This window comes from Primulina eburnea, chromosome 8, assembly GCF_022965805.1.
Source record: "Primulina eburnea isolate SZY01 chromosome 8, ASM2296580v1, whole genome shotgun sequence".
In the NCBI taxonomy this organism is placed as follows: Eukaryota; Viridiplantae; Streptophyta; class Magnoliopsida; order Lamiales; family Gesneriaceae; genus Primulina; species Primulina eburnea.
In genome coordinates, this window is record NC_133108.1 from 28,942,170 (window position 1) to 29,014,258 (window position 72,089).

Here is a 72,089-nt window from a genome sequence, read left to right on the forward strand (position 1 = left end):
TTTATTGCATGAATATTTAAATGCTTTTCTTTAAAGTTAATTATTTTATGCAGTAGTTTAATTTTTATTTTTTCAGTTAATTCAGTGAGGCCGGACTGGAGTTGGAGTTTTGAGATAAAATTTAAGATTTAAGAAATCATTCCCAGAGTTTATTTTAGCTAGCTAATAAGTTGATTTAAGTTAAAAGGAGGTTTGAGGAATTATTTTAGTAAATTGAGGTAAGTAGGAAATAAGTTCATTTAGGTTCCTTAATTAAGATGTTAATTCACTAAATTATTTAAAAGATAGGTAAGGCTCTTAAGGTTAAAAAATGCACTAACTAAAAAATATTTCCCTTCATTTTTATTTCAAAATTTCGGCCCCCTTAGATGATTAATCAATCCTTTGCCAACTCACCTTTGACCATTTCCTTGTCATCCCTTAGCATGATAATCTTTTCATTTATTAATCACCCTTAATTAATTAATATTAGATCAAGATCCTAGCCTTGTTAGCATGTAGGATTCGGTCACACCCCATCCATTTCCCTCTCCAACAATCATTTTGATATCAAACAAATTCAAATTTCAAAAAGAGGTAGACTTGGTCTTGCCATCCCCCTTATATTGCAACCCCTTCCATCATTCCTCTCCCCCATCACCGAAATTCTGAGAGCTATTCAGTGTAAAAAACGTGAGCATCATAGCAAGAATTAGGAGAGAAAACCGAGAAAGAAAACAAGGTAGCAAAGCGCTCCGTCTCCTCCGCGCGGTGTCGTTGCGTTTCGTTCGTTTTCTTTTCAAATGTTTATATTTTTCCTTGCTCTTCAATCAAGTCATATTAACATTTTTAAACATTATATGATCATCATTTCCATGGCATAACCGAAATTTATCAAGAACATTTCGAAAATAAAAGATGCAGATTTTTTTCGGTTCCTCTTGTGCTTCACGGTTCCTACGTTTTTTATTGTTTCAGGTATTGTTTGATTCCAGGCTTCCAAGGCTGCTCCTAGGCATGTACTAAGACATGTTAGGAACACGTTTGTCCATTAGATCGAGTCCAATGCTAGCCGAAATCCAGAGTTGACAGCAACACCCCATTAAGTGTCTTATTGTGCTCGATTTGTGAGTTGTTGTCCATAGAGGGGGTTTCTGATCTTGGCTGCCCTTGGGGCCTATATGTTAGAGTAGGTGCACGTCGAGCCAAGTGTTGGCCGAGTGTTCACAATGAAACTCTATGTATAAACGATCTTTATTTTAATAATATTTGAATTTATTAATTTGGCGCATCTTTATCTTTATACCCATGCTAGTTGCATAGATAAAGTCCTTGAATATACAAATAGTAGAAAGAATATGAGATGCTCATATTTGAATTTATTAATTTGACGTGTATGGGATGATATCTACACGTCCTGACGTGGCTTTTGCACTAAGTGTAGTGAGTAGATATCAATCCAACCCTGGTCTTCCACACTGGAAAGCTGTGAAAGACATCCTCAAGTATTTGAGAAGGACCAATAAGTTGTTCTTGGTCTATGGGGGTGGAGAACTGAAATTGGAAGGCTATACCGACTCTAGCTTCCAAAGCGATGTTGATGACTCGAAGTCAACCTCCGGATTCATATTCATGCTCAATGGTGGTGCTGTCTCTTGGAAGAGTTCCAAGCAAGACAGTACTGCGGATTCCACCACTGAGGCAGAATACATTGCTGCATCGGCTGCAGCAAAGGAGGCCGTTTGGATTAGGAATTTCGTCCAAGAGTTGGGCGTCATTCCAAATGGAGTTGCTCCTATCCCGGTGATGTGTGACAACACGGGAGCCATAGCTCAGGCGAAGGAGCCAAGGTCTCATCAGAAGTCCAAACACGTATTGAGAAAGTACCACATCCTCAGAGAGATCGTGGAAAGAGGAGATGTCACGATTGACAAAGTCGGCTCCGCAGATAATGTTGCTGATCCACTAACTAAGCCTTTACCAGGACCATCATTCGAGAAGCATCGCGAATCTATGGGTCTGAAGCATATGGGTAGTTGGCTCTAGTGCAAGTGGGAGATTGTTAGAGTAGGTGCACGTCCAGCCAAGTGTTGGCCGAGTGTTCACAATGAAACTCAATGTATAAACGATCTTTATTTTAATAATATTTGAATTTATTAATTTGGCGCATCTTTATCTTTATACCCATGCTAGTTGCATAGATAAAGTCCTTGAATATACAAATAGTAGAAAGAATATGAGATGCTCATAAGATGAGTATCATGAAACTCATATTTGGAATACTGTATATTCTAAACGGTTCCTAGTCGATTCAGCCGCCATTAAGAAGGATATAGGCCGCTCGAGTTAGAGACTAGTATCTGCGATGTGAGTACCATGTTTCATTGGTAGGGGACATTGTGATGTCCGAACATGCAGATAGGTGCTCCTTGTAGAGTGCACTGAACAACCCTCTATAAAGGACTTTCCAAGTGGTTCTCACTTATCGAGTGGAAACGTCCTAGTTTATGGTTGTACACCATTAGTCCTTATGACCCGGGACAACATTGAGACTCTATGTGCTAGCGTTTCACTTTGACTTGTTTACCGACTCTTATGGGGTCATCAGGTGGCAAGGTTGGGTGTTACGGCGAAACGTATAGGAGTCGATGCATTGTAGTCGGGGATTCACCGCTTACCTACGGGTATGGATATCCTATGTGTTTTTCATGTATGTGTGGATTGAAATCTCTGATCAGAGTATGGTGGTAATTATGAAAGGGGTTTCATAGATTACACCATCGATGCAACCACGACATGACACATAGTATCGATTCATTGACAACTCTCGATAGACCAATAGTTGTCGAATCGGTCGGGATATATGAGTTGAAGGGACCGTACTGTACGCTAACCATAATTGAATGGTTCTTGCAGGCACTATCATGTGATACCTAGGGAATCACATAAGCGATGCTGCTAGGCGTTTAACGTGATTGGTTGGGTACTATCAGACTTGAGTTCTGACGTTCTTATTATCAAGGAGTTGATAAGTAAGAATGGAGCAATTGGGGTATGCTCGAATAAGGACATGTTTAGTCCGAATCACATGGAGATGTGAACCCACGGCTAGTTGTATCAATGAACCATTAAGGGCCACACAAGTACTAGCTCTGTAAATCCCGATGAGAAGTAAAATAGTTCAATGTGTTGAACGGCTTATAAATATGTTTATAAGCGTAAAGAAAAATAGAAGTATGACTTCTATGAGAGAAATATAAATTTTAATTTTTGGAAGTGTTCCTAAGATTAAAATTTGGCCAAGTAAATAATGTAGTTGAAAATTGTGATTTTCATAAACATTATTGAGGACTAAATTAAATTAATTCAAGTGTTGAATTAATTAAACACTAGTGGACCTAGTAGAGTCTAAATAATTAAATTAATTCAAGTGTTGAAATAATTAAATAATATTGAGCCTTGTAGAGCTCAATTAAAATAATTATTTAACTAGTGGGACTTGAGTAAATTCAAGTATTATTTAATTAATCTCAAATGTGTTTGAGATAATTAAAATTTAGTCCATGGTTTTTAATGTGTTAAAAACCATATAATATATGTGAGACATGCTAGGGTTTGCATGCTTGGGAGGTGAAGAGCCTTGATTACTTTTTATTAAAAAAATTCAAAAGGCATGCAACTTTTGAGAGACAACTTTTCACAATACCTAGGCTAGTCTCCCACTCTCACTCACACTCTCTCTTGGCCGAATTCTTGAGGGATTTCTCTCCCATTTTTCTTCCATTTTGTTCTTCATTTTCTTGGAGAAAAATTCTTCTCTTTGATAAATCCTTAAGTTTTTCTAGTGCAAAACTTGAGGGGGTTTACATAGCTTGTGGTGGGCTTAATTCTTGGAGGATTGGAGGTGGAAGCTTGTAGATCTTTCAACCAAGAAGAGCTAAAGTATTTATACTTTAGTTGGTGCCATTACATCAACCTTAAGAGGTTGATAGGTAAAATCTCTTAAACATCCTATGCATGTTTTTGTAGTTTTTGTAAATATTACACAAATCTTTTATGGGGGCCGAAATATTTGCTCAAAAATTTATAATTTTTGCTTCCGTTGCGCTTCCGGCCTCCGTAACCGGTCCGCTTTCAAGTGGTATCCGAGCTAAGGTTACGGTTTTTTGTGTAATATTTGCATAATATTATGTTGAGATCGATTTCTAACCGTTTGAGATTTTTTGGTGCAATAAAACTCAAGGACCGAATATTTTACAAAACAAAAAAAAAAATAATTTTCGGGGCTGCCCGAGGGGCTGCCCGAATATTTCGGGCAGCCGAGTGGCAGCCCAAGGGGCTGCCTGAAATGTGCAGGTTTTTAATAAAAAAAAAAAATTTTTGTTGTTGCCGGAATCCGGCGACGGAGCTCCGGCGACGGCGATGACGACTAGGGTTTCCAAAAGTGTTTTGGTGAATCTTAGTGTCATGGGCCTTGAGATGTTGGGCCATTGGATGGACAACATAATTTGTGAAATTTAAATGGGCCAAAATATTTTTGGTGAAAAATGAGTTTTGGGCCCTTAAGTTTAAATTTACAATTGTTGCACATATTTTCTCATAAAATAAATAATTGAAGTAGGACTTTAATTATTTATAGTAAATTGTGATTTACAAGAAATTCGATTATAAATAAATTAATTTGAAAGTAGACAAAAGTGTTTGTATACTTTGTTAATTTAATTTATAATTGTGGCGGTTAGTGATTGGATCAAGAAATATAATATTGGATCAATTAATTATAGTGATAATTAATTGATGGTGTATGATATGTGATATTATGCATGAAGGATGATCAAAAGCCCAAGCCCAATTTGCTAGGTGTATGCTAGGATATTTGTGTTGTATGATTGTAATAATTATCAATTTTTTAAAGTGGGCTTGGTTTATGGCCCGTTCCCACCCCATGAGATGTATCCCTATGTGCCATGGATATTTAATTGTAAATATTAGAATAGGGGAAGATCAAGATTGGAAGATGGTAGCCTTGGTGATTATGAAGATCGAAGACATGTAATATTGGATGCTAATGTAATAGTATAGTTGCATTGCATCCCGTGCATTTACCCTAGGATTGGACCTAAGCCCGTGTTTGGCTCACACGGGCCATTAGTGTTGGGGCAATTGATCATCCTTGTACTGTTTTCTATTTATAATATATGCATGATATGTTATAAATAATGAGTATGTGCGTTATTATTATTATAATAACAAAGTTGCATGAATCCGGCAAACATACGATCAAACATGGCGAGCTTTTAAAATAAAATTAATGATGAGACCTTTCAAAATTAAAAACCCTCATTTTGAATAAGATTCAAAATTAATATCAAGTCCGAAAAGGGGAATTATAAATTTGTTTATAATTTCCTTGTCTTCCATCGACAATGGGTGCATGATGAACGCTACCCGTACTCGGGGCTCGGCTCATATTATTGGGGGAGCCCTGGGTGCCGGAAAGCTGTGACATCCATTGACATAATGATGTGAACTACGTGGAACTCCCATGACTTCGGCTCAGATAATTGAGGGAACTCATGGCGACCGTCCATTAAGGTTCAACATCGATGGGTAAGGCTTGACACGTAAAGATGAACGACATCTATAATGGGTCCTAATCAAACGTGAGACAAAAGTTTACGTTAAGGGTTGCATTGTGATGCAATTGGGAAACTACCTTTTAGGAATTGTGATTGGCTGTATAATCGGGATCATAATTCGCTAATTGGACCTTACGTACCTACTGAGGAAAGGAGTTTCCCGTTTTCACTAGAGGGTAGTGAAAATGTCAAAACAGTGGGAGCAATTATTTATAAAGTAAAAGTCCAAACTTTATATCTTATTAAATATTTTGAAATAGTCATTAAAATTTATCTGTTTTTACTTTTCAGTACAAATCTGTGACAATGTCATCAATTCGCAACCCGTTTTCGGTTATTCTCGAAAAACACGTTCTAACCGGACCTAACTATATCACTTGGCTAAGAAACTTAAAGATCGTCCTAAACTCGGAGAGAATCGCATACACACTGACTGAGTCGCCCCCTGATGAGGCTCCGACTGACTGCAGTCCCGAGGAACTGCAGACCTACAAGGATTGGTGCGACCATGACTTGAAGGCCAAGTGTTACATGCAGGCTTCGATGAACGATGAGCTGCAAAGACGATTCGAGGATGCAAAGAATGCTGCTGACATTCATTTGCACCTCAAGGAGCTCTTCGGTGAGCAGACTCGACCTTTGAGGCATGCCACAGTAAAGGAGCTCATCACTTTACGCATGCGAGATGGGACTTCGGTCCATGAGCATGGCCTAAAGTTGATTGGGCTCGTGGACAAGCTCGTGGGCATGGATTTGATCTTGCCATCAGAGTTGACCACGGATGTGCTACTGTTGTCACTGCCTAGCTCTTTCGATCCTTTTGTCGTGAACTTCAATATGAACAAGCTCGAGCCCAGCCTTGAAGAGTTGGTGAACATGCTTGTGACCTTTGAGTCCACCATCAAGAAGGAGAAGTCGGTTCTTTATGTGGGCTCTTCATCTGGCACGAAGACCGGTCCACATGGGAAGGGAAAGAAGCGTTCTTTCCAGCGCCCCAAGAAGAGCGAGCCCTTGAAGAGGCAGACTCCGAGTCCCGTAGTGGCAGCCGCGCCAGCCAAGGCTGAGAAGACTGTTGACATCTGTCACCACTGCAAGAAGCCTGGACATTGGAGGCGTAACTGCAGGGAATATCTTGCGCAGAAGGGTTCTGGCAAAGGTATGTTCTACATTGAAGTGAATATCTCCATTAACTCTACTTATTGGGTATTGGATACCGGCTGTGGCTCACATCTCTGTAATGATTTGCAGGTGATGGGAAGAAGTAGGAAGCTCAGGGAAGGTGAGACCTTCTTGAGGTTGGGCAATGGAGCAAGGGTTGCTGCCAAGGCTGTGGGAGATGTTTATTTATGTTTGAACAATGATTTTAATTTGGTTTTAAGAGATGTTTTATTTGTACCAGACTTGATCAAAAACATTATTTCCATTCCTATGCTTGATATCGATGGATTTTCTTGTTTATTTGGCAAAGGTGTTTGCAATATTTACAAGAATGAATGTTTAGTTGGTACCGGTGAACTTGAAAACAATCTCTACACCTTAAAATTAAAAGATATTCCACTTAACAATGTCCAAACGATAACAACAACAAATAAGCGCAAACAAGATACTCTTAATTCGGCACAATTATGGCATGCTCGATTAGGTCATATATCCCTAAGAAGGATGAACAAGTTAGTGGGAGTTGGCATGTTTGATATGTCCGATATTAATGCTCTCACGACTTGTGAATCCTGTCTAAAAGGAAAGATGACCAAAATTCCCTTTAAGGGCCATGCGGAGCGAGCCAAAGGGTTATTGGATTTGATCCATACCGATGTGTGCGGTCCGCTTAGCATCACCACTAAGCATGGACATGCCTACTTCATCACCTTTACCGATGACCATTCGAGGTATGGGTATGTGTATTTGATGAAATACAAGTCTGAAGCCTTTGAACGGTTCAAAGAGTTCAGAAGTGAAGTAGAGAAACAATTGGGACGAAGCATCAAGACACTTCGATCGGATCGAGGTGGCGAGTACTTGAGTGCCGAGTTCCAAGAGTATCTAAGGGAGAATGGGATTCTCTCGCAGTGGACTCCGCCCGCTACACCACAGTTGAATGGTGTTTCGGAGCGTCGTAACCGGACTTTGATGGACATGGTTCGGTCTATGATGGGGTTCACGGAGTTGCCGCCATCCTTTTGGGGATATGCGCTTGAGACAGCGGCACTGTTGTTGAACCATGTCCATACAAAAGCAGTTGATAAGACACCATATGAGATATGGATGGGTAAGCCACCCAAATATTCTTATTTTAGAATATGGGGGTGCCCTGCTTATGTGAAGCAGGTAGTGGGAGATAAATTGGATAGTCGATCCATTTTATGCTACTTTGTGGGATATCCAAGGAATTCAGCTGGATATTATTTCTATCATCCTCAAGAAACAAAGGTGTTTGTTTCTAGGAACGCAACCTTTTTGGAAAGGGAATTTCTATTGGATAGAAAAGGCGAGATGATAGAACTCGAAGAGGTTCGAGAAACACCCACAGTTGTAGAACCCACACCCGAAAAGCCAAGTGAGGAGATACAAACTCCTAGAAGAACCGAGAGAGTCTCGAGACCACCTGTGAGGTATGGTCTGCTTCTTGAAGAGGGCCATGATGAGCCTAATCTTGGATGTGATCCAAGGACCTTCAAAGAAGCGTTATCGGATGCCGATTCATCCAAATGGCTTGAAGCAATGGAATCTGAGATGAATTCCATGCATTCGAACCAAGTGTGGAATCTCGTGGATCCACCTGAGGGAATTGTTCCCATAGGGTGTAAATGGATTTACAAGAGGAAACTTGGGGCGGATGGGAAGGTATTGACCTTCAAGGCGCGACTGGTTGCAAAAGGGTATACTCAAAGGCAAGGTGTTGACTATGAGGAAACCTTTTCTCCAGTTGCGATGTTCAAGTCCATTAGGATTTTGCTAGCCATAGCTGCATGGTATGACTATGAGATATGGCAGATGGATGTCAAGACTGCCTTCCTTAATGGGGATATTAAGGAAGAGATTTACATGTCTCAACCTGAAGGGTTTACATCTATCGGAAGTGAGCATATGGTATGCAAACTTCAAAGATCTATTTATGGTCTTAAGCAGGCATCTAGGAGCTGGAACCTCAGATTCGATAGTACAATCAAAGAGTTTGGTTTTACTAAGAATCCTGAGGAACCCTGTGTGTATAAGAAGGTCAGTGGGAGTGCTGTGACATTCCTTGTTCTTTATGTTGATGACATTCTACTCATTGGGAATGATGTAGGAATGTTGCAATCAACTAAGATATGGTTAGCAAGTAAGTTCTCAATGCAGGACTTGGGTGAAGCATCTTTTGTATTAGGAATACAGATCTATAGAGATAGATCAAAAAGATTGCTTGGTCTCACCCAGTCCACATACATTGATACCATCGTGAAGCGGTTCTCGATGGAAGAGTCCAAGAAAGGACATCTACCAATGTGTCATGGCGTGTCCCTATCCAAGTCTATGTCTCCCAAGACTGATGCAGAGATAGCGGCGATGACACGTATTCCGTATGCTTCGGCTATTGGTAGCATCATGTATGGGATGATATCTACACGTCCTGACGTGGCTTTTGCACTAAGTGTAGTGAGTAGATATCAATCCAACCCTGGTCTTCCACACTGGAAAGCTGTGAAAGACATCCTCAAGTATTTGAGAAGGACCAATAAGTTGTTCTTGGTCTATGGGGGTGGAGAACTGAAATTGGAAGGCTATACCGACTCTAGCTTCCAAAGCGATGTTGATGACTCGAAGTCAACCTCCGGATTCATATTCATGCTCAATGGTGGTGCTGTCTCTTGGAAGAGTTCCAAGCAAGACAGTACTGCGGATTCCACCACTGAGGCAGAATACATTGCTGCATCGGCTGCAGCAAAGGAGGCCGTTTGGATTAGGAATTTCGTCCAAGAGTTGGGCGTCATTCCAAATGGAGTTGCTCCTATCCCGGTGATGTGTGACAACACGGGAGCCATAGCTCAGGCGAAGGAGCCAAGGTCTCATCAGAAGTCCAAACACGTATTGAGAAAGTACCACATCCTCAGAGAGATCGTGGAAAGAGGAGATGTCACGATTGACAAAGTCGGCTCCGCAGATAATGTTGCTGATCCACTAACTAAGCCTTTACCAGGACCATCATTCGAGAAGCATCGCGAATCTATGGGTCTGAAGCATATGGGTAGTTGGCTCTAGTGCAAGTGGGAGATTGTTAGAGTAGGTGCACGTCGAGCCAAGTGTTGGCCGAGTGTTCACAATGAAACTCTATGTATAAACGATCTTTATTTTAATAATATTTGAATTTATTAATTTGGCGCATCTTTATCTTTATACCCATGCTAGTTGCATAGATAAAGTCCTTGAATATACAAATAGTAGAAAGAATATGAGATGCTCATAAGATGAGTATCATGAAACTCATATTTGGAATACTGTATATTCTAAACGGTTCCTAGTCGATTCAGCCGCCATTAAGAAGGATATAGGCCGCTCGAGTTAGAGACTAGTATCTGCGATGTGAGTACCATGTTTCATTGGTAGGGGACATTGTGATGTCCGAACATGCAGATAGGTGCTCCTTGTAGAGTGCACTGAACAACCCTCTATAAAGGACTTTCCAAGTGGTTCTCACTTATCGAGTGGAAACGTCCTAGTTTATGGTTGTACACCATTAGTCCTTATGACCCGGGACAACATTGAGACTCTATGTGCTAGCGTTTCACTTTGACTTGTTTACCGACTCTTATGGGGTCATCAGGTGGCAAGGTTGGGTGTTACGGCGAAACGTATAGAAGTCGATGCATTGTAGTCGGGGATTCACCGCTTACCTACGGGTATGGATATCCTATGTGTTTTTCATGTATGTGTGGATTGAAATCTCTGATCAGAGTATGATGGTAATTATGAAAGGGGTTTCATAGATTACACCATCGATGCAACCACGACATGACACATAGTATCGATTCATTGACAACTCTCGATAGACCAATAGTTGTCGAATCGGTCGGGATATATGAGTTGAAGGGACCGTACTGTACGCTAACCATAATTGAATGGTTCTCGCAGGCACTATCATGTGATACCTAGGGAATCACGTAAGCGATGCTGCTAGGCGTTTAACGTGATTGGTTGGGTACTATCAGACTTGAGTTCTGACGTTCTTATTATCAAGGAGTTGATAAGTAAGAATGGAGCAATTGGGGTATGCTCGAATAAGGACATGTTTAGTCCGAATCACATGGAGATGTGAACCACGGCTAGTTGTATCAATGAACCATTGAGGGCCACACAAGTACTAGCTCTGTAAATCCCGATGAGAAGTAAAATAGTTCAATGTGTTGAACGGCTTATAAATGTGTTTATAAGCGTAAAGAAAAATAGAAGTATGACTTCTATGAGAGAAATATAAATTTTAATTTATGGAAGTGTTCCTAAGATTAAAATTTGGCCAAGTAAATAATGTAGTTGAAAATTGTGATTTTCATAAACATTATTGAGGACTAAATTAAATTAATTCAAGTGTTGAATTAATTAAACACTAGTGGACCTAGTAGAGTCTAAATAATTAAATTAATTCAAGTGTTGAATTAATTAAATAATATTGAGCCTTGTAGAGCTCAATTAAAATAATTATTTAACTAGTGGGACTTGAGTAAATTCAAGTATTATTTAATTAATCTCAAATGTGTTTGAGATAATTAAAATTTAGTCCATGGTTTTTAATGTGTTAAAAACCATATAATATATGTGAGACATGCTAGAATTTGCATGCTTGGGAGGTGAAGAGCCTTAATTACTTTTTATTAAAAAAATTCAAAAGGCATGCAACTTTTGAGAGACAACTTTTTCACAATACCTAGGCTAGTCTCCCACTCTCACTCACACTCTCTCTTGGCCGAATTCTTGAGGGATTTCTCTCCCATTTTTCTTCCATTTTGTTCTTCATTTTCTTGGAGAAAAATTCTTCTCTTTGATAAATCCTTAAGTTTTTCTAGTGCAAAACTTGAGGGGGTTTACATAGCTTGTGGTGGGCCTAATTCTTGGAGGATTGGAGGTGGAAGCTTGTAGATCTTTCAACCAAGAAGAGCTAAAGTATTTATACTTTAGTTGGTGCCATTACATCAACCTTAAGAGGTTGATAGGTAAAATCTCTTAAACATCCTATGCATGTTTTTGTAGTTTTTGTAAATATTACACAAATCTTTTATGGGGGCCGAAATATTTGCTCAAAAATTTATAATTTTTGCTTCCGTTGCGCTTCCGGCCTCCGTAACCGGTCCGCTTTCACTATAGCCATGGTTAGAACACCTCCCTAGCATGTCTAAGATGTGACCAAGTTGCCATTTTGAGGCTTGGTCCATGGTTGCATTGATTTTTAAATCAAAACACAAGAACAACCCCTTCCCCTTCGACCCTTGTTTGAATTCTGCATGTGTCATCTCGATTTTGTTGGTTTGGGGTGGACCTTGTTTGGCCTATGGCCCTTAGCCCTAGTTCACACCCTATCTCTGGATGTCTAGATCATTCTATGGTCAACCAAATGGCCACTGGAATGGTTCATGACAACAAGAACCACAACATCCCACGCGCAGAAGTTGGGCTAGGTTGGGACGTATGGTTCGTTTCTGGTGGGATGCGAATTGTGGCTGGCCTAGGGCCCTTAGCCATGGTTCAAATCATTCCTTAGGATGTTGGTAAGAGGTTCTAGTTGGTGGTTCAAGCCCCAATGGCAATTAGCCTTGCAAACGACGCAAGGAAACCAAAGCACATCTGCTGTATTTTTGTGACAGCAACTTTCTGCGGCGGTTCAGTCGCTCGTTCGAGTTCTTGGTTGGCTTTTAGCCTATGGCCTTGGACTGGACAGTGCTTCATCGGCAAAAGCCACTGCTTCTAGCTCGAGGTCATGAGTCGGATAATTCTTCTCATGGACCTTTAGATGTCTGACGCATAAGCTATAACTCTGTCATGCTGCATCAACATTGTGCCCAAACAGAGCCTCAAAGCAACTGTATATACCAAAAACTCACCCTGCCCCGGTGGCATAGCTAGAACTGGATTTGTGGTCAATTCTTGCTTCAATTTGTCAAAACTCTCCCGGCACTCTGATCCCCAGATAAACTTGGCATTCTTCTTCGTCAATGTGGTCATAGGAACCGCAATGGAAGAGAAGCCCTGAATAAACTTCATGTAATAACCGGCCTAATCCCAAGAAGATACGGAACTCTGTCACACTCTTAGGCATTGGCCAATCTCTGACTGCCTCGACCTTACTGGGGTCAACCTCAGTACCATCCCGAGATACAATTCGGCCCAAGAATGCTACTCTGTCAAGCCACAACTTGCACTTAATTAACTTGGCATAAAGTCGTCTGTCTTGTAGAGTCTGCAGTACGGTCCTCAGATGCTGACTGTGCTTCTCTCTACTCTTCGAATATATCACGATATCATTAATGAAACTATGACAAAATGATCCAAAATTGGCTGAAACACGCGATTCGTGAGATCCACAAAGATCGTGGGCGCGTTCGTCATACCAAAGGGCATCACCAAACACTCATTGTGCCCATAACGCGTCTTGAATGTCGTCTTATACAAGTCAGAATCTCTAACCTTCAGCTGATGGTATCCAGACCAGAGGTCTATCTTCAAAAATATCGATGCTACCTGAAGTTGATCAAACAAATCATCGATCCTCGGCAACGAATACTAGTTCTTCACTATGACCATGTTCAGCTCTCGCTAGTCAATGCAAAGCCTCATGATGCCATCCTTCTTTTTAAAGAACAGTGAAGGTGAGCCCCATGGTAGAAAAGCTAGGGTGAATGAATCATTTATCTAGCAAATCATGTATCTGATCTTTCAATTCTTTCATCTCTGCAGGTGCTAGACGCTAAGGTTCCTTAGAGATAGGCACGGTACCTAGCATTAGCTCAATAGAGAATTCCACCTCTCTGTATGGTGGAATGCCTGCAACATTGTCTGGAAAAACACTGGAGAAATCTAAAACCCAAAATCTCGGTAATCTTAGAAGACAACTGTCGGTATATCTTTGAAAGCTCAGACGGAGAGAATAAACGGACTCCTTGAGGGCTACTTAAGCCATTTTAGTGCAAACCGACTGGAGTTGTTGGATGTTGCTCAGTGCTGCTATAACTTAACAACCAAAAAGCTCTGCGTCAAACTTCAGTCCCTTCGAGTTGGCCACGGGGGACATCATGTCCTGCATGTGTGCGAGGAAACTCATGAAGATGGGATGCCAGACATTTTTAGCCAGTATTGTATCAGTGTATGAACCAACCAGTCAGAGGCTAGAGGACCTTGAGTCTGGTTGCCTCAAAAACAAATGTCTTACCGCTGGATGATCAGACAGATACTGACCTATGTCGAAATTCTATGACAGCTCCATTCAAAGAAAGCCAGTCAATATTCAATATAATATCAAAGTCCAGCAACGGTAGCACATTAAAGTCTGCCTGCACCGTGTAATTCTGTAACCGAAGCTCCAATCTCCTCACTATCTGATAAGTGAACATCTGATCCCCAGATGGAATCGTTACTCTGAACCCTGAATCCCTTTCCACTAGTACGATACCTAATCGCTGAATGAACGTCTCGGATATAAAAGAATGTATAACTCCAAAATCTAACAATACATGCATGGCTACACCTGAAACATATATCATTCATACGACAAAACATACCATTAAATCTGTTCACGTTGAAACATAAGAAGTTTCTACTAGAAATTATCCCAAAATCCTAAAAAATTTACGGATTTAACCCAAGTATTTCTCCAAAAATTTCAAAATTTGCAGTTTAGCCCTTAAATATTCGAAAATTACAAATTTGTCTCTACACAATTTTTAAAAAATTGCATCTTTGACCCCTCAAAATTTCGAATTTTAGTCCTTTATAACCGTAAAATTCTCAAAAACTAAGAATTTATTTCAGAAAATTCGAAAATAGCCTCTTAAAAACTCGAATTTTTTCAAATAGGTCCTTATATTATCGGTTACTATACTAAGGTCCTTAAAAAATTTTATTCATACAATTCAATCCTTAATTCCATCTAGATTGAGCATTGCATTCTAAATAAATTCTACGTTAACGAACCCATATTTCAATTCTCATAACAAACACATAATCCATGCAATCAAACGATAAATTAAAATCTTAAACATAAGGGTTACCTGTAGTGCCCAAATTCAGTACACGTATAACACATGTAATTACTTAATTATTCAAGCATTTATTTAAATTTAAAATGAGTTTTCAGCCATGCATTATTTCTAATTATTTAGGTTTCTGTGATGTACGTTAAAATTGTGTTTCGAGTTTCATGTTTCAAGCGATTATTCGAGCCGGGATCGGAGAATGGAGACCGATGACGATTTGTGACAATTTTTAAATGCAGTATTTTATTTTTAGTTAAGGATGGGGCATATTAAATTAATTTATTTTGTTTTAGTATTTTCAAGCCTAAATTATGTATTTAGTTATTTTCTGAGTTTTAAACTTTTAAAGTTGGCTTTGAGCATTTTATTTGGTAAAAGGAGAATTTTATAAAATTAGTGTGTTTTTATTTTAATTAAGGGATATTAGTAAAGTTAGTGATTTACAACAATTTAATTAGTGGTTAATTTATATTTAAGCAAATTCTTATTCCCTAAATCACTAAACACACACACACACACCACTAACACACACTTATACACGCTAAACACACAACACACACTACACATTTTTAATTTTCAGATCTTGAAAGAGAAAACCAAGGGTTCTCCTACCTTAGAGCAGCCGCCACCTCCTTCTGAATTTTTCCAGTAAGTTTTGTTGATTTATTGCAAGAAAACGTGCCACGTTCGTTCCGGATCAACCTCGCATCTTTCCCCATCTCGTTTTCGTCGTTCGGTATCGTTAAAGATTTAAAGACACGCATATTCTGTTATTTCTGCATCGATCTCGTCATATTATGCGTTGTGTTGTTATTTATGCGTAAAAATACATGTTTGATGTGTAGAAGTTTGAGCAAATATGTTTAGATCACTTTTGAAACCATTTTTGGATCTAAAATCACGTTTTTGCTGTCTTTTTAAATACTGCGATTTTTCGGTCGTGATTATGAGAAAACTTTCAACATGCAAATTCTAGAAATTTTTGATACCTTCGATTTGACATTAAATTCGAAATATTTGGATAAATATTGAGTAAGTTATCGCGTTTTTCGTGAGACTGCTCAAACTGCGTTTTTCTGAAAATGCGTTTTTGACATGTTCTTGAAGTTTTATTGTTGCAGGCTTCGTTGGGGTCAATGGGTGATTGCTGCTGCGTTTAGGTATATCGAGAATGTTGTTGGATGATTGTTGGTGTTTCTTTTTGTGTCATTTGGTACTGGGTTGAATTAGAAGTCGTATGAATGCTTTTGGTGTCAAGCGTCCATCGGTCTTACGGATTTGTTGCTTGTATGGTGTGCGTCGTCGTTTGGGACGTTTTGTGGAGTCGAGTTAGTGCCATAGCTTCCTATGACGAGTCTCGATGGATTTGGGTCAGTAATTCGTATGATATAGTTAGGAGTATTAAGCTTCAAGTCGCGGAGTCCAGTGCACTCGGCGCTCGAGCCGTAACATTTTACCGCCCGAGCGTCACCTTCACTGTCAGGAGTATATTTTTATAGGCTCGGCACGCGAGCGGTAACTTCTTACCGCCCGAGCGCCAGTCTTTCTGTCCGAGGTAAGCGTCCAGTAGACCTGGCGCTCGAGCATTAACATATTACTGCCCGAGCGCGGCCCATTCGGTGAGGGTGTTTGGTTTTTCACTTCTTTTCAACTTCTAATAGTGAGTTCATCTCTTTTATTGTTGGGACATGTTCACATAGCACTTTAGGTATTGTTCAGGATTCAATGTCATGGTTAGTATGATTAAACGAGGCCAAGTCCCGAGTGATCTAAAATGTCATATGCTGTTTATGCACTTTGGTGGTGAGCTCGATGTTAGAGTAGGTGCCCGTCGAGCCAAGTGTTGGCCGACTGTTCACAATGAAACTCTATGTATAAGCAATATTTATTTTAATAATATTTGAAATTATTGTTTTGGCAAATCTTTATCTGTATACCCATGCTAGGCTTTTGGAGCATGTGCAGTAGGCTCCCCGACCACAGACCGATATATATGAACAATTTAGACGGCTCAACCCGAAGGAGTTCGGGGGCACAATTGATCCATTCCTAGCATAGGGTTGGATTCGACCCTTGGAGATTTTCAGTACTTGGACACGAGGGATAGCGATCGGGTCAGGTGCGCCATATATATGTTTAGAAATGACGCATTTCTCAGGTGGGAGGGAGCAGCGCACGGACTGGATCTGGCTACCCTTACATGGGATCATTTCAAGGCGGCGTTTTATGGTAAGTACTTTTCAGCTGATGTCAGGGGCCGCCTGAAGAGAGAGTTCAGGCACATATGCGCGCAACGTGCAGAACATGCAATGAGCCATTTGTTGTCCATGCGTGTGAGTATATATACATATATATACAAAATCGATTTTTAAGAATTGGAAATCAGAAAATCCTGGAGAAAAGCTTTCAAATTCTCTCCGAAGCTTATAGTTACGATTTTGTGAAATCCGTCCGTCTGAGTTAGAATCCGAACACAGTACTGTGTTCCTGTCAGAGCAGGCTCCATCCGGACGTAAGTTTTATTACGTTTAGACAAGATTTGAATTTATGATATTGTCAGAATTGAATATGACTCAGATATGGTGTTTCTGCTACCGTAGACATTATAGAATTGAAGTCAGATTAAAGAACAGACTGGTTCTGTAATTGTTATGATTTTTGAAAGATGTTGACTGAGATTCTATATCAGAATTGTGTTAATATTCAGAGTATGAATTATGTTGACACAGATTATGAGTTCCAGTATTTTATTTGTGATATTCAGATTGACGGGGTTATTCAGATTGTATTATTATGTCGTCGAAACATTAGTTGATTTAGATTGTTCAGATTCAGTTATGATCTCGATTAGATTGTGATATTATTGATACTAGCAACTGAGGCACACGCGTTGCGTGTGTCATGAATATATGAGGCTAATATAATAAACCTTCATGATTTTTCAACACCATGAAATTATAAAAAAAAATTACTTGATCTATGAGAAGCAAAGGATTCCAAAGTTTAAATATATTTGTCAAACTCAATTTGTTACATCACATAATATAAGTGTTGATCTTCAAAAATAATATTCTTTTGAAGCAATAATATCATATCATGTAAAATAATGATAGAATTCAATGTAAAATAAGTAAACAAATAGTGAAAATAGGGTCTAAAAATATCAGAATATCATCGCTAATTAATTTATTGAATATCAAAACCTAAAATTTATCTTTTATATTTATCTAATAAATTTAAAAATAAAAATTCAAGTTGTAGATATCTTTAATCATTTTATGCATAATCTAAACCCTCTGGTCAAGCGTAATAAGAAATTATTATTTTTATCGAATCATACCATAGTACAACATAAACATACAAATCAAATAGAACAATCTATTAAAGCGTGCTATAAAAAATCGATATGACAGAACAAAATGTAAACTACTGCCATGTATTTCGCTAAATACATGGCAAATAAAGTAAAAATTGGCAAACTAATTTTATTTTCCAAAAAAAAAACGAAATATTGTAAGTAGATGACTTGACAAAGAGGAAAAATACAAATTGGTGCAATAGTTGCAGAATGTAAATTTAAGACAAACAATTATAAAATCAACCTTGTTACAATTAAATCATGGTCGGAATACACATAAAATATTTTGAAATAGAAATAAAAAAATTAAGTAGATAGAACAAAGAATTATGAATTTGTAAATCCATGCTAAGGTAGAGTTTATTACTGTAATACAAAAAAATGTTAAAAAGCTGCGGCTTTGGCTATTGATGGACATTATTTGTTGGATTAATCCCTCCATCATACACGTTCTTTATGTATGAATCTTCATATCTAAATACATATGCGGCAATATTCAAATATGTCAGATAAGTAAATATGCTCACCTGGCATATAAAAGTTCAGATTTTGACATCAGGACTCTGCTAGATCTTGAAACATTTGAGTTTAATATTTACCAAGCAAAATGTAAATTTGTCTGTAAAGATTATAATAAAACTATGTCTAAGAAGCCATAATATTTGTGATTGTTTGACCTTGTGCTTTGTTTATTGTCAGAGCAAAACTAAGCCTTATGGGAAACTGTCGACGTGTCAACTCAAATGGTAATCCAGAATTATCTTCACTTTCCAAGGGCATTCTATGTAGAAAGAATCTGGTACCCTCGTGAGGACCTGTTATGATCTCAGCATCTAATACATAGAAACATGTTTTAACCATCATTACATAGTAAATGAAAACCAAGAACAACCATTGACATTAAGAGGAAGGAAACTTACCTCCTTTGAAATATTGAATCGAAATTCTTGAAGCCAAAGCAAAAAATTCAGATGAAAGAAAGTCTTCTGTGAAAGATCTTCAACAACAAATTCAGAGGAGAAAAAGTCTTTTGTGAAAGATTATTCATCATTATTCGCCATTATGAATTTAATAAAAACATAAGCATGTTACTTTAATTTTTGGTAGTATATATATATATATATATATATATATATATATATATATATATATAAATAAAAGAAACATATTTACATTTCCTTTACATTTAGAATAAAATTTTTGAAGTTGAGAACTGTAACATTGTGATGATTAAGAAACACGTGAACCACAAAAAAATTTGTTGGTAAAGGGTTTTGGCTACCAAATTGAAATTTTATTTGTTCTGTTTTTCAAACATGTTGGCGCAACACTGATAAAGAAGAGGAGTTTTCATATCCAATTTACACGGCACTACACATGATATACCACTCGTGTAGATCACAAAGTAACCCGGAAAACTAAAAACAAATGCAGCATGTTAATGAATCTACTATGAATGAGAATAAACCATTGTCCTAATTTGTAATCCCCGACGTAATTGGGGGACTGATCCAGTGTGCACACATAAAACAAATTCAGATCTTCTATTTCAAATTGTTTAAAATTGCAAATTTCGAAATCCAAACCTATCGAGTATCATTTAGAACATTTTTGGTACTTTGATTAGTGAATTTACGCTTACTGGAAAAGGATAATGTCCCATCAAATCTACTATCATTTCACGGAAGAGCAACAACCAACCAGCCCACCATTTCTTCATCAATTCAGAATTGCAAGTGGACATATTTTTATTCATTATTTCCAAGAATCTCCCAAAACACCACAAAAATTCAAAAGACCAGCGGGATAATAAAAATCAAAGCCTTATCCAAATTTAACATTCAACTATATATAAATTCATTCTGCAAAAATACATGCAACAGAATCACAATCAAACACATCAAATAACGAAGTAATTTCACGCCCACCTGGGAAAAGCAGGCTCTTGGTCTTATGCTGGGCTTGAAACTCCAATAATTGGCACAACTCAGGCTCCAGCTCTGCCCAAAAAAAATTAAACGGTAGGAAACTCAAGGTTCTAAGTTAAACGGGACACATGTTACTTCCTGAAAGGTTGCATTTTGTTTATTTTACCTGGCCGTAAACTATAGCTCTTCAATTGTTATTTGTTATTTTATGATAAAATGACACTTGAAACAGGAAATACAGAAGGCATAAACTTGGCTTATTTTATTATTGTACAGAAAATCATTATCGAGGAAGAATAAAACTTCAATATAGACGGATTTTATTCATGAAAGATGATTTACATGTATTCCAACATACCGTTGCAGTCAGAATATGACCTATTTTAAATTGATTCACTACTCGAGGAGAAAAATTCAAACAATGCAAATCCAATTGGGCCATAGTTCTCAATTGTTGTGCATTTGCTGTTGGTAAACAATTTGAGGAATGAGAAACTGTCAAATCATACCATGTGATATTATGGTGGACTCGAGAGCAACCACAGCTTCTGGATATCTATATTATTTTTTCACCCTATACACACAACACATTAGTCTACCAGAGCCCCATAAACAGAAAAAGTTCACGTGGACAAAGAAAACATAAGACTAAATCCCCTGAAATTGAACTTAAAAAATGTTTCAAACCTCAAAAAATGCTCCGAAGACAACCAATAAACCACAAATCATGGACTGAGAATCCATCACAAACAAAATCAAACATGTGAAGAACTGCTATGAAGACAACCATAACCCACAAATCACGCACAGAGAATCCATCACAAACAAAATGAAACATGTATAGCCGATTCTTATCTTGTTTGTTGGCCTGCTGGATGATCAATTCGGTTGAGGGTGAGTCCGATTGCGTCTTCTGTTCTAACTGAAGGAAGCAGGATCGAGATGTTGTAGAGTTGAGATGGGCCGAAGAAGATAAAACATATACACCAATTCTCACTGAAGGAATCGGGAACGAATTTAATTATTCGAACCCTCTTTCGGAGACACCCACAGGAAAAGAACTCGAATTTAGTTGCAAGAGTTGAAAGAGAACGATGGAAAGCGGTGGTAGCAGCAGTGGGGGTAGCCACAACGTGATACCTGAATCAGTTATGGAGGCTGTGAGGAGAACATCAAGAAACATTGAAGAGGTCGAAGATGAGATGAGATGGGCCGGTTATGGGCTGAATGGTGTCGCCTGATATTTCGGATTCTACACGCACAATTGAGGGGTAAAAATGGGTTTATATATTTTGGTGTCCGCAGTGGCAGTTATTAAGTGCCTCGCAGCTTTAATAAATAGTAGAGATGACTCAGATTGTATATTATTCAGATATTGATCAGATTGTATACTGATTGGAGTATTGATCAGAACTGATTGTGCATTGAGTTATTTACTGATACATCGTATTCAATATTGTCATTTCAGATTGATATGGACAGAGTTGAATACAGATCATCGTCTTCGTCAGATATGGACGACAAAGTTATAATTCATGTGATATACGGGAAGATATAACTCAAATAAGATCTTATTTGAGTTTCCCAATAAAATCACATACTAGATTACTTTTATATTCTGATTTGAATATGATTTATTTATATGTTGAGATGATTATGCATTGTTTACAGATTGTTATGCATTGCATTGAGATAGGAGAGTCGTTGACAGCCATTGTCAGCTATCTAGATGTTCGGTGTATCTCAGCTTAGGAGCAGCCATGACTCCTATTGCAGTCGTTGATACAGCTCAGACCAAAGTCTAGGAATAAGATATACAGTCACCCCGAGTGGGAGGGTAGGTGACAGCCATTGACGTCTTATTCACACCGGGATGCCTAGAGTTATAGTTGAGTCGAGTCTAGACATGATTTGACTAGAACTGCATGTGTTTAGAGATGTGGTTTCATAGAATATGAAACCCATATTTATTGCTTTCAGTATGATAGTATGTTTATATGATTTGATTTAAATTGCATGTCTATCTGAAAGGAGTTGCATGCTTATTGTGATTTGATTTCATAGATTATGAAATCTATTACTTTGAATATGTTCATGATAGCATGTTTTATGATTTAGATTGTTTATATACATGCTTACCATGTTTTATACTGGGATTTATTCTCACCGGAGTTATCCGGCTGTTGTCTTGTTTTGTATGTGTGCATGACAACAGGTGGGACTAGATCGGGGTCAAGAGGATGAGGAGAGAAGAAGAGTTAGCGTGGTGATTCCGGACTTACTGTAGATTTGGTTTATTAGTTGAACTTAGTAACTGAACCTTAGACTTAGATTGTACAGTATTGTACTTTTATACTGAAATGTAGTTTCATACAGATATGTATATTATTTAGATTCCATTACCTTCCGCATTTATAGTTTAAAAAGAAAAATTTTTAGACCCTGTTTATCAGAACTGATAATTAAATCCCAAAGATGATTAAGAAGATGATTAGCGTCCGGGTCCCCACAACAGGTGGATCAGAGCGTATAGTTCCTTTAGACTTAGATTATCAGAGCGATAGATCCTTTAGATCGAGATAGTCAGAGTTGATAGATCTTTTAGACTGAGATAGAAGAGAATGAGCGGGGTAGATTGAATTTTCTTTCCTTGCATGTGATTGCTCGCATGAGTATTATTTCAATGTTGATTTACATTGTGTGTGCTAGCATGATTTATTGCTTTCCCTATTACATGTTGTTTGTTATCTGAGTGGACTACAACATGTAATTATCAAGCCTGGATCAGAACCGAGTCTGAATCAGAGGTACATGATCAGAGGAGGGCTGAGACAGATTATACAGACTGTATATTGATTTGTTTGACATTCAGATGTACCGCCTCGGGGAATTCCAGAAAGGGGTAGTACTTCGTCTGAACAGCTAGATGCATCAGAAGCTCAGCTAGAAGAATAGATGAAAGAATTTGAGTTATTACAGCCGCCGATTCTGAGTGGTACCGAGACATCTGAAGATTGTCAGAATTGGTTTGATGATATAGAAATCTTGTTCGATTTACTTGATTGTACAGATGAACAAAGAGTTAAAATGGTACCTTATCAGTTACGAGAAGCCGCCAGGAGTTGGTGGATTACCAGTAGAAGAATGTGGGCACAGAGAGGTACAGTGATTTCGTGGGAAATATTCAGAACTGAATTCTATCGAAGATTTTTCTCAGTTTCATACCGAGAGGACAAAAGAACAGAATTTGAGAATTTGAGTCAAGGGCAGTTGAATATTGATGAATATATTGCTAGATTCTCAACTCTAATGCGTTTTGCTCCTCAGATAGCTGGAAATGATGAAGCTGTAGTAAATCAGTTCATCAGAGGGTTGAATTCGGAGGTAGTTGCATTTATGAATCTGCAACGACCTTACCACTTTGCTGACATCCTGAGTAGAGCGAAGAGAGCTGAGGCGAGTCTGATTAGACAGCTAGGGAGGTTGTGTGTGAAACAACCCCAGACACAGCAATCCCCTCTCAGATTTGATCGAGGCAGTACGAGTGGAAAGCAAGATTTGCTGAAAGCTCGGAAGAAACCATTCAAGAAAATAGGAAGCGATTCATCTAGCTCTAGCGTTTCTGGTCCAAGCTATACTGGAGTGTATTGCAGGAGTTGCGGAGGGAGACATTCCACCGAGCAATGCCAGGGAGTGACTGGTAGATGCAATATTTGTGGACAGCCAGGACACTTTGCTAAAGTCTGTCCCCAGAAGCGTTCCCGAAATTTGTAGGGAACAGAGTTCAATTGAAAACACAGATCCAGAATTCACGACAGGTACTATTCTTTTATGATTATGATGCATATGTATTGATATATACTAATGCATTTCATATGATTATATTTGATGGAGTAGCATGGAGATATGCTGTATCTGTTGGGTCTAGTTGTACTGTAGTATTGATTTCCTAGCTTGTTGAGGAAAATGTTGATATCAGAGATTTCGGTGACATATTATATACTACAGGAAAGATAAGAATGAGACCGAGTTAGATTCTGATGTACTTGTGTTTTCTGATTTGATTGCATTATTAATATAAATATGCTGAACAAGTACAGAACTGTTATAGATTCTTTTTTAGGAGAATATAAGATTCAGACCAGATATGGCTGATGAGTAGAGATTTCACAGTAAGAATTCTAGATTTTTGAATTCCTTTGATATCTGTGTTGTATATAACTCGATTATTACAGAAAGGAGCAGATTGCATCCTTATGTATTCAGTAGATCCACTGAAATCGAGTTTAGTATTGACAGATTGGTCAATATTATACAAGTTGGCTGATGTTTGCCTAGATCAGATTTCAGAATTGTGTTATATCAGAAAGATAAATTTCAGAATTGAATTGAGATCAGGCATTGTTTGTATAGTAGATTTAGTACAGAATGGTATTGACTATACAGAATGATACAAAATAAATTGAAAGAATATTTGAAAAGATCATATTAAATATTCTGAGAATTATGATTCTTGTATATAGAAATTGTTCAGATATGTATTTTGTTGAAACAGATTGTATTCAGAATAGATGATATCTGATGTTAGTATACTGATTGATTTTGAGACAGTTGATATTGTGATCAGTGACTGATCAGATACCGATATCAGAAAGATTAGAAAGTCAGAAATGTCAGAATTGTCAGAGATGGATATTATATGCGTTGACAGATTATCTGATATGATTGTGTTTTGAACTGCTTGAGAATCATTGCTTCTAGATCAGTATTTTATACAGATTGTATTGTTTGGGGAGCATATTATATTTGCAGATGATATATAGCAGTTGATCAGAATGGCATGAAGATCTGATTGATTTGTCAGAATCGATAGTATTGCTAGAACTTACAATCTTATATAGTTACTAGATTAGTATAGATTATTGTTATTCTGAATCAGTATTGATACAGATTTTATGAACCGTTGAGAGTATATACAGTTCAGCTTGTATCAGAAATGAATTCGAGAATTTCAGTAGTTCAGAAACGTGATCAGAGTGGTCAGAACAGTATTTCGATAATCAGAGCAGAGTATCGGTCAGAGAAACAGATATGTGATTTTGTGTTTTGTATTAGACTGGGTGTGTTATGATATCAGAATGTTTCAGAGTTGTATAACAGAATTGATATTTATAATCAGAGCCGAATACCAGGTAGGTATTTTTCTTTAAATTGTATTATTAACTGATTATTTTTATACCGAATATTTTGAATCTGAAATTATAGATAGTGTCAGAAATGCATTGTAGTGGATTCAGTGTTCATTTTGCTGACTGAGAAAGTATGAGATTCGAACAGACAGGTATAATATAGACAGATTAGATCAGCTATGACAGAATTTTTACGGAAATATTGGCAGGAATTATACTGATATGCCTAAATCGCTAACAGAAAAGATAGGAAGATAGAAATCAGAAGATGTATTACCGAATTGTGAAGTTTTAAATAGAAATGAGAGTACATTTCTATAGCCTTCGTAATGAAATTACCGTCATTTTTACAGATTGTAATATGATATGATTAAGATTGACAGATTGTTCAGTCTATATCTATCAGTTTGTACAAGATAATGTACAAACATGACCCAATGACACAGATTGATGTCAGAAAAGTGGTCAGAAAGATCAGAATGCCACAGTAGATTATGTCAGATTGTGATTTTGCTTGAATTTGTATTCGTGATAGAGTATATCATGTACTCTCTCTTAGATGATTTTACAGATTGACAGACCGTCAGAATATATTATTCAGGGATTGGAAGTTTTTTGTACAGCTTTAGTGCTGGATGTTAGCACTAATTGATATGACTTATTATCATGACATAACAATAGCTATCAGCTTATCAGATGGGTAATGAGATAGTTTTAGTCAGGACAGTATATAGTGAATACTACAGATTTTTAATTTTTTTGAAGAAATTCGAAGGAAGATGAAGATAGTTCAGAAAGAACAGATGTCATAAACCAACATCGGATGATGATGATTGGTATTTGAGGTCGAGGATTGAATATGTCCTAGATCGAGAGCAGCAGATTTAACGATGGTTGGCTGTATTGGATCATTATAGATTATGGAGTGGTTATACGGATGTTGTATAACCCACATGGCAAGATTGATTTTGTCAGAATTAAATTGAGAAGTATTATGATAATATACTTCATGAAGTCTTATTCCAGATTTGAAATCAGAGATTGATACAAGAAAGAGATTTCAGAATGGATTCAGTAAGATGAGAGTTTTGATTTAAAACTCTGTATACATTTTTTTTCTGATATATCTGAATTGATTACTTGCGAGTTCGAGGACGAACTCAGATCTAAGAGGGGGAGAAATGTAAGGCCCGAGAAATTTATCCTGTTAATCTGAAATGATTCGACGATGATTATTATATTTATTGGTGATAATCGATATGATTATAGACGCATTGTATCGGACGGAAAAGACGGGAAAATTCACCAAATACATGAGGAAGGCCGAAGCAATGGCGCACATGCGCGAAGAAGTGCGCGCATATGCGCGACATGTCCAGAACCTTTGGCGCACATGCGCGGGAGGTACAGTAGGCTCGGCGCATATGCGCGAGAAAAATGGCGCATATGCGCGAGGCGATGATGTGCTGGTTCGAACAACCGGCGCATATGCGCGACTTTGTGCGCGCATATGCGCGCAACGTGCAGAACATGCAATGAGCCATTTGTCGTCCATGCGTGTGTGTATATATACATATATATACAAAATCGATTTTTAAGAATTGGAAATCAGAAAATCCTGGAGAAAAGCTTTCAAATTCTCTCCGAAGCTTATAGTTACGATTTTGTGAAATCCGTCCGTCTGAGTTAGAATCCGAACACAGTACTGTGTTCCTGTCAGAGCAGGCTTCATCCGGACGTAAGTTTTATTACGTTTAGACAAGATTTGAATTTATGATATTGTCAGAATTGAATATGATTCAGATATGGTGTTTCTGCTACCGTAGACATTATAGAATTGAAGTCAGATTAAAGAACAGACTGGTTCTGTAATTGTTATGATTTTTGAAAGATATTGACTGAGATTCTATATCAAAATTGTGTTAATATTCAGAGTATGAATTATGTTGACACAGATTATGAGTTCCAGTATTTTATTTGTGATATTCAGATTGACGGGGTTATTCAGATTGTATTATTATGTCGTCGAAACATTAGTTGATTTAGATTGATCAGATTCAGATATGATCTCGATTAGATTGTGATATTATTGATATGACTCAGATTGTATATTATTCAGATATTGATCAGATTGTATACTGATTGGAGTATTGATCAGAACTGATTGTGCATTGAGTTATTTACTGATACAGCGTATTCAATATTGTCATTTCAGATTGATATGGACAGAGTTGAATACAGATCATCGTCTTCGTCAGATAGGGACGACAAATGTATAATTCATGTGATATACGGGAAGATATAACTCAAATAAGATCTTATTTGAGTTTCCCAATAAAATCACATACTAGATTACTTTTATATTCTGATTTGAATATGATTTATTTATATGTTGAGATGATTATGCATTGTTTACAGATTTTTATGCATTGCATTGAAATAGGAGAGTCGTTGACAGCCATTGTCAGCTATCTAGATGTTCGGTGTATCTCAGCTTAGGAGCAGCCATGACTCCTATTGCAGTCGTTGATACAGCTCAGACCGAAGTCTAGGAATAAGACGTACAGTCACCCCGAGTGGGAGGGTAGGTGACAGCCATTGACGTCTTATTCACACCGGGATCCCTAGAGTTATAGTTGAGTCGAGTCTAGACATGATTTGACTAGAACTGCATGTGTTTAGAGATGTGGTTTCATAGAATATGAAACCCATATTTATTGCTTTCAGTATGATAGTATGTTTATATGATTTGATTTAAATTGCATGTCTATCTGAAAGGAGTTGCATGCTTATTGTGATTTGATTTCATAGATTATGAAATCTATTACTTTGAATATGTTCATGATAGCATGTTTTATGATTTAGATTGTTTATATACATGCTTACCATGTTTTATACTGGGATTTATTCTCACCGGAGTTATCCGGCTGTTGTCTTGTTTTGTATGTGTGCATGACAACAGGTGGGACTAGATCGGGGTCAAGAGGATGAGGAGAGAAGAAGAGTTAGCGTGGTGATTCCGGACTTACTGTAGATTTGGTTTATTAGTTGAACTTAGTAACTGAACCTTAGACTTAGATTGTACAGTATTGTACTTTTATACTGAAATGTAGTTTCATACAGATATGTATATTATTTAGATTCCATTACCTTCCGCATTTATAGTTTAAAAAGAAAAATTTTTAGACCCTGCTTATCAGAATTGATAATTAAATCCCAAAGATGATTAAGAAGATGATTAGCGTCCGGGTCTCCACAGACGTAAACTCGAGCACGTTTAAAAACTTATTCAATTCGTTTTAAAACTTGGACCGGGGTCCCGGTTTTAACCCGATTCGAACCGAAACTTAAGCAAATTTCTCCCAACCTTTTACCACGCCTTATAAACATATTAGAAGCCTTGAAACCCTCAAGAACAAACCCCTAACCCCTCGGCCATAACCCGTACGCTGCTGGAAAATTTCTACGTATAACAACTCGAAACCCTAGCCAACTCCCTTTCCTAAACCATCAATACTAGAATTTAACCAAAGGGGCCAGCCACTAACCAACCTCACCTAGCCCACCCTAGGATCTCTTTGGACCTGCTGAACCCACAGCTACATCCCCATGCAAGCCGCAACTTGCCTACATTCACTAGTCACCAAGGTAATTGCACCCGCGGCCATCCTCCCTACTCACGATCGATCGGCTTCAATGGTGGCTCCAGAAGCATTTGAGCCATCCTAAGCCATGTCTCAGACCCATCAGGGTCTGGTACAAGCCTTGGATCGACCCTTGCACCGACATCTCCAACCCTTTCATGCGATCTCCCGAAAACAATGACTCACGGCCTCTAGCGTACAACACCATATCTCAAATCCAGCCGAATGACAGCACACTCCTCGACTTGTACAGAATCTTGGTAACCTACGGTAGCCCCTAGCATCATAGCAATAAAAAAGTGAGAGGTGCAAATATTTGTGCATAAATTATACCAACCGAAACCATAATCAGAAAATATTTCATGGACCGAACACCAAGCACACGAAGCACACAAAACAGAATGTATATGGTGTGAATGATGAAAAACAAAGGTACATTGCGTGCCTTAAAGATTTAAGAACGCAAACTTGAAGAAATGCGTGTTGGGGAGGCACCGGAGGAGAGGGAATGAATGTTTCTTGAAATAAAAAGGAGGGGGCCGACTTGCTACTGAAAACCGAAGGTGGAGGATGCTGAATGGAGGGGAGGGGTGGCTGCTATGGATTTTTAGGTTTAGGGTAGGTTTAAGTGGTAATTTAAATAGAAAACAAACCACTATTGGGCCCTTAATTAAATTTAAAAAGTTTTAAAAATGATTTTGAGCCCATTAAGCAATAAAACAAACCCAACAAGCCCAAAAATGCTCTCAAAAATATTTCTTTTAGGTACATTTTTGAAAATATTGTCTGAGCCCTCAAAAGGTTTTCAGAATCGTTAAAATTTGCTTACCGATTAAAAATATGCTCTGGCAGGTAAAAATACCCAATAAATCTTGTTTTTTGAAAAATATACTTAAAATACCTTATATTAATTAATAAAAATAATTTTCTTGATAATTCCCTGGTCTTCGTTCCTTGATCGAGTGCGAAATGCATCTAGAAAATCTAATGTGTGAACTTTTATAATCATCATGAAATGAATCCTATCATGCAATAATATGCATAAAATGCATAAAAATAAATAAATACATCATTTAAATAAAACTCTAGATTGCATGCATTCAAATTACGTAAATTAAATTACTGGACCTTACAACTCTCCTCTCCCCCCTAAATAAAATTTCGTCCTCAAAATTAAAACATACCGAATAAATCCGGGTAGCGACTCCTCATCTTCGTCTCCGTCTCCCAAATAGCTTCCTCCTCGGAATTATTTAACCACTTGACTTTGACCATGTTGATCACCTTGTTCCGGAGCCTCTTCTCCCGTCTGTCCAGTATCTGTATGGGTTTCTCCTCAAATTATAGGTGCGGTGTCAGCTATAGTGGCTCATAGTTGAGCACATGCGAAGGATTCGACATGTACTTCAACAACATAGAGACGTGAACACATTATGAACTCCCGCCAGATTCGGCGGTAAAGCAACTCTGTATGCAAGTGTCTCAACTCTCTCTAGGATCTCGAATGGTCCGATGAACCTAGGGCTAAGCTTTCTAATTGGTGTTATTTTTACGTATTTTATTTCATTAATTTTGTGTGTGTTTGCATCGTGTGTGCGTGCATTTCATAAACATTTTTTTGTTTTATAATTAGCATATGCATAAGATCGTTTCTAACTTGTACATGATGAATTTGTAGGTGATGTGACCGGAGAACTGAAATCGGGACATAAACAATCAAGCCAAAAAAAACTTGGCAGAAGACCCAGCTCGGGCTCGGGCGGTATAATCTTACCGCTCGAGCTCGAGTATGGATTTCTGGAAGCCTTGGACGAAAGAGTTGGCACCCAAGCGGTAGAATCTGACCGCTCGGGCATGAGATGTGCCTTCCAATACAGAAGACCCGATGCTCAGACGGTATATTCTTACCGCTCGAGAACGAGTGCCGCATCTCCCAAGCAAACTTACAGAGAAGTTGGCGCTCGAGTGGTAGATTCTTACCGCCTGAGCTTGTACTAAATTTGGGGAAATATGAAAGAATATTTCTTGCGTTTCGGGGAGAAGTTGCCAAGGGTGGATGCAACAAGTAACCCTAGGGACTTTTTTCATGATTATTCAGTAGCCAAGGAGCTTGGGAAGAGAGAAAAAAAGCTTGGAGAAAGTCTTGGAGTGAAGATTTTTAGGCACCGTCTTCGGACTTTCATCACGAATTGTAATTCTAGTTTAATTTCATCTTGTTTAAATATTGTTTGCTTTTTTAATCATGACATCGAGAGTTAATTTTCATTATTTGTTGGGATTTAAGGGGATCCTCCCCCGAAACCGAGTTTAGTTAATTCATATATCGACTTTTGATTTATTGTTGATTGTGCTATTATTTTCATTGCGTTGTTGAATCGTAGCTAACTTTAATAACAATATCATATTGCGAGTGAGTACGAGAGAATAGCCCGTGATAAGAACGAATAGTATAATCCGTTGATATACAATTTACATAGAAATATGAAATCGGATACACGTCGATAATCATAGTCCAGTAGGACTAAAGCTAGGGGATTTCATAGAACGACATGCAATTCACCTTTGATAAATAGTTAAAGAGATTTAATTACTTCAATTAGTTTGTCATAGCTCGAGAGGGCTTGTTCAATTGGATAAGAAATCTTGTCGGAAGAGTAGATCACCATCGAATGAATTAAGTAAATGACGAGGGTAGATGAAACGAGATTCCCAAAAAATTCATTTCTCATTGAAGATTTCATCAATCATATGGCTTATTTATTTCATCATTTAAGTTGTGAATCATTTGTTAAAATTTTATTTAATCATAGTAGTAGTAAACAATCATCCAAATTATCGTTGCTAAAGATTTTGATAACTAAGAATAACAATTGCAAAATACAGTCTCTAATAAAACGATACTCGTACTCTGGTACACTATATTATTACTTGATATCGTGCACTTGCGATTATTTCAAGCTTGAATTTTATAAATTTTACTAAGGAGTTTACAATGCAAGTTTTGCTTGATCCTTGCTCTTCTTCCCGAAACTCATCACACCCTTCATCGGTGCGATCAGCGAACTCAAGATCTCGTTGCCTCTGATATGCAAAACTCTTCTGACGGCTCTAGGTGGTCCTCATCATGTCTTGAATTCTGACCACTAAATCAGCAGTCTGCTTGACCACATTCGGACCCAAATATTCTCCCTCTCCCACCTCATCCCAATACACTGGCGACCTACATTTCCTCCCGTACATTGTCTCGTATGGAGCCATATTGATCGAAGCCTGATAAATGTTTTTGTATTTGAAATCCACAAGACGTAACTTTGGCTCCCAGCTGCATTGGAAGTCGATCATGACAGCTCGGAGTAGGTCCTCCAAAATCCGAATCACCCTCTCTGACTTCCCGTCTGTTTGAGGATGGAAGACAGTAATGAACAGCAGCTTAGTACACAATGCCTGGTGTAAACTCTACCATAACCCAGACGTGAACCTCGGATCCCTATACGATACGATGGACACTGGAATCCCATGCAGTTTGACTATCTCTCTAATTTACAGCTCTGCATACTTGATAAGTGCATTTTGTTCACTTAAATTATCCTTATAATTCATTCAGATTGTTAGTTTTCTTTGGCAAAATTATGCGTTTTGTGTTAGTTTTGGTGTGTTTGCAGGAGTTTAGGTAGAGCTACTATATGGGTGTGAAAATGGAGCAAAATGACGTAGGAGAAAACAAATGAGACCTGAAGGCAGCAAGAGGCGCGCATGAGACATGAAGGCAGCAAGAGGCGCGCATATGCACCGCTCAAAAGCGCGCACATGCGCGCTAGACAGGTTTCAGAAGCAACAATCCAGAAGACTCCGCGCATATGCGCCGCACAAGGCGCGCATTATAGCTGTCCAGAACAGAGGACTCCACGCATATGCGCGGAGCAAGGGCGCGCATGTGCTCGCCGAAGCGTGGACTGCCCAGCAAGATAGAAAGGTGTGCGCATATGCGCCGTTCAAGACGCGCAAATGCGCGCGGCGCGACATTCAAAATTAAAAAGGGTTTCTCGTGGGTTTTAAAGGGGGTTCTAAATTTTGTGAAGTAGCCGACATATCACTGGAGAAAGGAGAGTAAAAGTCAAAGCACGGAGCACGGGATGCGAAGAACAGAGATAGAAGACGCTGAATCCAGACACGGAGACAGGCTTTCATCTCTCCTAAACACGTTCTTAATTCGGTTCTTTACTTTTACATTTTCAATGAATACAAACAGGTTTTGTATTGATTAAATTCGAATATGAACTAATTTTATTTTCTAGAGATTGATGTAGTCTTGGTTGAACCTATGTTATTGACGTTTTGAAGTTTCATGAATTAATTCATCGTGTTTATTTGTGATTTCTTGTCGTTTATGTTTTTGAATTATTGGCCATAATTCAATTGATCAAATAATTAAGATCTAACACTCGAGAGAGGGGATTGAAATTAGGACATGTGAAATCACATTGTTAGATATTTATAATGTTCAAAAGACGTATAACTCTGACGAATCCATAAGAGAACCTTGGTTGCATTTATTACGTGTTACTTGATTTTGAATAGATATATTAAAATCGGTAATAGGTAATACAATTCTATTTAACACTTGAAAAAAGAAATAGGAAAATTGCGAGTTCTTGGTTAGTAAACACGATGCAATTTAATAACATGATAGCTAATTTTAATTTAGCATAGGGGAAACCAGATGAAATCATATTTCTAGATTTATTTACTCATTAAATTTCGACTGCGTGCATAAGATTTACATAATTTGTTATTTTTTTGAATTGATTATAAACCAACCCTTTGATTTTCTAAATAAAGTTGAGCTATGCGAATTATTGTACTTAATATACATTTTTTTAAATAATTATTCCTCGTGGGATCGATATCTGTAACAGTACTAAAACTTGACACCGTAAACTTGCGATAGTGAAAATACGCAACAAGTTTTTGGCGCAATTTCCGGGGAGTAAAATATTTAATTGCATATTGATATCATTATTAAGTAGTATTGATTTTAATTTATACTTTATTTTATTTTATTTATTTTGTTAATCTATAATCTTTTTTTTTCAGTGCATGCGAAAATGTAAGGCTCGAGAATTGTCAATTGGCATTGATGTGAGACTTGAAACCATGAGAATGCATGACATATAGAGTGGAATTTTTGAAGCATGGCCGAAGCCACACCGCACCCGCGGTGTTAGAGATACAGCACCCGCGGTGCATTGAGAGGAAATTAGTGAAATTGTGCGAACAGACAACGCATCCGCGGTGCTAGCACGACCGCACCCGCGGTGTGAGACCGCACCCGCGGTCATGTAAGGACTGCACCCGCAGTCTAGGTGCTGCAATGTTAGATTAATTTGCCGTGAGCACAGCGCACCCGCGCTCTTGAGTTGCCGCACCCGCGGTTTGCATGCGAACATGCCACCTTTGAATTTCGTCTTGACACATGGCACGTATATATATATGACAAGCTGCTGAGTCTTCATTTCAGAATTGCTCCATAGCAAGAACCGAGAGCTCCCAAGAAATCCTTCAAACTTCTTTCAAGTTGTGATTTAGATTGTGCAAGATTTGGAGATCCGATTTTTATTCCGAGGCCGGATTTATGATCCTTGCAACAAGAGCTAGCTAAGGATGTAAGTATGGTTCATTTTCAACATGGTTTGAATTATAGATGTTGGAGAAATGGTGATATGTTAGTTATATTGTGTTCTTGAGGTGTTGAGCATGGTATATTCGCAACCGCATCAAGAAACGGATGTTATTTGCCACGATTGTTAATTTCCAGCATGTATTACGTTAAAATGGTACAGATTTCAGCTTATGTATTGAGGTTGATGAGTTCATGAGTTAATTATGATTGAGCATGTTATGGTGGAGTTATCGGTATTGAAGAACTACGTCGTTACGCTGTCGAATTGTTTTGAAAACCGATTTCAGCTTTGTATATTGATTTGCTTGAGATATATATTGATAGAGTACATATCGATTATGCTATTTCAGATTGTATTGGCTATTGTGAACTCAAGCCTTCGACTACGACACAGACAGTGCGACAAGAAAGGTATAATTCATGTGGTCACGGGATTGCACAACTCGATTCAGATTTGATACGAGTTTCCCTAAATCACATACTAGATTGTTATTACATTGATTATGTAATGTTTCGTTTATTAATTTATATTCGAGTCTTGAGATAGGAGAGATTGGCAGACTTGCCAAAACTAGACGTTTCGGTGTATCGACGCATAGGAGCAGATTTGCTATATGTGTAGACCCTCGATACAGAGTTGACCGAAGTCTAGGAATAAGACGTACCGTTGCCCCGAGTGGCTGGGTAGGTGACAGACCGTCTTATTCACACCGGGATCCCTAGATTAGAAATGAGTCGAGTCAAGATTTAAATGTTGAATACAGATTTGTATTCTTCTACATGTTTAGATTTTATTCATGTTACTTGATATATTCTATGCTTTTGTACATGATTATGACATTGCATGCATCCATGTTTTATACTGAGATATGTTCTCACCGGAGTTATCCGGCTGTTGTCGTGTCTGTATGTGTGCATGGCAACAGGTGGGGCAGGATCAGGGTCACGACGAGGAAGAGAGAGTTGATAGCGTGGAGATCTCGGGCGTGGAAGATTCCTAGTGTTTCCTACTGGACTTGTAGCACTTATGTTTGTAGTTGTTATTGAACACTAGTGTATGTTTGTACGCACAGACTTGTATGTACATTACGTTGTTTAATTTCTATTGAGACATGTGATGCTTTCGTTAATACATTTAAATTAATGTTAAAAGCAAAATTTTGACCCACATTTTCGAACAAAGATCCAATTAAATCCCAAAAGAATAGAGTTAGAGCCCGGGTTCCCACAGAAAATATCAAAATCCCGACTTGCTGATTTTTTATCCTGAAGTTGAAAGAACTGCCAAGAGATTAAGGAAAGCAAGGAGAAACGAAATTAAAGCAATGGCTGAAAACAGAGATAATCAGAATGAGCTCCCAAGAGAGGTGTCAATTCGGGAACATTTCAACCTAGACATCAACGCTCACTATTCTGGAATAGCTCGCGGAACCATTGCTGCTAACAAATTCGAGCTAAAGCTTGCACTCATTACATGGTTCAACAGAACCACTTTGGAGGAGCAGCCACTGCAGATCCTCATCTTCACCTCAGAAATTTTCTGTAGATCACGGACACGGCAAAAATTAACGGTGTTTCTGACGAAATTATTTGATTGCGCCTGTTTCCGTTTTCTCTCCGGGATCAAGCTAGGAGTTGGCTCCAATCTCTACCTCTGGGAAGTATTACTACTTGGGCAGATTTGGTTACGAAGTTTCTGTCAAAGTATTTTACTCCTGCTAAATCTGCTCAGCTTAAAATAGATATCACCAACTTCAGGCAGAGAGAACTCAAAGTGTTATATGAGGCATTGGAGCGATACAAAGAATTGCCCAGGAAGTCTCCGAATCATGGATATGCAAATTTGGTGCAGATTGAGTTATTTTACAATTGTTTAGATTGGTCGACTAGAGGGAATGTGGATGCATCCGCCGGATATACTATTTTTTCTAAAACACCTGATGAGGCTTATGATTTGCTTGAACAGATGACCATTAACAGTTATCAGTGTCCGAGTGAGAGATCTGGATCAAGGAAACCTGCTGGAGTGTATGCCGTAGACCCGATCACATCACTTACTGCACACGTTTCGGCATTAACCACAGATTTCAGCGATGAACAAAGCAGGCCAATCTACGTCTGATGTAGCACTGGTGACTGTTGAGGAAGAGCCAGTTGTGGAGGAAGCTAAGTACATCAATAACAATCGTGGCTATGGAGGTTATCGAGGTAATCCTCCCGCTAATACTTACCATCCAGGTTTGAGGAATCATGAGAATTTCTCTTATGCGAACAACAAGAACGTGTTGAATCCTCCACCGGGGTTCAATACACAGAAAGGGGAAGGAAAGTTGTCTTTTGAGGATCTAGTTGGGACGTTCGTGATTGAGTCTAGAAAAAGAATGGCGAGAACTGAGTCTCGTCTTGATAGCATTGAGACACACATGGGCAATATGGGTGCCACGATGAAATCCTTGGAAACACAGATTGGGCAACTAGCAAATGCTTTGATAGATCAGAATAAAGGACAATTCCCAAGCAATACAAAGGTGAATCCTAGGGAGCAATGCAAAGCTGTCACATTGAGAAGTGGCAAGGAAATTGGAATCCCAGAGCCTACTGAAGAGAATGCAGAGATTTGTGTTGAGGAAAATGATGGAAAGGGTCCAAGTGTTGGAGAAGAGAAAGTATAGGAACCTGAGAAAGTACTTAAATAGCAGCCCTTACTAGAGGTGAATCTTCCATATCCACAGAGGTTCAAGAAGAAAGGGTTAGATGATCAGTTTGCGAAGTTCTTGGAAATCTTCAAGAAAATACACTTTAATCATCCCATTTTCCGATGCATTGGAGCAAATGCCCAATTATGCTAAGTTCATCAAGGATGTGATGTCCAAAAAGAGGAAACTTCAAGAATTTGAGACCGTAAAACTGACCGAAGAGTGCAGTGCAATACTCCAAAGGAAAATACCACAGAAACCCAAAGATCCAGGGAGTTTTACTATTCCTTGTGTTATTGGTGGTTATAGAGTAAATAGAGCTTTATGTGATTTAGGTGCCAATATTAATTTAATGCCTTTTTTTATTTACAGGACCTTGGAGCTTGGCGAGGTGAAGCCTGGCACTATTACTCTGCAGCTGGCGGACAGATCACTTTCATATCCACGAGGGATAGTGGAGGATGTGCTGGTAAAGGTAGACAAATTCATATTCCCTGCTGATTTCGTCAATTTAGATATGGAAAAAGACCAGGAGACGCCACTTATCTTTGGAAGGCCGTTCTTGGCCACCGGGAAAGCCTTGATTGATGTGCACAAGGGCGAGCTCACACTAAGAGTAGGTAGAGAGAAAGTTGTGTTCAACATCTACAACACCATCAGAGGACCAAATGAGGTAAGTACTTGTAATAGTATTGATATCATTGATTCATGTGTATCTCAAGTGGGTGCAGGTAAGTTGACAAAAGGCTCTTTGGAGAGATGCTTGTTTGAGTCAGCTTCTACAGTGGAGGAAGAGGACTGTGATGTGCGAGAGAAATTACTTGCTCTCAATGTGCTGCCTAAAGAAAAGAGTGATGCTCAGCATGAAGAGTTGCTTGAAAAAGCAAGTAAAGAGGTACCAAAAGCATCTCCTGAATTGAAGGATTTACCGAGTCATTTGTGCTATGCATTCCTAGACGAGAGTTCGTCACATCCAGTAACTATATCTTCTGCTCTTACTATTGATGAGAAAGATAGGTTGTTGAGGGTGTTGCGAGAATTTAAATCTGCTTTGGGATTGACAATTGCTGATATAAAGGGGATTAGCCCTACTATTTGTATGCATAAAATATTGATGCAGGAGTCCTATTCCCCTATGTTGATCATCAGAGGAGGCTTAATCCAGCCATGAAAGAGGTTGTGAGGGATGAGGTATTAAAATGGTTAAATGCTGGTGTTATTTATGCTAGATCTGACAGTTCTTGGGTTTCACCAGTACAAGTAGTGCCTAAGAAGGGGGGAATAACTGTAGTGAGAAATGAGAATAACGAATTGATTTCAACTCGTCCAGTGACTGGCTGGCGAGTGTGTATAGACTACAGGAAATTGAATGATGCGAACAGGAAAGATCACTTCCCTTTCCCATTTATTGACCAGATGCTTGATAGAGTAGGTGGTTATCATTAATATTGCTTTCTAGATGGTTATTCAGGTAACAATGAAATTGTCATAGCACCGAAGGATCAAGATAAGACTACCTTCACTTACCCCTACGGTACATTTGCTTTCAGGAAAATGCCATTTGGTCTTTGCAATACACCTGCTACTTTTCAGAGGTGTATGATGGCCATATTTTCTGACATGGTCGAGGAAATAATGGAAGTTTTTATGGATGACATATCTGTTTTTGGTTCATCATTTGATCATTGTTTGCAAAATCTAACAATTGTTTTCCAGAGATGTCAGGCAAATAATTTAGTGTTGAATTGGGAAAATTGTCGCTTCATGGTCTCATCAGGTATTGTGCTTGGGCATAAAATTTCGGCTAGAGCAATAGAAGTGGACAGAGCCAAAGTTGTGGCAATTGAAAATCTCCCACTGCCGAGGAATGTGAAAGGGATCAGAAGCTTCTTGGGACATGCCGGGTTCTATCGTCGTTATATTAAAGATTTCTCTAAAATTACTAGACCTTTATGTAATCTGTTAAAGAAAGATTCTAAATTTATTTTTGACGATGATTGTTTGCAGGCGTTTAACAGGATCAAGACCGCATTTATTTCTGCACCCATTATGATCGTACCTGATTGGAAGGAGCCTTTGAGCTCATGTGCGACGCTAGTGACTATGCTGTGGGAGCAGCATTGGGACAAAGACGAGACAAGATGTTCCAAGCTATCTACTATGCAACTCGTACAGTCAATGCAACCCAACAGAATTACACAACTACTGAGAAAGAGATGCTAGCAGTGGTGTTTGCATTCGAAAAGTTCAGATATCTCATTGGCACAAACGGTTTTCACTGACCATGCAGCTCTTCGTTACTTGTTTGCCAAAAAGGATGCAAAGCCTAGGTTGATACGATGGATACTTGTGAGGCCGGGGCCGAAGAGGGCGGGGGGTGATCGCCGGTGCCATCAGTTGCACGGACAATGAGCGGCTCCTGGCAGGCTTCTAGGTGGAGGGAACATGAATGAACCGACCCACACAGGAATGAGAGAGATCCGAGACTGTTCAATATAATGGACTGTACAGTTTAAGAGGGCTTAAAAGATTTGATTTGTACTACTCATATCACGAAGGTGCATCTTCCTTTCGGTAGCTCATCACATAAGAACTCCAAAGTTAAGCGTGCTTGACTTGGGGCAATTTTGGGATGGGTGACCTCCTGGGAAGTTTCTCAGGGTGCGTGTGAGTGAGGACATAAGCACGCTGGAAAGACCCGTCTTGGTACAGTGATGACAGTCGTCGAATCTGGGATGTTACAAGTGGTATCAGAGCCGACCTCTCTAAGTACGGTGTGGTTAAGGGACGAACCAAGCGGAAGCTGGTGGGCATGTGAGGTCCGGGGCCGAAGAGGGCGGGGGGTGATCACCGGTGCCATCAGTTGCACGGACAATGGGCGGCTCCTGACAGGCTTCTAGGTGGAGGGAACATGAATGAACCGACCCACACGGGAATGAGAAGGACTCCGAGACTGTTCAATGTAATGGACTATACAGTTTAAGAGGGCTTAAAAGATTTGATTTGTATTACTCATATCACGAAGGTGCATCTTCTTTTCGGTAGCTCATCACATTAGAACTCCAAAGTTAAGCGTGCTTGACTTGGGGTAATTTTGAGATGGGTGACCTCCTGGGAAGTTTCTCAGGGTGCGTGTGAGTGAGGACATAAGCACGCTGGAAAGACTCGTCTTGGTACAGTGAGGACAGTCGTCGAATCTGGGACGTTACAATACTCCTACTTCAAGAATTACTTTGAAGTCAAAGACAAGAAAGGTTGTGAGAACCAGGTGGCAGATCACTTGTCACGCCTAGAGCTGGAAGAAAGAACTGAAGGTGGACTGATAAATGAGTCGTTCCCAGACGAACAAGTCTTCAAGGTAAATGTTACACATCCTTGGTTTGCAGATATAGCTAATTTTCTTGCTGCAGGAGAATTACCACTAAATTTAACTTATCACCAAAATAAAAAATTTCTTCATTATGCCAAGTTTTATCTGTGGGATGATCCTTTCTTGTTCAAGAGATGCGCTGATCAGATAATTAGACGATGTGTAGCAAAGGAAGAAGCGGGTACGATTCTAGAGCAGTGTCATTCCTCACCCTACGGTGGACACTTTGAAGCATCTAGAACAGCACCTAAGGTATTATAGTCTGGTTTTTATTGTTCTAATCTTTTTAAGGACATTTATACTTTAGTTAAGTCATGTGATAAATGCCAAAAAGTTGGCAATATTTCTAGACGACATGAATTACCACTAACAAATATTTTGGAGGTGGAACTCTTTGATGTCTGGGGTATTGACTTTATGGGTCCATTCCCATCCTCTTTTGGTCAAACTTACATTTTACTTGCTGTTGATTATGTGTCCAAATGGGTGGAAGCAATTTCCACCAGTACTAATGATGCTCGAGTTGTTAAGTTTTTCCACAGGAACATCTTCACAAGATTTGGAATGCCTAGAGCCATTATCAGTGATGAAGGTACACATTTCTGTAACAAAATTTTTAACTCACTATTGGCCAAGTATGATGTGAACACAGGGTGACACTGGCATGCCACCCGCAAGCTAATGGGCAAGCGGAAATATCCAACCGGGAGATCAAGCAGATACTAGAAAAGACAGTGAAGACAAACCGGAAGGATTGGGCGATCAAGCTAGATGATGCTTTACGGGCATACAGGACTGCATACAAGACACCTATCGGGATGTCGCCTTATAGGTTGGTCTTTGGGAAAGCTTGCCATATACCTTTGGAACTGGAGCACAAAGCATTTTGGGCTGATAAAAAAGCTAAATTTTGATATGGGAGCATCTGGCGAGCAACGACTGTTGCAACTGAACGAGATGGAGGAATTCCAGAATGATGCATACGAGAATGATAAGATATACAAAGAAAAGACGGACAAATGGCACGAAAAGCATATTCTTCGACGAGACTTCGAACCAGGGGAACATGTGTTATTATTCAATTCTCGACTGAGGTTGTTTCCTGGTAAGTTAAAATCACGATGGTCTGGACCATTCACAGTAGAAACTTTGTACCCACATGGTGCAATTGAGTTAAAGTGCAACAATGGTCAGACATTTAAAGTCAATGGTCAAAGGGTCAAACATTACTTTGGAAATAAAGTGCAACATATGGACAACATCCCACTTGGAGAACCAAAGTAGACAGAAGAAAGTCAGGCTGATGACGTTAAACCAAGCGCTATGTGGGAGGCAACCCACATTTATTTATTTTTGCATTCATTTTGTTTTTATTATTTTATTTAAATTTCTTAGTTATTAATTTTAATTTTCTCTATTCAAGTATTAATTTGAACCGTTTTATTTTTGCGGGTAATTTACAAAAAAAAACGAAAAGCTACTGGACAGAGTGTGTCGCGCATATGCGCGATTTATTTTCGCGTGACACTGGCAGAGGACTCGGCGCACATACGCCACTCAAGGCGCGCACATGCGTGACACAGGCAGAGGAGCCCGCGCATATGCGTCACAAAGGGCGCGAATGTGCCCGAAAGACCGCATGCGAGGCAGTGACCATCGCGCATATGCGCCACAAAGGACGCACATATGCGCCATATGAAAACAAAAATTGATAGTAGCCTCGGCGCATATGCACCGCTTCAGGACGCGCATATGCGCTAACCAGTTTAATAAAAAAAACCGAGACTTTCTTCAGAAATAACACCAGCAGCCTCCCATTTCAAAAACCTTCTCGACCTACCTCCTCCGAAACACCGACGTCACCGCTCAGTAGAAACGACTGCCGCCTTCAATTACCGCTGTGACTCCGACCACGTCTCCTAATTCCGGTCATTTTCAATTAAGGGTTTTAACCAAATCTTGTTCAATTTTTTGGCGTACTTGGAATATTGTGTTTGATCTATTTGGGAGTTGTTTGATATCGTCAATTTGTTACCTCTCGTGGTTCTAAAGTAGTTTGTGATCACTGGGTTTGCACATCTATTGCTGACCGGATTAGTTGGTGGTGAATTATATCTGCTATACACATTGGGGTCCGATTAGATTTGATTTTGGCTTTTCTGTTGGTTGAGTTTAAAGTGTGGTTGTAAGCATCTTTAATTGAGATGGCACTGAAGAAGAAATCAAAGAAGGGCACCACTTCTTCCGCAAGTTTTGATTCGCACCGATTTTGGAATGAGGAAGCCCAGCAAGTTTATGAGAGCTCGATGACCCGGTCCATAATCCCGGAGAGGGGATTTAATTTAATCACCCCCTCTAGATGATGTGATCTCAGTTGTGCGGGAGTTCTATGCCAATCTGCGGATACGCCATGACGAGTCGAAAGTACTAGTGAGAGGTAAATTTGTATCGTTTGACTCTCAAACGATAAACATGATCTATCAGATGCCTAGCCTCGACCAGGACGAATACAACGAATTTCTAAAAGAGGGGTTAATTATTCAGAGGTTATACGGACCGTATTTCAGGCAGGTGCCGCATGGAAAATGAGTTCGAGTGGTTCAATTTCTCTAAAGAAATACGATATGGGCCCCAATGCAAGTGCTTGTTCGTATTGGCCCTGATTCTCCTGTCCTCGCACTACCATGATGTGACCAAAGACAAAGTTGCACTTGTCTTTGCTATTTTGATGGGCAAATCGGTTGACTTATTGAAAATAATTTATGGATCGATTATCAGAGGCGGCACAGGGTTAGCCACGGTCGCACTTCCATGCCCTAATATTGTTACCAAGCTATGCCGACAGGCCGGTGTGACATGGTCATCTGATGACAAGTTTTAAAGCCGAAGGCCTCCATTGTTGCCTTCTTTGGAGCTGCCTCTTATATTCCCCACGAGTATCCAGATGAAGAGGAGCTCCCACAGGCACAGCTTCCACCACCACCACCACCACCACCACCACCACCTGAGGCAGCCAGAGAAGCGCAGGGGAGACCGATTTCGTAGACTTGAGACAGAGATGGAGGACCAGAGGCGGTTACTGGTTGAGCAGCGCCAGGTCCTGGATTCGCTTCAGTACCGCACCGACCATTTCATGGGATACATGATGGACTTCACCTCCGTGCTTGCTCAGTGGTTCCCACCTATAGGTCCAGAGGATCTGATGTTTCCCCAACCACCTGCATGGCCACCACAGTATCCAGAGCCTCCTCCATAGGCCCCACCCCAGCACATGTGTAAGGCTCGAGATTATTAGTCTTTATTGAAGTACGACTCGGAGGATATGAGAATGCATGTCATAAGATGAAAGTATCAAATATTTCATGAATTATGGAATTTTGAATGAGCATGGCCGAACCCACACCGCACCTGCGGTGCTAGGAAACACCGCACCCGCGGTACATGGACAGAAAGTTGGCAATTTTATTCGAAGCAAGACCGCACCCACGGTACGAGAAGGACCGCACCCGCGGTCGTCGAATTGCAGGAAATGGATGAGCTGCCGAAGCATGAGCGCACCCGCGGTGCTAGAGTGACCGCACCCGCGGTGCTGCATGCGAGAAAGCCACCTTTGTTCCTTGTTATGACACATGGCATGGTATATATATATAGGTGTAGTGCTGATTCATTCCTTCCCCATCTTCAGCAGGACCGAGAGAGAGCATCCTACAAATCCTTTATGTGCATTTCATCTTGTGATTGAGCTTGTGCAAGATTTACTCATTCAAACTTTAATCCGATTTCGATTTTGAGCTCCTCGCTTCAAGGGCTTCAAGGTGATGTAAGTTTCCTTCGATTCCATCATGGTTCAGATTTTATGGATTGAGGAAATTATAATAGGATGGTTATATTGTGTTCTTGATATAATGAGCATCGTATATTCATTACCGGATTGAATATCGGATATCATATGCAATTATGATAATTTCCAGCATGTATATGCATAAGATTATGCAGATTTTCATAGTTTGAAATGGTTATGATACTGATTATGAGTTGAGGGTATTGATTATTGATATAGGATGAGATTTAGATTGATCGGTATTGAAGAATCAAGCCGTTATACCGTCGAATTGTATCAGAATCAATTACTGAATTTTATATGTGTTATATTGAGTTAGAAATTGATAGAAGATATATCAATATTGTCATTTCAGATTCGGATTGACAGACTTGATATCGACTTCGAGACTTCGATTGATTCTAACGACAAGAAAGGTATAAGCCATGTTTGTTTGGGAAGCCACAACTCAAATAAGATATCATGTGAGTTTCCCAACCAAAATCACATACTAGAATTGTTGTATATATGGTAACATGTTTATGAATTGTTTATAGAATTATATTCAAATCTTGTAACCTGATTATGCTTTGATTATAGAATTGTATTCAAGCCTATAAGATCATTGTGATATTCAGATATGAATATGCGCATGCTTTGTTTACAGATTGATATTCAATGCATTTAAGATAGGAGAGTCGTTGACAGCTATTGTCAAATATCTAGATGTTCGGTGTATCTCAGCTTAGGATGTAAAGCCCAAAAATCAGTATACGTAAAATCCATGCATTTATTTAAATTTTATTATCTTAATTATTTATGGTTAATCGATCTACGTTAATAATATTTTCTCGAGTTTTATGTTTCAGGCGATTATTCGAGGCGAGATCGAGGAAAGGAGACCGGGACGATTTTTAGTGAATTTTAATGTGGTATTTTATTTTAAGTTAGGTATTAGGTATTTTAAATGATTTATGAAGTTTTAATATTTTTAAAGCCTAATTTAAATATTAATTTATTTTAGAATTTTTAAACTTTTAAAGTTTATCAATTATGGGATTTAGTAAATTTATTATAAGATTTGAATTTTATTAATTTGTTGATTTGTTAACATTTTAATTGGCATGATTTATTTATTTAAACACATATTTTATAATTACTAATCATGTGGTTTACTACACACCACACACACATATTCAAATACTTCAACATATTTTTCACACACACTCACACACGTAAAGCACATACACACCCACACATGTTTTTCAATCTTTTTGACTTAAGAGGAAAGGAAGTTCTCTTTAACTTCTCTTCTTTCCATCTCCACATCACTACTCCCCTCTCCAAGTTCTCCTTTCTAAGAGCACGTCCACTCTCTGCAATATTCCAGCAATTTTAGTTCACTTTTATTTCAAGAAAATCGAGCCACGTTCGTCCCGGATCGTCTCTCGCTCTGTCTCCGCTTTGGTGTCGTCGTTTCGGTATTATTTAATCATCAAAGGCACGTATAATCTTTCTTTGCTGCATCGATCATGTCATATTATGTGTTGCGTTGTTTTTATGCGTAAAAATATATGTGTGATGTAGAAGTTTGAGCAGAAAATTCATCAAATGCGTTTTGAAATATTTGTGGATCTGAAATTTTGTGTTTTGCTGGTTTTTTTGAAAACTGCGAATTTTCAGTTGAGATTCTGAAAAAATTTTCAACATATAAAACTTAGTACTTTTTGATACCTTCGATTTGATATAAAATTCGAAATTTTTGGATAAGAAACGAGTGAGTTATGATCGTTTTTGTGAGACTGCTCAAACTGAAATTTTCTAAAAATATGTTCATGATATGTTCTTGAAGTTTTATTGTTGCAGGCTTCGTTGAGTATCGATGGGTGATCATTGCTGTGTTTTAAGTATATCGAAAATGATGTTGGGATGATTATTGGTAGTTCGTTTCGTGTCGTTAGGCACTTGGTTGAATTAGAAGTCGTAGGAATCGATTTGGTGTCAAATGTTGTGTTCATGAGTTGTATTGCGTTGTTTGTGTTGCGTAGTTGTTTTGGGGCGTTTCTTCGAGTTTGAATCAATGTTATAGCATCCTAGAATGCGTCTTGAAGTGTTGGTTAATGGCTATTTATGATAAAGTGAGTAGGATTAAGTCTCAAGTGTAGGGATTTTCGTTTTCTCGCGATTCCAGTACCTACACGGACCCCTACCCGGACCCGTACACGGAGTCCGTGTCTTTTATCCTCCAAAATGCGAATTTCCAATACCTACCCCGTGTACACCCTTTTAAAAAAAAATTAATTTTTTTTTTTTTTTTAGGATTTGCTTCGGGGTTTTATATCATGGTTTAGCACCTTGGTTAAAATTTATTTATGTAAAATATAGGATTTGTTTTGTGGTTTTATGCCATGGTTTAGTACGATGATTATGCCATGTCAAGTCCTGAGCGAACTAGAATGTCATAAGCTACTTATTCACTTTGGTGGTGAGCTCGAGTACCTACGTCTAAGACATGCAAGTTAAGTATTTAAAAATTCATGTTAGTATGTGCAGCAACGGCCCCAGTCGAAGTCCAACGAATCCCTCAACGCCAAGTAAGTATGATGACGTGCAAAGAAAATATTTTAAGTTTTTGGAGGTATGCTAAATGTCTTGTGACCAAATTATGTTAGGATTGGAAAGCGTTAAATTATGAACGGAGACCAATCCGCCCGTTAAATTATGAACGGGTTAGATCGAGGTTGGAAAGCGTTAAATTATGAACGGGGACCAACCAGCCCGTTAAATTATGAACGGGGATCTTATGTATGTGGCAGTGGATACGTCCTCTCAGCCCAGTACTGTGGTATGTCTGATCAGGCAATTATTATGTTATGGGTCACTTGATTTGAAACATCCTCTACGAAAATGATGAAGTTACGTATGTTCAAGTATGTTCAAGTATGCAAGTATGTTTAAGAAAAGTTTATGATGATGGCACGTCAAAGTATGTATGTACGTATGTTCAAGTTTAGTATGAAAGTTCAAGTTTCGAGTTATGTATATTATATTTTTAAGATGCATGCGATTTTATTATGTAGTACTCGTTATTCCCAGTTTATACGTGTTGAGTCTTTAGACTCACTAGACTTGATCGATGCAGGTGAGTATGTTGAGGAGGAGACAGGAGGTGGCGACCAAGGGGCAGGCTTGGACTGAACGAAGGCTAAACCCGAGGACCACTAAGTTTATGTTTTTATGAAAAGTTTAAAATACTCTGATTTTATGTAGGTTGTGAGACGTTTTGAATAAGTATGTTGCTAGAAAATTTTAGTTGGTGATGTTGATTTCAAATATTATTATGATGAATGATGAGTGACAAACGTATGGATTTTATGTTTAAGAAAATTTTTAATTTTTCCGCAAATTTTGAAGTAGTAAAAAGTACGGTACGTTACAGTTGGTATCAGAGCCGTGTTCTTGTAAAGGGTTATGCCTACTGCCAGTCGCAAGAAGCTCACGAAGTCACACCTCAAGTCTGTAAGTTTTAAAGTTTCAAAGGTTTATGTTAGTGTAGTATGCATTAAGTTATTATTTTCAGCACGTCCATACTTTTAAGTTCAGTTACGTGAATCCTATGTTATTTATATCATGTTCATATGCATGTTGGGTTTACGTATTGGGTAATTTTTGAACAGTATGCCTCCTAGACGTTTGATTGCCCGTGGAGCTAGGGATGAGGACCGAGAGTCTCGTGATGGGGAAAGAGCCACACCTCCTCATCCACCACCAGATATGCAGGCATGACTCAATTCTTCGCACAGTTTGCGGGGAACCACGCTGCAGCAATGGGTGAGAGGAGAAACCCAGGCCAGAAGCAGTGTATGAAAGGTTCAGGAGGATGAGTCCAAAGGAGTTCTCGGGTACCACTGACCCGATGATAGCCGAAGGATGGATCAAGTCTATCGAGGTAATCTTCGATTTTATGGAGCTGACCGATGCTGATAGGGTCAGGTGTGCAACGTTCCTTCTGTCAGGGGACCCTAGGCTATGGTGGGAGAGCGCATCAGTGGCAGTGAATTTGCAGACTTTGACTTGGACGGGATTCAAGGAATTGTTCTTCGCCAAGTACTTCACTGAAGAGGTAAGATCCCGATTGACCAGAGAATTTATGACGTTGTGTCAAGGAGACAGCAGCGTGGCAGATTTCGTCAGGAAGTTTGAGAGGGGGTGTTACTTTGTACCCCTGATTTCTAATGATGTCCAGGCAAAGCTGAGACATTTTATGGATGGTTTGCGGCCTATTTTGCGCCGTTATGTGAGGGTAGCTGGCCCTACTACATATGCAGTTGCCGTTTCTAGAGCTTTGGCGGCAGAACAAGATCTGAGGGATATCGAGGCGGACAGGCAGGGCAAGAGGCCCTATCAGGCACCACCGCAACACCAGCAGCAGCAGCATCAGCGACCTCACCATAAGAGGCCTTACCAAGGGCCGCCAGGAAAGAAGCATTATCAGGGACCGCCGATGCGCAAAGGTCCAGTTCAACAGCAGGGGGCACCTCAGAAGCCCGTTATTTTCTCAGTGTGTCCTAAGTGCAACCGCCAGCATCCAGGGCCATGTTTGTATGGATCAGGCAAATGCTTTAAGTGTGGAGCCAGTGACCACATGCTGAAAGAGTGCCCGCAGTGGAAACAGCCAACTCAGGGCAGATTGTTCGTCATGCATGCACAGCAGGCGAATCCAGACACTACCTTACTGACCGGAAGTATTTTCATTAAGAGAATAGCTACTCAGGCCTTGATAGACTCAGGAGCCACCCATTCATTCATCTCAGAGACGTTCGCTAGTCACTTGGATATCAAGACCATCGGCTTCGACGTGAATTATTCAGTGACAGTCCCATCAGGGGAAGAGCTGTTAGCTACTAGAGTGGTCAGAGATATCGATCTAGAATTGCATGGCCATTTAGTGTATGCAGATTTGATCCTGCTACCAATGCCAGAGTTCGATATTATTTTGGGAATGGACTGGCTGACTAAGAACAGAGTTCTGATTGATTTCCAGAAAGATCAGTACTGATTAGACCGTTGGGAATGGAGCAATTTTTATTTGAGCCATCCAGATGGAGGAGTTTTCCTCGCATGATCTCCTGCATGCAGGCGAGGAGACTGATTTCTAAGCGGTGTCAGGCTTTCTTGACCAGTGTTGTTTCAGCACCTGATGTGCCCACTCCATCTATATCAGAGGTGCCAGTAGTCAGAGAATTCCCATACGTCTTTTCAGATGACATTGCAGGCCTTCCCCCGGATAGAGAGGTGGAGTTTGCCATTGACCTCATGCCAGGCACAATGCCAATCTCTAAGGCACCATACAGATTAGCTCCAGCTGAGATGTTAGAACTCAAACAGCAGATATAGGAACTTCTAGACAAAGAATTCATTTGCCCTAGTTTCTCACCATGGGGCGCACCAGTGCTATTTGTGAAAAAGAAGGATGGGAGCATGAGGCTTTGCATCGATTACCGTGAGTTGAACAAGGTAACGATCAAGAATAAGTACCCTCTGCCTAGAATCGAAGAATTGTTTGATCAATTGCAGGGAGCTACCGTGCTCTCTAAGATAGATCTTCGATCAGGGTATCATCAGCTAAAAGTAAAGGATGCAGATGTCCACAAGACAGCTTTCAGGACCCGGTATGGGCATTACGAGTTCTTAGTGATGCCGTTTGGAGTGACGAATGCTCCAGCTATTTTCATGGACCTCATGAACCGAGTATTCCAGCCGTATCTTGATCAGTTCGTCATAGTATTTATTGACGACATCCTCATATACTGGAAGAGCCATGAGCACAACCAGCATTTGAGGATAGTTTTACAGATTCTCCAGAGTCGCAAGTTATTTGCGAAATTCAGTAAGTGCGAATTTTGGTTGGAAAAGGTAGCGTTTTTGGGTCATATAGTATCTAGTAGTGGTATCGAGGTGGATCCAGCGAAAGTAGCAACTGTCAAGGAATGGGTTGAGCCGAAGAATGTATCTGATATCCGCAGTTTTCTGGGTTTAGCCGGTTACTACCGTAAGTTCATTCAAGGGTTTTCATCCATAGTAGTACCACTCACTTCATTGACCAAGAAAAATGCCAAATTTGTGTGGAGTGATGAATGTCAGAAGAGCTTCGATACTTTGAAGCAAGCTCTTATTTCAGCACCGGTGTTAGCTATGCCATCAAAGCAAGGAGATTTTGTGTTATACACCGACGCATCCAAGCTCGGTTTAGGAGCGGTATTGATGCAGCAGGGTCGGGTCATAGCTTATGCCTCCAGGCAGTTGAAAGTACATGAGAAGAACTACCCGACACATGATCTTGAGTTAGCAGCCGTTGTCTTTGCATTGAAGATTTGGAGACACTATTTATACGGCGAGAAATGTCAGATTTTCACCGATCACAAGAGTCTCAAATATTTCTTCACGCAGAAAGAGCTAAATATGAGACAGAGACGGTAGTTAGAACTTGTGAAGGATTATGACTGTGAAATTAGCTACCATACGGGAAAAACTAATGTTGTTGCCGACGCGTTGAGCAGAAAAGTTGCGGTCATAGCTCAGTTATCAGGGCAGAGACCTCTTCAGTCTGAGATTCAAAAGTTTGAGTTGGAAGTTTATCCCGAGGGCAGAGCTCCGAAGTTGTCTAATCTGACAGTCCAATCTTCCTTGTTAGACCGTATCCGAGCAGGTCAGCCTTCAGATGAGTAGTTATTGAAATGGAGGCTAAAAGATGAAGCCAAGGGCAGTGTACTTTATTCAGTGTCCGATGGTATTGTGAGATACAGAGATAGGATGTGGGTGCCTAGTGTTGATTCGATCAGACAGGATATTATGACAGAGGCACACGCACTATTCACCCATGAGGTACCAAGATGTACAAAGACTTGCAGATTTTGTATTGGTGGCCGGGAATGAAGCGAGACATAGGCAGATTTGTGTCTGAATGCCTCACTTGTCAACAAGTGAAGGCAGAGTATCAGAGACCGGCTGGATTGCTTAAGACTCTCCCTATCCCTGAATGGAAATGGGAGAATATCACTATGGACTTCGTCGTTGGACTACCTAGATCAGTCAGAGGATCCAATGCTATCTGGGTTATAGTGGATCGACTAACTAAGTCAGCACATTTCTTACCGGTGAAGACGACTTTCTCTATGACTCAGTATGCAGAACTCTATATCCGGGAGATAGTTCGTTTGCACGGAATCCCAGATCCTATTGTGTCCGACAGGGATCCGAGATTCACATCATCTTTCTGGAAAAGTTTACATGCAGCCATGGGGACGAAATTGTTATTCAGTACAGCATTTCACCCTCAGACAGATGGCCAGTCTGAGCGAGTGATTCAGATATTAGAGGATTTGTTGAGAGCCTGTATGATTGATTTTCAGGCGACTTGGGAGTCTAAATTACCACTCGTGGAGTTTACCTACAATAACAGTTTCCAATCATCAATAGGTATGGCTCCTTATAAAGCGTTGTATGGAAGGAAGAGCAGATCGCCAGTTCATTGGGATGAAGTTGGTGAGAGAACAGAACTTGGTCCAGAGATAGTTCAGCAGATTGCAGATGTGGTGGTCAAGATTCGTGATAGAATGAAGACCGCCAGAGCCGTCAAAAGAGTTATGCTGACAAGAGAAGAAGGGATCTTGAGTTTGCCGTAGGTGATCATGTATTCGTTAAGATAGCACCTATGAAGGGTGTTATGAGATTTGGGAAGAGAGGTAAGCTGAGTCCGAAATTTATTGGACCGTTTGAAATTCTTGACAGAGTTGGGACACTAGCTTATCGTGTAGCCCTACCGCCGAATCTGGCCGGAGTGCACAATGTGTTCCACGTTTCAATGTTGAGGAAGTATCTAGCTAATCCTTCGCATGTTCTGAGCCATGAGCCATTGCATTTGACTCCAGACCTGTCTTATGAGGAAAAACCGGTTAAAATTTTAGACAGACAAGAACGTAGGCTTCGAAACAAGACGACTAAGTTAGTAAAAGTCCAATGGTTGAATCAATCAGTGGAGGAGGCCACTTGGGAAGTTGAAGCAGACATGAGACTTCGCTACCCGGAGTTGTTCGGTAAGACTTAATTTCGAGGACGAAATTTTTATAAGTGGGGGAGATACTGTAAAGCCCAAAAATCAGTATACGTAAAATCCATGCATTTATTTAAATGTTATCATCTTAATTATTTATGGTTAATCGATCTACGTTAATAATATTTTCTCGAGTTTTATGTTTCAGGCGATTATTCGAGGCGAGATCGAGGAAAGGAGACCGGGACGATTTTTAGTGAATTTTAATGTGGTATTTTATTTTAAGTTAGGTGTGAGGCATTTTAAATGATTTATGAAGTTTTAATATTTTTAAAACCTAATTTAAATATTAATTTATTTTAGAATTTTTAAACTTTTAAAGTTTATCAATTAGGGATTTAGTAAATTTATTATAAGATTAGAATTTTATTAATTTGTTGATTTTTTAACATTTTAATTGGCATGATTTATTTATTTAAACACATATTTTATAATTACTAATCATGTGGTTTACTACACACCACACACACATATTTAAATACTTCAACATATTTTTCACACACACTCACACACGTAAAGCACATACACACCCACACATGTTTTTCAATCTTTTTGACTTAAGGGGAAAGGAAGTTCTCTTTAACTTCTCTTCTTTCCATCTCCACATCACTACTCCCCTCTCCAAGTTCTCCTTTCCAAGAGCACGTCCACTCTCTGCAATATTCCAGCAATTTTAGTTCACTTTTATTTCAAGAAAATCGAGCCACTTCGTCCCGGATCGTCTCTCGCTCCGTCTCCGCTTTGGTGTCGTCGTTTCGGTATTATTTAATCATCAAAGGCACGTATAATCTTTCTTTGCATCGATCATGTCATATTATGTGTTGCGTTGTTTTTATGCGTAAAAATATATGTGTGATGTATAAGTTTGAGCAGAAAATTCATCAAATGCGTTTTGAAATATTTGTGGATCTGAAATTTTGTGTTTCGCTGTTTTTTTTGAAAACTGCGAATTTTCAGATAAGATTCTGAGAAAACTTTCAACCTATAAAACGTAGTACTTTTTGATACCTTCGATTTTATATAAAATTCGAAATTTTTGGACAAGAAACGAGTGAGTTATGATCGTTTTTGTGAGACTGCTCAAACTGAAATTTTCTAAAAATATGTTCATGATATGTTCTTGAAGTTTTATTGTTGCAGGCTTCGTTGAGTATCGATGGGTGATCATTGCTGTGTTTTAAGTATATCGAAAATGATGTTGGGATGATTATTGGTAGTTCGTTTCGTGTCGTTAGGCACTTGGTTGAATTAGAAGTCGTAGGAATCGATTTGGTGTCAAATGTTGTGTTCATGAGTTGTATTGCGTTGTTTGTGTTGCGTAGTGGTTTTGGGGCATTTCTTCGAGTTTGAATCAATGTTATAGCATCCTAGGATGCGTCTTGAAGTGTTGGTTAATGGCCCTTTATGATAAAGTGAGTAGGATTAAGTCTCAAGTGTAGGGATTTCCGTTTTCTCGCGATTCCAGTACCTACCCGGACCCCTACCCGGACTCGTACACGGGGTCCGTGTCTTTTTTCCTCCAAAATGCAAATTTCCAATACCTACCCGGACCCCGTGTACACCCTTTTAGAAAAAAAAAAATTAAATTTTTTTTTTTTTAAGATTTGCTTCGGGGTTTTATATCATGGTTTAGCACCTTGGTTAAAATTTATTTATGTAAAATATAGGATTTGTTTTGTGGTTTTATGCCATGGTTTAGTACGATGATTATGCCATGTCAAGTCCTGAGCGAACTAGAATGTCATAAGCTACTTATTCACTTTGGTGGTGAGCTCGAGTACCTACGTCTAAGACATGCAAGTTAAGTATTTAAAAATTCATGTTAGTATGTGCAGCAACGGCCCCAGTCGAAGTCCAACGAATCCCTCAACGTCAAGTAAGTATGATGACGTGCAAAGAAAATATTTTAAGTTTTTGTAGGTATGCTAAATGTCTTGTGAACAAATTATGTTAGGATTGGAAAGCGTTAAATTATGAACGGAGACCAATCCGCCCGTTAAATTATGAACGGGTTAGATCGAGGTTGGAAAGCGTTAAATTATGAACGAGGACCAACCAGCCCGTTAAATTATGAACGGGGATCTTATGTATGTGGCAGTGGATACGTCCCTGTCAGCCCAGTACTGTGGTATGTCTGATCAGGCAATTATTATGTTATGGGTCACTTGCTTTGAAACATCCTCTACGAAAATGATGAAGTTACTTATGTTCAAGTATGTTCAAGTATGCAAGTATGTTTAAGCAAAGTTTATGATGATGGCACGTCAAAGTATGTATGTACGTATGTTCAAGTTTAGTATGCAAGTTCAAGTTTCGAGTTATGTATATTATATTTTTAAGATGCATGCGATTTTATTATGTAGTACTCGTTATTCCCAATTTATACGTGTTGAGTCTTTAGACTCACTAGACTTGATCGATGCAGGTGAGTATGTTGAGGAGGAGACAGAAGGTGGCGACCAAGGGGCAGGCTTGGACTGAACGGAAGGCTAAACCCGAGGACCACTAAGTTTATGTTTTTATGAAAAGTTTAAAATACTCTGATTTTATGTTGGTTGTGAGACGTTTTAAATAAGTATGTTGTTAGAAAATTTTAGTTGGTGATGTTGATTTTAAATATTATTATGATGAATGATGAGTGACAACCGTATGGATTTTATGTTTAAGAAAATTTTTAATTTTTTCGGAAATTTTGAAGTAGTAAAAAGTACGGTACGTTACATAGGAGCAGCTCTGACTCCTATTGCAGCCGTCGATACAGCTCTGACCGAAGTCTAGGAATAAGACGTACAGTCACCTCGAGTGGGAGGGTAGGTGACAACCATTGACGTCTTATTCTCACCGGGATCCCTAGAGTTATAGTCGAGTCGAGTCCAGACATGATTTGATTCGCATTGCATGTTTATATGGATGTCATTCATAATAGCATGTTTCATGGTTTAGATTGATTATGTGCATGTATACATGTTTATACTGGGATTTGTTCTCACCGGAGTTTCCGGCTGTTGTTATGTTTGTATGTGTGCATAACAACAGGTGGGGCAGGATCTGGGTCACGCAGAGGATGAGAGATGGACATAGCGTGGTGATCTCGGGCATAGCAGAAGAACTAGTAGTTGTACTTTTGACATGTACTGTATTTAATTACTAGTTGTTGAGAATGGATGGAACAAGACATGTTGTACTTTATGTTTGTACATTATGTTGTTAAATAACATAGACTCCTCTTGTTTAGCTTTCATGTAAAGTAATGTTAAAAGCAAAAATTTGATCCACTTTTTATATTAACGATCCATTGAATCCCAAAGAAAAGAGTTAGAGCCCGGGTCCCCACAACAGGTGGTATCAGAGCTGTATGTTCTGTAGACCGAGATAGAATAGAATTAGCGGGGTAGATCGAGTCATCTTCCTTGCTTATATCAAGCTAGCATATATCATAATTTATTGTTTTCCCTATTATATGTTGTGTGTTATCTGATATGATTACAACATGTAATTGACTGAATCAGAACCGATTCTGGATCAGAGGTAAATGATCAGAGGAGGGCTGAGACAGTTGGTATAGATTGTATACTAAACTGTTTGAATAGCAGATACATGCCTCCTAGAAGAGCAGCCATTCCTTTACGACCACCAGCACCAGAACAGGGTAGCACACCTGGTGATATGATGGATGTTACTGCTACGCCTATGGAGACTCTATTAAAGCGATTCCAGTCTTTCCGACCACCGACCTTAAAGGGTACAGAAAATGCAATCGAGTGTGAAAGCTGGTTGGAGGATATCGAGATGTTATTCGAGTCTCTAGAATACAGTGATGAGAAGCGAGTGAAACTCATTGGCCATCAACTGCAAGACGTGGCTAAGTATTGGTGGTTGAATATTAAAAGAGCACTAGAACAACGTGGCACTGAAATTACATGGAGAGTGTTCAAGACCGAGTTTTATCAGCGATTCTTTCCTGTATCTTACCGTAAAGATAAAGGCGCCGAATTTGCAAACCTGAGGCAAGGGCAATTGAACATTGAAGAGTATGTTGCTAAATTTTTTTCTTTGCTTCGCTTTGCACCACACGTTTCAGGTAATGATGAGGCCGTAGCAGATCAGTTTATAAATGGCCTGAATCCAGATATCTTTACGTTGGTGAATACAGGGAGACCCAACAACTTCGCGGATGCATTGAATCGTGCCAAAGGAGCTGAAGCAGGGTTGCTGAGACAACGGAGTGTTCCGTATGTTGCCCCGAGTCCAAGACCGCCACTACCTCCAGTACAACCTCCTCCTAGATTTGATAGCGGTGGTAGTAGCAGTGGGCGAAAAGACCAACTAAAAGCGAAGGGCAAACAGTTTAAGAGGGCAGGGAGCAGTTCGTCGAGCTCTAAGGGGTCCCGACCACGAGGTCCCGGCCAGAGTTTAGAGGTGACGAGTGGATATTGCAGTACTTGTGGAGGTAAGCATGCCACAGAACACTGTCAGGGAGTAGTGGGCAGATGTAACATATGTAAACAACAGGGGCATTATGCCAAGGTCTGTCCTCAGAGAAGTGGTGCATCGAGATTTCAGGCTGCAGGGTCGTCTGCCTCAGTGCTCCATCTGTTCATTCCTTTCAACCTACTCCTCCACAGACCCAGCCTCGAGCTAGAGGTAGCCAGACTGTGAGTCAACCTCGCCGACAACAGGCTCAGGTGTTCGCGTTGATTGAGGAGCAAGCACAAGATGCCCCAGATGATGTCATTGCAGGTAACTGTTTCCTTTGCGGTTGTCCTGCCTATATATTGATAGATACAGGTGCATCGCATACATTCATTTCAGAACGATTTGCATTATTGCATTCTTTGCCTGTGGAGTCATTGTTGGATGTCGTGTCGATTACTTCTCCGTTAGAAAGTGGATTGATATCGGTGATTACGGTTAGACATTGCATCTTACAATTTGAGGGTCATGAAATTGATCTAGATTGAATAGTACTTGGGTTAGATGATTTTGATTGCATTGTTGGGATTGACATGTTAACTAAGTACAGAGCCACCGTGGACTGTTTTCACAAGATCGTCAGATTCAGACCTGAAATGACAGAAGAGTGGAAATTCTACGGTAATGGTTCCAGATCACGGATTCCCTTAGTATCGGCTTTGTCTATGAGTAAATTATTACAGAAAGGAGCAGAAGGGTTCCTTGTGTATGCTATGGATGTACAGAAATCGAGCCCGACATTGGCAGACTTGCCAGTAGTACGGGAATTTGCAGATGTGTTTCCAGAGGAGATTCCAGGATTACCTCTAGTGCGAGAGGTAGATTTTAGTATTGATCTTATTCCAGGTACCACTCCTATTTCGAGAGCTCCGTATAGGATGGCACCGATAGAGTTGAAAGAATTGAAGGCACAGTTGGAAGATCTGCTAGCCAAGGGATATATCAGACCTAGTGTATCTCCTTGGGGCGCTCCGGTACTTTTTGTGCGAAAGAAAGATGGATCGATGCGGTTGTGTATCGATTACAGGCAATTGAATAAGGCCACGATAAAGAATAAATATCCATTTCCTAGGATCGATGATTGATTTGATCAGTTGCAGGGATCTTTTGTTTATTCTAAGATTGATTTGCGATCCGGATATCATCAGCTCAGAGTTCGAGATGTAGACATACCGAAGACAGCATTTCGAACCCGGTATGGACATTACGAATTCATTGTCATACCTTTTGGTTTAACAAATGCTCCAGCGGTATTTATGGGCTTGATGAATCAAATCTTTCAGAGGTATTTGGATGATTTTGTGATTGTCTTTATCGATGATATTCTGGTGTATTCTAAGAACAATAATGAGCATGCAGAGCATCTCAGAATTGTGTTACAGACACTGAGAAATGAGAGATTGTATGCTAAATTGTCAAAGTGTGAATTTTGGTTGAATCGAGTTGTCTTTTTGGGACATATCATATCCGGAGATGGTATTTCTGTAGATCCGAGTAAAGTGGAAGCTGTGATCAGTTGGTCGAGACCGACTTCTGTGCCAGAGATACGCAGTTTCATGGGTCTAGCAGGATACTATAGATGATTCATCCAAGATTTCTCCTGTATTGCGAAGCCAATTACACAATTGACACAGAAGAATGCGCCATTCCTATGGTCTGAGGAGTGTGAGTTTAGCTTTCTAGAATTGAAGAAGAGGCTGACCAGTGCACCTGTCTTGATGATTCCTTCAGGTACGGGTGATTTCGTTGTATATTGTGATGCCTCTCACAGAGGTTTGGGATGTGTTCTTATGCAGCGAGGTCATGTGGTCGCATATGCCTCAAGACAGTTGAAGACTCACGAGACTCGATACCCCATTCATGATCTTGAATTGGTGGCTATCGTATTTGCACTAAAGATCTGGCGTCATTATCTTTATGGCGAGAAATTTGAGATCTATTCAGACCATAAAAGCCTAAAATACTTGTTTTCTCAGTCGGAGTTGAACATGAGGCAGCGTAGATGGCTTGATCTGTTAAAAGACTTTGATTGCAAGATCAAATATTATCCAGGGAAGTCAAATGCAGCAGCAGACGCCTTAAGTCGAAAGGTTTGCTCCTTATCTTTATCAACGATAGGTGTTACAAAGCTAGTTGAAAATTGCTGTTTCTCTGGATTAGAATTTGATACAGATAGGAGGCCACTACGACTTGCTGCTATTCAAGTTGAGCCAGACTTGATCATGAGGATTAAAGAATCACAAAGAACAGATCAGAATGTGCAAAGATCGATTCAAATGGTCAGATCAGGGCATTTGTCAGAATATCAGGTGCATGAGCATGTTTTGTACGTCAATAACCGTCTTGTTGTGCCAGATGTTTCAGATTTGGGGCCCCAAATCATGTCAAAAGCGCACTGTAGTCGGTTTAGCATTCACCCTGGTGGCAGAAAGATGTACAATGACTTGAAGACGCAGTTCTGGTGGAAGCAAATGAAGTCAGATATCGCCGAATTTGTGTCAAAGTGTTTGAATTGCCAACAGGTGAAAGCTGAGAGAAAGAAGCCCGGAGGGTTACTTCAGAGTTTAGCCATTCCAGAATGGAAATGGGATCACATTTCCATGGATTTCGTGACGAAGTTATCTCGATCATCTAGAGGCTGTGATGCGATTTGGGTCATTATTGACAGATTGACCAAATCAGCTTGCTTTATTCCGTACATAATGACGTATCGACGTGATCAAATGGCGGAGATATATGTCCGAGAGGTAGTCAGATTACATGGTGTTCCGAAGTCTATCGTATCAGATCGTGATCCACGATTCACTTCACACTTTTGGCACAGTCTACAGCAGGCCTTAGGTACGACATTACACCTGAGTACTGCTTATCATCCTCAGACAGACGGACAGTCAGAGCGGACTATCCAGACTTTAGAGGATATGTTGAGAGCCGTAGTGCTAGATTTTGGCATTAGTTGGCAAGATTCTCTACCTCTTTGTGAATTCTCTTACAATAACAGCTATCAGACGAGAATTGAAATGGCACCGTTTGAAGCTTTATATGGCAAGAAGTGCAGATCTCCGTTGTACTGGGATGACATCTCAAAAGTACCAGAACTTGGGCCGGATATGATTCGTGAGATGACTGAGAAGGTGAAAATCATTCAGAAAAGAATGAAGACGACACAGGATAGACAAGCGAAATACGCCAACATTAGACGTAGACCGTTATTATTTGAGCAAGGAGACAGAGTGTTTCTAAAGATTTCCCCATTCAGAGGCGTTGTCAGATTTGGCAAGCGCGGGAAGTTGTCTCCTAGATACGTCGGTCTTTACGAGATCTTAGAGAAGATTGGCGATCGAGCATATCGACTGGCTCTTCCTCCTTCTCTATCTGGTATACTTGACGTTTTTCATGTATCGATGTTGCGTAGATACATGCCAGATATTTCTCATGTCATTCAGGATGACGAAGCGGAGCTTGATCAGACCCTGAGCTATATTGAGCAACCGATACAGATTCTTGATCGGAAGGAAAAGAAGCTCAGAACGAAGATTATTCCTCTAGTGAAAGTCCAATGGAGTCGTCATGGCATAGAAGAAGCAACTTGGGAAACAGAAGCAGACATGAGACAGAAATATCCCGAATTATTTGCATGATGTAAGTAAATTTTCAGTTCTGATTTTATTACTCTTGTCATGTATATTTGAAAAATTGCCTGCGATATCGAGGGCGAAATCATTTCTTAGAGGGGGAGAAATGTAAGGCTCGAGATTATTAGTCTTTATTGAAGTACGACTCGGAGGATATGAGAATGCATGTCATAAGATGAAAGTATCAAATATTTCATGAATTATGGAATTTTGAATGAGCATGGCCGAAGCCACACCGCACCTGCGGTGCTAGGAAACACCGCACCCGCGGTGGATGGACAGAAAGTTGGCAATTTTATTCGAAGCAAGACCGCACCCGTGGTACGAGAAGGACCGCACCCGCGGTCATGCAAGGACCGACCCGCGGTCGTCGAATTGCAGGAAATGGATGAGCTGCCGAAGCATGAGCGCACCCGCGGTGCTAGAGTGACCGCACCCGCGGTGCTGCATGCGAGAAAGCCACCTTTGTTCCTTGTTATGACACATGGCATGGTATATATATAGGTGTAGTGCTGATTCATTCCTTCCCCATCTTCAGCAGGACCGAGAGAGAGCATCCTACAAATCCTTTATGTGCATTTCATCTTGTGATTGAGCTTGTGCAAGATTTACTCATTCAAACTTTAATCCGATTTCGATTTTGAGCTCCTCGCTTCAAGGGCTTCAAGGTGATGTAAGTTTCCTTCGATTCCATCATGGTTCAGATTTTATGGATTGAGGAAATTATAATAGGATGGTTATATTGTGTTCTTGATATAATGAGCATCGTATATTCATTACCGGATTGAATATCGGATATCAGATGCAATTATTATAATTTCCAGCATGTATATGCATAAGATTATGCAGATTTTCATAGTTTGAAATGGTTATGATATTGATTATGAGTTGAGGGTATTGATTATTGATATATGATGAGATTTAGATTGATCGGTATTGAAGAATCAAGCCGTTATACCGTCGAATTGTATCAGAATCAATTACTGAATTGTATATGTGTTATATTGAGTTAGAAATTGATAGAAGATATATCAATATTGTCATTTCAGATTCGGATTGACAGACTTGATATCGACTTCGAGACTTCGATTGATTCTAACGAAAAGAAAGGTATAAGCCATGTTTGTTTGGGAAGCCACAACTCAAATAAGATATCATTTGAGTTTCCCAACCAAAATCACAAACTAGAATTGTTGTATATATGGTAACATGTTTATGAATTGTTTATAGAATTATATTAAAATCTTGTAACCTGATTATGCTTTGATTATAGAATTGTATTCAAGCCTATAAGATCATTGTGATATTCAGATATGAATATGAGCATGCTTTGTTTACAGATTGATATTCATTGCATTTCAGATAGGAGAGTCGTTGACAGCTATTGTCAAATATCTAGATGTTCGGTGTATCCCAGCTTAGGAGCAGCTCTGACTCCTATTGCAGCCGTCGATCTAGCTCTGACCAAAGTCTAGGAATAAGACGTACAGTCACCCCGAGTGGGAGGGTAGGTGACAGCCATTGACGTCTTATTCACACCGGGATCCCTAGAGTTATAGTCGAGTCGAGTCCAGACATGATTTGATTCGCATTGCATGTTTATATGGATGTCATTCATAATAGCATGTTTCATGGTTTAGATTGATTATGTGCATGTATACATGTTTATACTGGGATTTGTTCTCACCGGAGTTTCCGGCTGTTGTTATGTTTGTATGTGTGCATAACAACAGGTGGGGCAGGATCTGGGTCACGCAGAGGATGAGAGATGGACATAGCGTGGTGATCTCGGGCATAGCAGAAGAACTAGTAGTTGTACTTTTGACATGTACTGTATTTAATTACTAGTTGTTGAGAATGGATGGAACAAGACATGTTGTACTTTATGTTTGTACATTATGTTGTTAAATAACATAGACTCCTCTTGTTTAGCTTTCATGTAAAGTAATGTTAAAAGCAAAAATTTGACCCACTTTTTATATTAACGATCCATTGAATCCCAAAGAAAAGAGTTAGAGCTCGGGTCCCCACAACATGGATGAAGATGTCGATGATGATGACGGCGAGCACTGACGCTCGTCGTGGGAGGTATGATTGTCCCGTTCTTTCTTATTTATACATTGAGGACAATGCCTACTTTAAGTTTGGGGGTGATTTGATTTGAATTGATGTTTTGATGATTTAATTTTGATGCTTTAGCGTTTTAATTTTGATTTTTATTTTAAAAAATAAAAATTTACTTTAGTCTTTATGTCCATTTTTAGTCGTTAAATTGTTTTTTTTTTCTAGATATGTGGAATTAAGGTTGCTGATACACCCGATGTCAAGAGAGTGTTCATATGGTTTGTGATTTGAAATGTATGAATGGGCTCCAAAACCTGCATGTTGGATACTTGTTGTTGAGTTACATGTTCACTAACACAAAAATGATTCAGGCAGTCTTTGATTTATGTTGGACCTGTTTTTCCTTGAATAATTTGTCAATTGTTAGCCCTTTGAGACTAAATGAGAATGAGATGTGTGATTTGTTCTGTTTGAATACCCGAAAACATGATATATCTGTGTTTGTTGATTGGTAAATTGATACTAGTCTAGGACTTGGTTTGGCACTCTTCGAGGCGAGATACGAGTATTGTGTGACTTAGGGATGATTTAGGCGATTTTGGAACGTTTGAGCCTTTCAAGCCTACCCATCACATCATATTATACCCTAGTGTCCCATGTTTGAGCTTAATGAAAATCGAATGGAGTGTGCCAAGGCATACAAAAGCCCCCATTCGTATCAATTCTAAATCCCTATGTCAACTACCAACTTTTGGGCACATACACTAGTACCTACCGAAAACTGAGAGAAAACGAACCTGAGTATCACTACAAAAATTCTTATCCCTTGTACGCGTATAAGAATATCATCGAAAAAGAGGAAAAAGATGAAAAGAAAGAAATGAATTTCTATGAAAAAAAAAGATGTTGAGAAAAGGGAGAAGGAAAAAGTTGAATACAGAATAAAAAAATATGACGTATTGATGTGAAAAAGAGGACAAAATGATGAATATGTCGTGGCAAAGCAAGTGGCAGTGAAACAAGAGGAAGAAGGAGAAGCGTGTTGAAAAATAAATTGGTTGATTTCTCTCACTTTTGATTCCCTATCTTCATTTGTAGCCATTAACCATAGCCTAACGTTATAAGCTTAAAAGACCTATTAATCGAGTCACACGTACCCAATATATTAGTGGAGAAGAGTTGCCAAAGTTAAACCTATGGACACTTGAAAAATGTCGTCGACAGACATAGAATTTGATTGTTACATGTGTGCATCTCATGATATTGAACTTTGTTTGGTTAATCATTGTTTTCAAATTGTCATTTTGTTTAGCCAAACGTTACCCTATAAGTCCTGTTGATTTGTGAAGGTAAATGTGTGTCTCAATGGTTTTGCTAATTACATGTGTGTCGAGAAGTCCGGAATTTTATGAGATAAAAAGTTATGAACTTATCTTGGCATTTGGATTGGGTAAACAAGAATAGCAAAACACACACGCACGTGAACTGTGAGTATGTGGCATGTGTTTGATTCAATATGATGGGGACTGTAATCTCTGAGGCTAGTGCTTATCCTTTTATTCCACAATTCTTGTTCGTTCAGTTACTTTCTTTAGGATGTGTATAATCTAGTCTAGTTAATGTTTTATTTATTTATTTTGCTCGGGATTAGCGAAAGTTTAATTTTGGGTGGATTTGTTAAGTGCATTTTGTGCACTTAAACTATCCTTATAATTCATTCAGATGTTAGTTTTCTTGGGCAGAATTATGCGTTTTGTGTTAGTTTTGGTGTGTTTGCAGGAGTCTAGGTAGAGCTACTACATGGGTGTGAAAATGGAGCAAAACAACGTAGGAGAAAACAAATGAGCCCTGATGGCAGCACGAGGCGCGCATATGCGCCGCTCAAAAGCGCGCTAGACAGGTTTTAGAAGCAACAATCCAGAAGAATCCGTGCATATGCACCGCACAAGGTGCGCATATGCGCGCGCAAAGAAGATTCCAGATGCCCAAAACAGAGGACTCCGCGTATATGCGCAGAGCAAGGGCGCGCATGTGCATGTCGAAGTGTGGACTGCCCAACAAGACAGAAAGGTGCCCGCATATGCGCCGTTCAAAGCACGCATATGCGTGCGGCGTGACATTCAAAATTAAAAAAGGGTTTCTCGTGGGTTTTAAAGGGGGGTTCTAAATTTTTTGAAGTAGCCGACATATAAATGGAGAAAGGAGAGTAAAAGTCAGAGCACGGAGCATGGGACGCGAAGAACTGAGATAGAAGACGCTGAATCCGGACACGGAGACACACTTTCATCTCTCCTAAACATGTTCCTAATTCGGTTATTTACTTTTACGTTTTTAATGATTACAAACAGGTTTTGTATTGATTTAAATTCGACTATGAACTAATTTTATTTTCTAGAGATTGATGTAGTCTTGGTTGAACCTATGTTATTGACGTTTTGAAGTTTCATGAATTAATTCATCGTGTTTATTTGTGATTTCTTGTCGTTAATGCTTTTGAATTATTGGCCATAATTCGATTGATCAAATAATTAAGATCCAACACTCGAGAGAGGGGATTGAAATTAGGACAGGAGAAATCACATCGTTAGATATTTATAACGTGCAAAAGACGTATAACTCTGACGAATCCATAAGAGAACCATGGTTGCATTTATTACGTGTTACTTGATGTTGAATAGACATATTAAAATCGGTAATAGGTAATACAATTCTATTTAACACTTGAAAAAGGAAATAAGAAAATTGCGAGTTCTTGGAGTAAACACGATGCAATTTAATAACATGTTAGTTAATTTTAATTTAGCATGGAGGTAACCACATGAAATCATATCTCTAGATTTATTTACTCATTGAATTTCGACTGCGTGCATAAGATTTACATAATTTGTTATTTTCTTTGAATTGATTATCAAGCAACCCTTTGATTTTCTAAATAAAGTTGAGCTATGACAATTATGGTACTTAATATACATTTTAAAGTAATTACTCCTCGTGGGATCGATATCTATACTTAAACCAGTACTAAAACTTGACACCGTACACTTGCGGTAGTGAAAATACGCAACAATACTCAGTCATCATGAAAGTCTTCCTGATCGGCAGAAAATGAGCTGATTTAGTGAGCCGATCAACAATCACCCAGATGGCATTAAATCCTCCAGTAGTCCTCAGAAGCCTTGGCAAAAATTCCATGGTGATGTTCTCCCATTTCCACTCGGGAATAGGGGGTGATCTCAGCTTCCTTGAAGGTCTTTGATGCTCTGCCTTGACTTGCTGACAATTCAAACACTCGGAAATGAATCAAAGAATATCGCGCATCATGCCCGGACACCAATAAAGAATCTGAAAGTCTTTATACATCTTCGTACTCCCTGGATTGATGGAGTACGGGGTGCTATGGGCCTCGGTCAAGATATCCGCTCTCAAGGAATCACTGTCAGGAACCAATAGACGGTCTCTATATCTAACTATGTAATCCACAACTGTATACAGTCTCTGGCTCTTAGTCTCATCCCTCCGTCTCCACTTCTGCAACCGGTCCTCAAAAGTCTGCCCTGCCTGAATTTTGTCTCTCATTGTCGGCTGTACTGTCAGAGTAGCAAAATTTGGGGCATCAGCCCTGGCATAAACTTCAAGCTCAAACCTCTGAATTTCCGCCTGTAGCGGTCTCTGTACCGACAAATGGGCAAGCACTGCATGCTTGCTGCTCAAAGCGTCTGCAACCACATTAGCCTTACTGGATGGTAGCTAATGTCACAGTCATAATCCTTCACTAGCTCTAGCCATCTCCTCTGTCTCATATTCAGCTCTTTCTGTGTGAAGAAGTACTTCAGACTCTTGTGATTAGTGAAAATACCGCACTTTCTCTCCATACAGATAGTGTCTCAAAATATTCATTTCCAATACCACTGCCGCTAGTTCGAGGTCATGAGTCGGATAGTTCTTCTAATCGAACTTCAGCTGTCTGGACGCGTATGCTATAACTCTGTCATGTTGCATCAGAACCACGCCCAAATCGAGCTTTGAAGCATCTGTATAAACCACAAACTCTCCTCGCCCTGATGGTATAGCTAGAACTGTTGTTGTGGTCAATGCTAGCTTCAATTTGTCAAAACTCTCATGGCACTCAGATTCCTAGATAAACTTGACATTCTTCTTCGTCAAGGCAGTCATAGGCACAGCGATAGAAGAGAAGCCCTAAATGAATTTCGTGTAGTACCCAGCCAATCCCAATAAGCTACGGATCTCTGTCAAGATCTTAGGCACTGGCCAATCCCTAACTGCTTTGACCTTACTGTGGTCGACCTCAATACCATCCCGAGATACAATGTGGACTATACGAGTTCTGGCTTGACAGAGGGCTGTATGCCAAGCCAAGAACTCGCAGAGTCTATAGTATGGTCCTCAGATGCTTACTGCTGACTGTGCTCTCCCTGCTTTTCGAATAGATCAAGATATCTTCAATGAAAACTATGACGAACTGATCCAAGTATGGCTGAAATACGCGATTCATGAGATCCATGAAGATTGCTGGCGCGTTCGTCAAACCGAAGGGTATTACCATAAACTCGTAGTGCTCATAATGCGTCCGAAAAGTTGTCTTATGCACGTCAGACTCTCTCACCTTCAGCTGATGGTATCCAAATCGGAGGTCTATCTTCATAAGCTTCCTCTCACCTTCAGCTGCTGGTATTCAGCTGATGGTAGCCTCTCTTCATAAGCTTCCTCGCACACATGAAGAAATGAAGTGCGGCAAATGATTGTGTTTTTCTGCCTCAAAAATAAACGGCCTACCACTGGGCGGTCGGGCAGACATTGATCTCTGTCGAAATTCTATGCAGCTCCGTTCAACGAAAGCCAATCCATACCCAGAATAATGTGGAACTCTGGCAATGTAGCATTATCAAATCTTCCTACACCGTATATTTCTGCAACCGAAGCTCCAATCGCTTCACTGTCTGAGAAGTGAACATCTGATCGCTAGATGTGATCGATAGTCTAAACCTTGAATCCATCGCCATTGGTATGATTCCTAGTCGCTTGACGAAAGATTCGAATATAAACGAATGTGTATCCCCTGAATCAAGCAATGCATGCGTGGCTACACTTGAAATATATATCCTCTCTACGACAAAACATACCATCAAATCTAATCGCGTTGAAACTTAAGAATTTTCTTACCAAAAATTAACCCCACATTCTCGAAAATTACTGAATTAACCCAAACATTGCTCCAAAATTTCAAAACTAACCCTCAGAAAATGGAAAAATGGCCAATTAACCTCCTATATTTTCGAAAATTACACTTTGGTCCTTCAAACTTTTCAAAATTGCAAAAAATGGCTCCATAAAATTTTCGGATCATGACCTCATAAATTGAAAAATTCACGAAAACCTAATATTGAATCCGCCTTATTTCATAAAATTCAAAAATCGCTTTCTTAAATTATTGATTTTTGCAATTAGGTCCTCAAAATATAGGTTACTACAATTGGGTCCCTAAAATTCTCATATTAGGAAATTAAACCCTTAATTTCAACTAGGTAGAGCATGTAGCCTAATTTGTTCTAAATTAACAATCCCATAAATTAATTCTTATCACAAGCATAAAATCCATGCAATCAAGTGATAAATCAAAATAATAAACATAAGGGTTACCAGTAATCAATGTCGAATCTAATTCTATCTCGGACTCCTCGGCATGCATCACATAAGCTCGGCCATTAGTGGGGCTTTGTTCTTAGGGCAGTCCGCTGCTTTATGATCCTCTTGCCTGCAAAAGAAGCATCTGTAGGTCCCCCATAAACACTTGCCGATGTTGAACTTGTTGCACTACGTGCATGGCTGTCTGTCATCTAGCTTAGGCACCCCTGGCCCCTGAGGAGGTCCTCTGCTGCTGGAGCCTCCTAACCTGTCCCTGGAGCTTCTGTTGCCCCTTCTGCCTCGGTGGCCCTGAATACTGTTTCTTCTACGGTTGGGAGCTGGACTGAGTCTGATGCAGCTTCCTCTGCATCTCAAAGTCTATATCCCGCAGAGCCTGTTCTGCCTGAAAAGCTTAGGCAATGGCCTCATCATAACATGCCGGCCTCATCAGCATAACGTTTCGGTGAACGGTGGGTATCAATACGTCCAAGAAATGCCTCAGCTTCTGAGCGGCATTTCTAGCTATCATAAACACAAAATGGCAGCCCCTGAAGAACATAAGGATAAACTCCGCCACAGATGATTCCCCCTGGCGGAGACTCATAAAATCCCTCGTCATGCGGCCCATGACGTCAGCTGGAAAATAATTTCCATAGAACATTTCCTTGAATCTGTCCCAAGTGAGAGTAGCCAAGTCCACTGCATAAGCGGCTCCCTCCCACCACAGTGATGCATCATCCCTGAGCATATAATGGCGCACCTGACCCGCTAGTCATCTCTCATCTGTAGATACTCATAGTGCAACTCCAGAGATCGAATCTATCCCTCTGCCAAGAATGGGTCTGTAGTGCCCCCGAACTTCTTCGGGTTGAGCCTCCTAAACTACTCGAAACCATCAGTCCGAGGTTTCGGAGTCTGCTATATGTAATGCTCGAGCATTTTATGACTGTAATCTGAACTAATTTACGAATAATTGATGTGATATAGATAGAAAGGATCGGAACGGAAAACGAGGAAAGACGTGAATTATGTGCGAGGACAGTAACCCTCACGCATGTGCGCGACATGATGCGCGCATATGCGCGAGGAAGGCAGAGGACCTCGCGCATATGCGCGAGACAGGGCGAGCATATGCGAGAGGAGATGGATTGACAAATACCATGTCCAGAGGACCTCGCGCATATGCACGGAAGTGGTGCGCGCATATGCGCGAGCTGCCGAGAAGACCATTGCGGAGACCAGTAGGTCTCGCGCATATGCGCGAGATGTGTTTCACAAGAGATAAGCCACTCGCCTTCACCATGCAAGATATATACATATCATTCATTCTTCTGTCGACATTTCAGCAGAGAATCGAAGGGAAAAGCTTTAGCTTCTTTGTGCTATCGAGTTACGATCGTGCCAAATCCGTTCATCCGATTTTCGATCCGACTTCAATACCGTGTTTCTATCGACGAGAGCTTCAACTGGACGTAAGTTTTACTATGTTTTGATATGATTGGAGTTTATGATATTGAAGGAATCAGATATGATTCATATATGACGTTCTTGACATGTTAGACATCGTATAATCGAAACCGGATTGAAGAACAGATATCGTATGAAATTGTTATGATTTTCAGAATTGATTGATTGAGATGTGATATCAGATTTGTGTTGTTATTGATTATGAGATGTTGGGATTGATATGTGACTGATATTTTATTGTTGGATATATGGGAATTGTGCCGTTATGCCGTTAAAATAGAATTAGATTGAGTCTGATTATATCCAGTATTGATTTGAGTGGTGTATTAATATTATACTCCTCGATGTTGTCATTGCCAGATTAAGTAATTGACATATTCAAATTCAAGACTTTGACAGAGCCAGAGATCGATAGAAAGAAATGTATAAATCAATGTTAATCGGGAGATCGATTCGAGTCAGATTGGACTTGAATTTAAAAAAAAAACCACATACTTTATTTATTGCATTGATATTTTCAATTTATGAGATTGATATGCTTAGTCTATTGATTTATATCAAAGCATTTGTCGAGTCATGGGCGGATGTGCCTAGTTATTGGCGGAGGTGCCAAGTCTTTGGCGGATTTGCCAAGACACTGGATGTTTGGTTTATATCGATGTTTGCTTAGGAGTTGATTTATTCCTATCGCTGAGATTCGATATATGATACAATGTCCAGAAACCGGGATACCTAGATTAGAGACGAGTCGAGTCTGAAATGACGACTCCAGAGTTTATTTACAGCTTTATATCGATACATGTCTTTCTGATTTGATACAAGTTATTGATATATGTTTCCTTCTTTTATATTTGTTTATGTGATTGCATGTGCACATGGTTTATACTAGGATTATATTCTCGCCGGAGTTATCCGGCTATTGTCTTGTTTGTATGTGTGCATGAAAACAAGTGGGATAGAATCAGGGTCAAGAAGACATTGAGAGAGGACAAGTTAGCGTGGAGATCATGATCAGAAATAGATAGGCTTCAGCACCTGATATATAGTCGTTGAACCCTAGTTTGATTTTAATGTATTGAGTACAAGACATATACTTTACTTTTGATATGTATATCAGATTGATTACGTTACGTTTCCGCATTTGTATTTTAAAAAAAAATTAGACCCTGTTTATTTAATTGATCTAATCATTCCCAAAGATGATTAAGAAATGAATTAGTGTCTGGGTCCCCACAGTAGGTGGTATCAGAGCAGTAGGTTTCTTAGACTGAGATAGGAGCTAGTGAGCGGGGTAGAATGAGTTTTCTTTCCTTGTTTTTGATTGCTAGCATGTTTTAATGCTTTGAAATGCTTGTTTACCTGATTATCTGATTTGATTGGTAACTTGTATTATTGAGAATGAATCAGAACCGATTCTTGATCAGCAGTAAGATGATCAGAGGATGACTGAAAAAGGTTTGTGGTATTTGGTTACTAATATTTTTGATAATCAAATATGCCTCCTCGAAGAGTACTAGAACAGGATAGTACTTCTGCTAATCCGATGGATATCACAGCAACACCGATGGAAACATTACTGAAGAGGTTTCAGTCATTTAAACCGCCAACCCTGAAAGGAACAGAGACTTTTGTTGACGGTGAGTGTTGGTTAGATGATATTGAGATGCTGTTTGATTCCTTTGATTACACAGATGAGCGTCAAGTCCGATTGATTGGGCACCAGTTGGATGATGTTGCAAAGAACTGGTGGATCACGAAAAAGAGAGAGTTGGAGCATCGAGGTACGAATATCACTTGGAATGTCTTTAAAGCTGAGTTTTATCAGAGATTTTTCCCATTGTTGTACAGGAAAGACAAGGGGGCAGAGTTTTCCAATCTGACACAGGGTCAGTTGAACATAGAGGAGTATGTAGCCAAGTTCTCTACTTTTTTTTTATTTGCTCCACACGTGGCTGTGAATGACGAAGCCGTTGCCGATCAGTTTATCAATGGACTGAACCCCGAGATCTTTACATTGGTGAACACCAGGGTGACCGAATAACTTTTTTGATGCCCTGAATAGAGCCAAAGGAGCAGAAGCTGGTCTGATAAGACAAAAAGGATCTTCCTATGTTCTTCCAGCACCGAGACCACAGCAACCCCCTCCCAGATTTGAGAGTGGCAGCAGCAGTGG

At 39.5% G+C, this 72,089-nt stretch overlaps 1 protein-coding gene and 1 long non-coding RNA gene across 2 annotated transcripts; one reads left to right on the top strand and one right to left on the bottom strand.

Annotated features, from left to right (window-relative positions):
- Positions 1–18,677: 18,677 nt before the first annotated feature.
- On the bottom strand, positions 18,678–21,374 carry LOC140839362 (uncharacterized). The gene is made up of 4 exons (XR_012119697.1): positions 20,632–21,374; positions 20,123–20,194; positions 19,115–19,191; positions 18,678–19,027 (listed from the first exon to the last, which is right to left on the bottom strand). It is a non-coding gene; the product is annotated as an uncharacterized lncRNA (long non-coding RNA).
- Positions 21,375–37,467: 16,093 nt separating this feature from the next.
- On the top strand, positions 37,468–43,746 carry LOC140839130 (uncharacterized). The gene is made up of 6 exons (XM_073205764.1): positions 37,468–38,014; positions 38,063–38,358; positions 39,048–39,200; positions 39,339–39,474; positions 41,534–41,806; positions 43,577–43,746. The coding sequence occupies exons 1-6, from the start codon at positions 37,468–37,470 to the stop codon at positions 43,744–43,746; spliced, it is 1,575 nt and encodes a 524-aa protein (XP_073061865.1).
- Positions 43,747–72,089: the final 28,343 nt, after the last annotated feature.

What these genes read in the sequence shown, in the direction of transcription:
- LOC140839130 (XM_073205764.1), top strand. Translation starts at nt 37,468, where the DNA reads ATGCCCAATTATGCTAAGTTCATCAAGGATGTGATGTCCAAAAAGAGG. An exon ending in GGACAAAGACGAGACAAGAT is followed by an intron (nt 39,475 to 41,533) that starts GTTCCAAGCTAT and finishes GTCGCCTTATAG; the next exon opens with GTTGGTCTTTGGGAAAGCTT. An exon ending in TCGACTGAGGTTGTTTCCTG is followed by an intron (nt 41,807 to 43,576) that starts GTAAGTTAAAAT and finishes TCTGATGACAAG; the next exon opens with TTTTAAAGCCGAAGGCCTCC.